General features: G+C 35.5%; 2 protein-coding genes, 1 long non-coding RNA gene and 1 pseudogene across 7 annotated transcripts; 3 read left to right on the top strand and 1 right to left on the bottom strand.

Annotated features, from left to right (window-relative positions):
- Positions 1-37,018: 37,018 nt before the first annotated feature.
- Positions 37,019-52,943, top strand: LOC113055925 (serine/threonine-protein phosphatase 2A 55 kDa regulatory subunit B delta isoform). Of its 2 annotated transcripts, XM_026222317.1 has the most exons (10): positions 37,019-37,194; positions 37,432-37,506; positions 45,424-45,521; positions 45,604-45,769; positions 47,153-47,265; positions 47,821-47,998; positions 48,363-48,527; positions 49,451-49,620; positions 49,838-49,929; positions 50,701-52,943. In XM_026222317.1, the coding sequence occupies exons 1-10, from the start codon at positions 37,185-37,187 to the stop codon at positions 50,978-50,980; spliced, it is 1,347 nt and encodes a 448-aa protein (XP_026078102.1). In that variant the 5' UTR covers positions 37,019-37,184; the 3' UTR covers positions 50,981-52,943. The 2 variants fall into 2 exon arrangements, with proteins under 2 accessions (XP_026078102.1, XP_026078103.1); XM_026222318.1 differs by lacking the exons at positions 37,019-37,194; positions 37,432-37,506 and adding an exon at positions 42,031-42,149 and having other exon boundaries at positions 50,701-50,980.
- Positions 52,024-58,481, bottom strand: LOC113055926 (BCL2/adenovirus E1B 19 kDa protein-interacting protein 3-like). Of its 2 annotated transcripts, none has more exons than XM_026222320.1 (6): positions 58,098-58,481; positions 56,590-56,758; positions 56,396-56,474; positions 55,594-55,700; positions 55,342-55,491; positions 52,024-54,104 (listed from the first exon to the last, which is right to left on the bottom strand). In XM_026222320.1, the coding sequence occupies exons 1-6, from the start codon at positions 58,138-58,140 to the stop codon at positions 54,062-54,064; spliced, it is 591 nt and encodes a 196-aa protein (XP_026078105.1). In that variant the 5' UTR covers positions 58,141-58,481; the 3' UTR covers positions 52,024-54,061. The 2 variants fall into 2 exon arrangements, with proteins under 2 accessions (XP_026078105.1, XP_026078104.1); XM_026222319.1 differs by lacking the exon at positions 58,098-58,481 and adding an exon at positions 57,010-57,152.
- A 1,968-nt stretch (positions 58,482-60,449) lies between these two features.
- On the top strand, positions 60,450-69,388 carry LOC113056525 (uncharacterized). Of its 3 annotated transcripts, none has more exons than XR_003277699.1 (4): positions 60,450-60,503; positions 60,631-60,828; positions 64,793-65,031; positions 69,366-69,388. It is a non-coding gene; the product is annotated as an uncharacterized LOC113056525 (long non-coding RNA). The 3 variants fall into 3 exon arrangements; XR_003277700.1 differs by having other exon boundaries at positions 60,464-60,503; positions 60,729-60,828; XR_003277698.1 differs by lacking the exon at positions 60,450-60,503 and having other exon boundaries at positions 60,570-60,828.
- A 7-nt stretch (positions 69,389-69,395) lies between these two features.
- LOC113056524 (janus kinase and microtubule-interacting protein 3 pseudogene) lies at positions 69,396-70,054 on the top strand (annotated as a pseudogene).
- Positions 70,055-72,089: the final 2,035 nt, after the last annotated feature.

Genomic DNA, 72,089 nt, shown 5'->3' with positions numbered 1-72,089 from the left:
CCAAGAGCCGTGGGAATGGAGCAGGCCGGTGGAGTAATTGAAGATGAGCTACGCCTGCGCCACTCACCGGTCTGAGTCCCATGGAGGAGCTCCGGAAGGATAAAGGGAGCAGTAAGGACAGTGAAGGACGAGAGAGGACCGCACCAGCCTCGCTCCGTTCCCACGACTCTCGGCACAGCCCCACTCATCACATTGCCTTAACAAGCACCGATAGGAAGTTTAACATAAAAAGCCTACAAATTTGCATAAACATACTGTTCTGCTTACCACGATTAATTCTGCAATTTCAAAAATGAGAAAAAGCTTGTTTGGAAGGACTAATTAACCTTTAGGTTTGTTTTCATAGGCTGGTGGATAAATTGCCTTTTCTAAGAAAAACAAATGGCCCTTTTGAATTTTTCTTTCTTTGACATTTATGCCATATGAGTCCCCTGCTGGGACATCATTGGCTTTCCTAATTGTTATTAATCATGCACTTAATATCTAAATATATGTGCTGCTGCCATGTGTGTTGGCTTCTATAGGACAGATTCAATCACAGCTTTTAATGATCTACAGACAAAGTACATGTTTTAATTGCTGTAACAAAGAACTTGTTTTTTTTTTTGTAAATATGCAGAGTGAATGACTGTTTGTTTATTCCATTTATACCATTTTCTAAACATCTGTGCTTCCCTTAATGGAAGCATCTGTCTTTTTCCTGGGCAGTTTTGTAATGGCTACACCTGGGGTGTGTTTAGTTACCCTGAAGTGTATTTGCTGTCTCCAGGCAACACATTTCAGAGATACCAAAGGGATGTGCAACTTAAATATTCTATGCATATATATATATATATATATAATATATATATATATATATATATATATATATATATATATATAAACACATATAATATATAATACACAATATATATATATATATATATATATTATATATATATATATATATATATATATATATACACACACATATATATATATATATATTATATATATATATATATACACACACACATATATATATATATATATATATATATATATATATATATATATATATATATATATATATGTGTGTGTGTGTGTGTGTGTGTTGTAAAGTATAACATTTATTATTGTTATTATATTTATTATTATTATTATATATTATTATTATTATTACAGATGTAAAGAGTACAAAATATTCTACTCAAGTAAAAGTACCATTACATTAATGAAATTTTACTTAAGTAAAAATAAAGTAGCTAATTTAACATTTTAAAAAGTACAAATTACTTTGGGAGACAAAAATGGGACGGTAGGCCTATTAATCTCAAACTAGTTGTTTTTTTTAATTAAAGGAATTATTTATTTAGAATACTAAGACAGTGAGATGTTACCAGGCAAATCAGTATCAACAAATTCATCTTTTCAATGGAAGTTGACATTTAGATGTATTTACACACTCTTTTCAATGCAGGACATGAATGCATTTATCCTGAAGTTTATTTCTTCTCTTCTCTTTTGCTCCTTGCTTGCAGATTCAGCAAGGAGATGATCTTCGTTGCTGATGAAATGGCACCTTTTGTGTAAGCCACCATTTTGGCGGGTTGAAAGAGCCATTGTTTCATGCAGTTTGTGCAGTATGAACATGATCAAATCAGTCTTCAGAAAAAGGAGTTTCCCCAAAGCGTTATTAACACAACAGGAAGAGACCTTTTCACTGGTGTGGTTCATGGTTTCGGGTTGTTTCCACCAGCATGGCAATTTTTTTTATCACCATAATTGATGGATGTCTAAAATCTAAAAATATGGACAAGCCTAAAACAGGCTTGATGCCGGGTCTATTGATGTGAAAATTAGCCCGAAACCCAGCCCTATGGGCCCAAATAAGTCAGGCTGAAAAGCATGGCTCTTATGATGTGAAACTCATGAAACTGATGTGATTTTTTTTACAACATAGGAATTAAATTAACTAATCTTAAGCAACTGATCTTAAGTGATTTTACATAATGAGAAACCATGAAAACTTTAATTCCAAGCCCTAATAAGTCAGCTAGTTGTTTAGAGATTACCAACTAGTCAATTAAGAATATCCATTTTGCACAGGCTTATCTTCATAATTTGTAATGCAACAAAGCAACATTTTATGTTTGAAAGTGAAATTCCCTAATGCCGTCCAAAAATGCATACAGTTCTTGAGCTTCCACTGAGTGTATTGTATGGGAAATGCAATCCACTGTGATTGACTCAAGGAAGCAGTTTTTGTGTGCTGGCCGTACTGATTCATTTCAGATGTCTGCTGGCAGTCAGTGAGGCACAAGAGAGAGTGAGAGTGAAGGACAAAGCGAACAAGGAAAGACAAGAGAAGAGAAACACAGAGACAGATAAATAAATTACATAACCCGGAGTCTATACATCCACACGAATAATGCTGAATGATTGACAATGTCAGGTGAATTCCTCCAACATTCTCCAGGCTTAACCACGTAACCATCCTTTATATCCAACAGTCTTTTGTTATCTGTTTAAAATCAAATTAGTGATTGCACATTGCACATTCCACATTTAATTTAAGAATTAAATCAATGTTAAATTAGACCCCACTATAAAGACAATCTTAATATTTGCGCATACAGTACTTGGTTTGATCAATATGTTTGGATGTTGCTATGACGTTCATGGTGGCTGCCAGAGTGTTGCAGATGTCAGTGTCTTCACAATCATTTTTAGTTAGTTGCCAAGGAGTTCTGCATGGTTGCTAGGTGGGTACTTACCGCCACAGTCTACTTCTGGTGCTTAGATGGGCTTAAGTCCCTCTTTCAGTTTAAGTCGATAGTATTTTCCCCACTCATTTTATTGGATGCCAAACTCTAAGAACTGTTTCACACATCGTGCATCTGCTGTGTGCGAGTGGCACATATCTATTTTGGTCCCTATATAAACGTTTTACAGCATTCACACTGCATCCCAGAAGCGCTATTGTGAGTAGAACATCACTGAACCTCTTTTTGCTGCATGCCACACATCAGAAAATATGTTAGATATGAAGTATTTATCAGTCCACATGCAGAGACAGACTAACACTTTCACTATTCATTTATCAAACATGAATTCAGATGTAAGCAGTTTATAAATACAGTTTGGGGTTTGGCGTGTGATTAATTATCATACTGATGTGAATTACATTTCAGAATGATCATGTTTGTTGAAGCCAGTGCTATAGCAACTGATTACATGTAATCTGGATTATGTAATCAGATTAATTATATATATATATATATATATATATATATATATACACACACATATATATAATATATATATGTATATCATATATATATATAATATATATATATATATATATATATATATATATATATATATATATATATATATATATACATATATATGTGTGTGTGTGTGTGTGTGTGTGTGTGTGTGTACTTGTAATTAGATTACATTACATTTTTAAATACTCCCAATCACGCTAAAGTTACTTTTTTATTGATTACATATTAACACATGATCCCTAATTTACGGTTTGAATCTGAATTGAATATACAGGTGCATCTCAATAAATTTTGTTTATTTCAGTAATTCAACTCAAATTGTGAAACATGTGTTTTAAATAAATTCAATGCACACAGACTGAAGTAGTTTAAGTTTTGGGTTCTTTTAACTGATTGATGTTTTTGCTTACATTTGACAAAAACCCACCAATTCAACAAATTAGAATACTTCATAAGACCAATAAAAAAAGAAAGAAAAAAAAATAGTGAATTGCTGGCCTTCTGGAAAGTTTGTTCATTTACTGTACATGTACTCAATACTTGTTAGGGGCTCCTTTTGCTTTAGTTACTGTCTCAATTCTGCTTGGCATTGAGGTGATCAGTTTGTGGCACTGCTGAGGTGGTATGGAAGCCCATGTTTCTTTGACAGTGGCCTTCATCTCATCTGCATTTTTTTTCTTTTTTTTTTTTTTTTTTTTGGTCTCTTGTTTCTCATTTTCTTCTTTACAATACTTCATAGATTCTCTCTGGGGTTCAGGTCTGGTGAGTTTCTGGCCAGTCAAGCACACCAACACCATGGTCATTTAACCAACTTTTGATGCTTTTGGCAGTGTGGGCAGGTGCCAAATCCTGCTGGAAATGAAATCAGCATCTTCAAAATGCTGGTCAGCAGAAGGAAGCATGAAGTGCTCCAAAGTTTCTTGGTAAGCGGGTGCAGTAACTTTGGTTTTCAAAAAACACAATGGACCAACACCAGCAGATGACATTGCACCCCAAATCATCACGGACTGGACTTTGGACCACTGGGCAACAGTCCAGTTCTTCTTCTCCTTAGCCCCAAGTAAGACGCCTCTGATGTTGTCTGTGGTTCAGGAGAGGCTTAACAATGGGAATACGACAACTGTAGCCAAATACCTTGACACGTCTGTTTGTGGTGGCTCTTGATACCTTGACCCCATCCTCAAAAGGCTGCGGTTCTCTTGGTTGGATGTGCATCTTTTTCTTCCATACTTTTTCCTTTGCACTGAATTTATTTAAAACACGAGTTTCACAATTTGAGTTTTTGTTTGAGTACTGAAATAAATGAACTTTTCCACAACATTCTAATTTATTGAGACATATTCTCTGTACCTTTTTGTGTTTTAAGATACATGATTATAATATTTAAATGAATGTGATAAACGAGTTAGGTCAAAAGAAATCTAAAAGTAATCAAAAAGTAGTCTGATTATAATACCTAAAATATGTGATGTAATGGATTAAGCTACTAACTACAGTTTTTATCATGCAATTTGCAAACAGGAACATACTACAATTTGTAATCTGCACTTTGCAGCCTTAATGTGTCAATCCAAAAATCACTTGATTTACACAGCTTTACAAACAAGTGTCAACTGAAACACCACATTCAGCAGTCCCACTGATTTAAATTAGTCTTAATTGCACCTCATCTTCCTGATTTAAAGCAGTTGAGTTTGTCAGGAGACAGAAACTGAATAAATTCAACTCTATTATTTTAAAGCTCTGTCTGAGATTACAGACTAAAGCCTTTTATATCAAAACCCAATGATATCTGCCTGAATAACCATTCATTCATGATTAACACTAGCCCACTGGCACAGATTTAAAACACCGCCTCTATTATATTACAGATTCATGCTGAAAATCAACCCGAAGGTGACAGGCTCTCTTTTGGAGGCTCCTCAGAAACGGGGGGATTTAAGAATTAGGGGTTTGCGTATGTTAGAATCGCACTGCTGCGTTTCAAATACATTTCTTTGATATGCATGTATATGGATTATCATTCTCCTTACATCTGAAGTGATTCAGAATGTGCACAGTAATGAGAAATGGTTTCTTCCATTGCTTTAATGTGCTGCAAAGCCAAAATACACAACCGACTTAGAGAAACACAGGCACAAAGTTGCAGTAATTAGTTGCATGGAGTATCAGTAAGATACATGCGATAAATTGTGTCATGCTGCATCTTAAAATATATAAGACCATACGGTATGGTCAATTATATCCATCTGTGCCTACAATACATAAGTCCCTTTGACACTAACAGATTATATAGAGTGATATTCAGAGTTTCACCTCACCTAATTGGCCCTTTTCTGGACCCAGGCACAAAGATGCATCTGCCTGGGAGTAAATTTGGATCCCCAAAGTGTCATCAATCACTCGGCCAGCAGCTTGGGCTGCAGGCTTTCATGGTGCCAGTGTGAGGGGATTTTCAGTGCCACATTGTTTGGTAGGGAGGGACCACACTATGTGGCTTTGTACAGCTTGACAGTCTGCAAACAACTGTGCTGTTTCAGAATTTCTGAAGATACTTCTGCCAGAATTAAGTATTGCATGGGTCCAAAACAGAAAAAGATATCCATAGCAGTACTTTAAAAAGTCTTTTAAAGGAGAAGTGATTGCTGCAGCACCAAACAGGACTTCAAAAATATCAACTATTTCATGAGCATTTCAAAGAAGAATCACTTTCGATGTGTTTTCTGCATTAAAATAAAAGGGTTGTGTTTGGTTTTCAGATGCACAGATATGACCTGGAGGATGATTGTACCAAACTTTCTCTTTATGTTCTCCTCTTTGTCAGCCTTTTAACAACCTGTCAGATGCTTGAATGTTATGTCTGGGAAGTGTTGTTCCTCATAAGTGCCTAAGAGGCCAAACACATTATAGTTATATCTACAGCAGTGAATGTGTATTCTGACACTGATTTGACTGGATTTATAAACTAGTTTTGTAAATTCTGAATTGTTCAGTTTTATTTATTTTTTATTTGATAAGCTAAAGATTTGATTCAGCAACATTTTTTTTTTAATGATTCATAAAACTTTGATTAGTCTTAAAAATGAAAAAGAAACAACAATCTATTTAAGACTTTTTATTGGACTAAAGCTAAATATTAATATTACTTTAAAATATGATCCAGTAGAAATTATTAATTACTTAAAAGTAAGATTAAAAAAAAAATTTCATGCATAATATAATATAATATAATATAATATAATATAATATAATATAATATAATATAATATAATATAATATAATATAATATAATATAATATAAAACATAACATAATTGTTTTATTATTTATAATTTGCGTATTTTTTGCATGCATGTTTTTTTTTTTTTTTTTTTTTTTTACTAAGCTATAAGTCATGGTTTATTCAAATTTTGCCATTTTAAAGTGAATATTGACAGAAATTGATAGTGGCAAGTCATATTTAAAGACTGATGCTGTTTGATTAGCGGGATATTTAATCTAAGCCTTGAGAAAATCAATTACTTTTTACAATCCTGTATACAAATTAATTAAATGGTGTAAATGGTTATTTTAATGAAATAATGTTGCCGTATTTATCATATGACTATAATATAACTGATGATAAATATTCTGTAAATTGAAATTAAATCAGCAAATCAGTTTGTATAGCCTGATAAATCTAGAAAACTCATCCAAATATAAATCCATCAACTGTTCTGAGGTTAGACTTTGTTGTTTCACCTGCAGAAGAACAGAGCATTCCTAAATCAATAAAACAGTCAGAATACCTTGAATTGATCTTGACATAATGGTAAATCTGTAGTGTAGCATGTCTAATTCCAGCTATTGCTTTATCGGCTGCTCTCGAGGCAGAGGTTTGTGCTCCGTTTGCTCTCGGTGTAGTGGATATACCGCTGTCAAATATAAATGTTATCTTACGGCTGAGCAATGATGTGGAATAAAGAAGGCCCTCACCGTCCACAGTGATGCACAAATACCCCCGTGTAACTCAACATCTGCTTTTAAGATACTGCATTTCATGAAAGTTTAACTAAAACGTATGTTTTACAGACTGGGCAAGAGGGAAAAAAAATAATGAATATTGACAACAAAAGTGACTTGAAACCCTCACTACTGTCATCTGATTTTAATCATAAATTACAGTATTAATATTGATTAAAATGCAACTTTTTAATTAATATAAAATGTATATAAACATGCAGTCTGTGTTTTTGTAAATCATATGCATGCATGCATTAATGTCTATTTGATATCTACGTTGTGTGCAGATATGTTGTGAAAAACAAGTGTTATATATTGGAGCTGGTGGAACTGTTTGGCATTAATGTGCAGCTCTAGCTCACCTGGTATTGACAGGTGATATTGATAAGGATATTGTCAGAACAGCCACTGCAGGATCCTGAGCTTTTTAGTGACATTGTGCGGCAGTATGAAAGGTCACAGCATGGGTGGACAGAAAATAATGAAAATAAACAACACTGCTCTTCATTAACCAAGGCAGCATACAGCTTACTATTTATATAAACATGTACATGTTTATTTGTATTGACTTCAGAAATAAATGTAATAATGGGTGGGCATTGCACATAAATATATATTATATCTTTAATATTTTATATGGTAATTTTAATAGTATTATTATTATTATGATTATTATATCAAAATATTGGAATTGTCAAATGGACGCTAATTTAATTTAAAGCCTAAACAATAGGAGCATAAAAAGTTATTATAACTTTAGAAAGTATACTTCAAAAATATGTAGGCCTAAATACTTTTTCGTTTTATTTTGGATGTTTAACGCCTAACTGAATGGATGTTTAATGAATATATATATATATATATATATATATATATATCAATATATATATATATATATATATATATATATATATATATCAATATATGAACTAATATAACAATTAAAAGTTGCATGTGAAGCAAGAAAATCCGAAAAATTTCAAAGAGCCTTTGCTCTTAGTGCAAATAGCTCACTTGTTGGCAAATGCAGTTTACACTAGTTCCTCCCACCAATGTCTGGTAAACTCAAAATTAAAAAACAAGACGTGACTGTCTAGTTCTCCAGTAGACAGTAGACTCTGGGGTATTCTCTGAATTCTTAGTCTGGGCCTGCATAGCACAGTAGGCTACATTACTGAAAGTATTTTTTTTTCTTCACAGCACTAGCTATTAAGGTTGTTTTGTGACAAAAAGCATAGTGTTTTTGTAGAAAATCTGTACCTGTACCTGTCCATTAGTGACGTACAGCTTGTATGTGTGCTTGGACGACACAAATAGATTACTGAAAAATAACAGAGATGGAAAGCGAAAAGGTGGGGATCCGATAGAGTGAGAGAGAATAGAGATCCATGAAAAAAACAACAATATCAAGATTCAGAAGAATGAGTCATGGTCTGTTGTTGAGGGAGTGCTCCTCGGCTAATGTTCATCTTCTGTTGATATAGCCAGACCTGCCGATTTCACCAGGACGTTCTTTGTACTTTTCATTACCGTACACGAAAGCATCGCACCCATATTAACAGACAGAGTACCTACAGAGACGTTGATTCGATTGAGATGAATATACAAGACAACCTGTTTAAATGCCGGTTTTATTTCTACTTTGCTATCAGTGCTATCAGTTACTTAATTTATTTTTTAGTCACTGGCCAGTGTTTGAGAAAAGCACAGTTTATGCTTTTGAATGTCTCTTATGCTCACTAAGTCTGCTTTTATTTGATCAAAAATACAGTAAATCAGTAATATTGTAAAATATGATTAGAATTAAAAATAACTATTTTCCATTTGAATAAATTTTGAAATGTAATTTATTTTTGTGATGCAAAGCTATTTTCAGCATCATTACTGCAGTCTCCAGTGTCACATGATCCTCCAGAAATCATTCTTATATGCTGATTTGCTGGTCAGGAAACATTTCTTATTAGTATTGTGCAGTATAAACTGCAAGTAACAATTTAAATTTTGAATTAAAGAGACAAAAAAGAGTATTTTTATGATCTTTTTTCTTTCTTTTTCTTTTTTTTTAGCTTCAGACTATGATTTATACTATGATTTCTTTCAATCATAAGTTTCTGTGTGAGTTTGTTGTGTTCAGAATTACTTGAAATACTGGTAGTGTGTATTGCACAGTCATTTACTATGCGATGCCCATTTTTATTTTATTTTATCATGGATAACTTGGAAACTCCGAACACAGAGCGGCCTGAAAGCAAACTTCAAGTGAACAAAAATATATTTTATTAGGCCTAAAGGGAAATTTGTCTTGGACAAAACACTGTCAAAATCATTTTTTCTCTCTTTGTTTTTATCTACAGTATATCATACAGAGCACTACGTCTCATAAAAAGCTTTAAAAGAATCATCAAAAAAGAGCCAACAGATACCTAAACTAAAACATTGACATTTATCTGCTCCATGTTATTTAGCATGCTCTCCTTCACACTTTCTCACATGAATATTTCAGAATGCAAAGTGGACAACTCTCAACTCTTCTCACTGTTTGAATGCATTTCCATCTCTACCTTGACTCTACACTGTCTTTATGCTTTTCTAAAGAGTTCCAGGCCCAAGAGCCAGTGGGATATCAGCCAGCTCATTCCCTCTCAGCCTGCTTTTGCGAAGAAAGGAACAGCTGTGCTTTCCCTGCATGTCATAGCAGTGCTCCAGCTTTCTGGGTCAGGTGGATGAAAATAAGAAGGCAGCGGGTAGTTGCTATGATGTCTGGCTTGCAATTTCCCTTGATATCCGAAATCTTCATTTTCTACTATTTAGCATCCGGCCCAGCTGAATTCAACACATAATTGGCAGGTGTTGTGTAAAACTCATATTTGCATCACTTTCTAATAGTTCTGCATAAGTGCTGGGGACTCAACTGCTTTCACAATACAGCAACCATTCCAGTAACAAGATACAAAAATGTATGTAACATAAAGTGATCTCATCAGCAGTTTCTACACGAAGTGTGGTTATATCACATACGTTTTCACAATTTTGAAGACACTGAACCATTACTAATGCACTGACAGCTTATAAAACCAAGCTTTTTATGCAACAACAATAATTGCAATATGCAATACACTACCATTCAGAAGTTTGAGTTCAGTTCAAAAAAAAAAAAAAAAAAAAAATTATATATATATATATATATATATATATATATATATATATATATATATATATATATATATATATATATATATATATATATATATGATCCATGATAAAATAAATAAAAAATGGGCATCGCATAGTAAATGACTGTGCAATACACACTACCAGTATTTCAAGTAATTCTGAACACAACAAACTCACACAGAAACTTATGATTGAAAGAAATCATAGTATAAATCATAGTCTGAAGCTAAAAAAAAAGAAAAAGAAAGAAAAAAGATCATAAAAATACTCTTTTTTGTCTCTTTAATTCAAAATTTAAATTGTTACTTGCAGTTTCTTTGTAATTAAGTGTGAATATTAAAAGTGAAAATTGTCCTACAGCTACACCATTGTTTATTTTTGTTTTTGTTTTTTTTCTATTACATATTCTATTATTGGGATTAGGGCTAAACAATGAATCATATTTTAACTGTGATTTCTGTGATCATGATTTCTGTGATTTGTTAAGCGTAATTGTCTCCGATATGCTGGTTATTTATCTTGAAGGTGTTTAAATGTAATTTGGCATTTGCATTATTGCATTGGTAACAAGCCTCCACAAGCCTTCCTGGTTGAGTTGGTTGCCAGGTGTCAAGAGTTTAAACCCCCAGTCAGAGCTTTTTCAGAAATAAACACATTTTCTTCCCAGTGTTTTACTTTATCTTTCTGTATGACAAATGAAGAACTGAAGGTCTGAAAAATACTGGCAAATATGTAAGGGTACGTTTACACAACAAAGACTAAAAAAATGCAAACGTTTTCCTTTGTGTTTTGAAAAGTATCACACACAGTTTCAAAACACTGTCAAAATGATTCCCATTCACACGGATCCACGAAAATGACTGAAAACACTGCATTATGCATGTCAGGCCAGTAGTTGCCAATGTCACTTTGCGTGCCACATAGTTATGCATTCACGTAATACACACATGCACATGATGTCACAATTTTATAATAAAATTGCATGGCAATAGTAAGGATATTTATTGTATGTATTTATTTATTGCGTAAAATAATTGTGATTAGTGTTTAACCATTGACATGCAGCCCTAATTGGCATCTGAAGAAACGACCCTTATAAAACAAAAATATATTGCAGTATATTGGAAAATATCATGTAATATATTAGCCATATATTATTATATATATTTATTTTTTCCAATATATTGCAATATATTGAAAGTGGCAATCATTTGTATATTTTGCAATATATTATATAATATATGTATCATCGATATATTATTAAATGTATTCAAATATATAAAATATTAGAAAATAAAAAGGGAAAATAATATATTACAATATATCACAATATATTTTAAGAAATATATTGGTAAATATATTTTCCTTTCGTAAGGGGACCTTCAGGCCTTGAGATCTTCTCAGATTCCAAGAAGGGATAAAGCCCTGGGAGTTTGATCTAATTACTGTTGCTGGATGCTAATGCACATCGTCTAATGGTTCAGGACTTGTCTCATATAAGCTTACTCGGTTGACCAGACATTCAAATCCAAGATGCCATGGATCAAGGCGAGCTAAAATGTGCTAATGACCATAATTGAAGCCCTCTCTGAACTAAAGCAGGGTGGAGTGTATTTACTTGACTTCAGGCGGCATTTTAATTAGTAAAGTTGTTCCACATCTTGAGCCGCAGGTGGAGGGCCACAGGGATTGACTCTTTGGGATATCACTATGTTGATTAACAGCATTGCCGTTGGAGAGGATTGAGAGCACTGTAACACTAATGAATTAATGAAAAATGTATGTTTCTTATCTAACAGAGCAACCCGTGGCACCTCCAGTTGTCACTTTTGATACAAAGAACCGTCTTCTTCTTCAGTAACTTCTGTAGTTTCCCAAGGGCATCTGCTCTTGTTCGTGAATACAGTACAGGACGGCATCCATCTCAGGAAGATGGTGTGCTATCAGCTGGCCACAGACGATGCGCAGATGCATGCTGCACAAAGGGAACAGTTTCCATAGAGGAGGAGGAAATATTGAGACACCTGGATAATGGAGGAAAGAGAAAAGAATGAACAAATTTACAGAGTCTCCTCTTTTCCAGCTGAGGCCACGGTAACCAATAAAGCGTCATCTGCTATCAGAGGAAACTGGGATTTTTATGTGGTTTATCAGCAAGACTCACACAGGCCTCTGCAACACTAATAATAACTAGAGCTGTCAGCGTAACATGTTTATTTAGTGTGATTCATTAGAAGGAAAATAATGTGATAAAATAATTAGTCATGCCCATGAGACACTGATACAAGAACATCTCTTAAATTAACTTTACAGTATTTTTCTTCCCCATTGGCAAATTGTTTTATTATTATTATTATTATTATTATTATTATTATTATAAGCATAAATCTAACAGCATTTAATGTGTTTTATACTTAAAATAAGTTTATATCTAGCAATTCTAAATTTAGCAATTCTGAGTTTATGTAATTTATAATATTAATATTTGGTATTTTATTTTATTTTATTTTATTATGGGCTTTAGAATCAATATTTAGTTTATTTTTGGTTTTCAGCAAACACACACACACACACATATATATTTCACTTCATAATGTCTATTAATTCTTTTTTTTTTTTTTTTTTTTTTTTTTTCATTTGGATCATTATTCCTCTTTCCTCTTTGTGCTTTAAAAAAAGTAATCCTGGCCTAGAATATCGGTGTGACATGCTTATTCCAGTCACCCTCTGTCTAACTGAAGTGAATCAAATCAGAGAAAAGAGGGAGAGAGATGAAGATGTGTGACAGACTGAAAACGTCAAAGACAAAGATGAGAAAGATTGTGAAGATGTGAATGTGTTTCAGCACACAAACATCAGTACCCTGGGTTCTCTGTCTTGGCTGGAGCGAGTAAAGCGAAGAGGGGCAGAGGACTTTTCTGGAACTTTCTCTGAGGATTAGGAGCTCATGAAGGGAAGTTCTCTCTGTTCTCGCCTGTATTTAGGACATCTCTCCAGTTTTCCATTTGCTATAGACTGGATCAGACTGATCTCATTTCAGTTCTTAGCAGAGTTAGCTGTGATATATGTTTGCTGAGAAATATGTGAGTGTCTAATCAGTGTCCAGAACAACCAATGACATCAGTGTAAAGGCTTGAACTCTTTCAGATCCCTTCTGCATGGCAAGCATTTTTAACATGAAATGTCAATTTTATTTTCGTAAATCACTACCATATTGACCAATCCCCACATGCACAATTTACTTATCAAAAAACTGCTTGTGGTTACATTTTAAATACTGTTTATGAATGTAAAATAATACTAATAATAATAATACTAATAATAATAATAATAATAATAATAATAATAATAGACATATATGAACTTGTTACATATTGACCAGGCTAAATAAATGTTTTTATTTATTTATTTATTTATTTATTTTATTTATTTTTTAAGTTATGAGTTTATTGGCAACTGTTCAAAGTGAAAAATGGTAAAAATGTGTCAGTACCGAAGATAAACTTTGTCTCTGGCTAATGCATGTTTTCAGTTTGAATTGATTTAACCCATGTGCTGTGCAATGACACTGACAATTAACCAGTTCCAAAAATGCCCACAAATGCCCACAAACCCCACAAATGTAATAATGTATAACAATGTACTAAAAATATTTGGGAAGTTGCTATAACCTGTGTAAGCAAAGTCTTTACATTTTAGTCCAATAATGCAACAATATTAAATTAAAAATCAGTTTCATAGTAATAATAATAACAATAATAATAATAATAATAAGAAGAAGAAGAAAATACTCTCATCCTCTCCCAGACTACATGAGGGTTAAAAAAGACAACTTAATATTGAAAATATAGCTAAAAATTGTATATCTGCATTTTTGGGTTAATGTTTTGGGCTAAAAAACAGAGAGAAAATGAAATATTCAAAAATGGATATGGCTTATTTCCCATCGTTTCATTCTCATTCGCACTACTTGCATGCAGATTTTGTGTAATTTCCGAAAGTGGAAGTGTATGATTTCGCACATTTATATGGAAATGATATTCCTCCCACCCTGTAAATCACACACTGACACAAATGATGCTTGCTTAAGGGAATCCTGCGGGAATGCCAAGAACACTGAAGCACACTGTGACTCGAGCTCAGATGATCAGCGGCTGCTTTATTTCAACCTATTCTTTCTGTGCTTAATGTAAAAAAAATATGCATTTTAATTCATTTTTAAATTAACCTTTTTCTTTATCCTTTCTTATTCCATTGTCATTCACACTGTAAAAAAATTTTTCTCTTACATAAACTAAAATGTGCTTTATGTAGTAACTAAATTGTATTTTTTTATATAAATTTAAATCAAAAATATGATTTAATATGAATAATCAACCCGACTACATTACATCATTACATAAGCTTCTTGAGTTCATTTGAAATATCTTATGATCATAATGAAGGATTTAAAATATGACCTTTATGTGGCCATATCTTATTTTCTCTAGCATGCATATGTGAAAATCCTCAATTTACCATTGTGTATAAAATGTAAACTTGCTTAAGAAACATTACATTTGGATGAACTGCATGTATGCATAATTTTGTCCGTAGGAGTGTGTTTATGGAGTTGTTTGTTGTTTAATCATTAATATTTGAAAACACATAGAAGCTGTGTGTTAATCTAATAGTGTCTTGACAAGAAACGCGATGAGTGCATTTGCATACCATACTGACCGTACGACAGATCAAACAAGACGCGGCGGTACTTTGTGATTAAGATTATAATCATTTGTTTTGCTTTGCCTTTCTTGTCATCACAGCTCCAGGTGACAGCTTAAGTGGAAGATGCACTGACGACTGAGGACAGGAATCCAAAGAGCTATATTATTATGCCATAAATAACAGTTTTATGGTCCTGTAATCAAATTCCACTCCAGTCTTGGCATTTCTAAATGAGGCTTTATGACATCTTACAGTGTGACATGAAGTCATTTAGAGGTATTATCATTTAATTTAGATGGAGATTTATCTAAACTGGATGTAAAAGTATGATTTAAGTGTTGTGCACTACATAATATAAGGCTATTTTTTTAATGATATGGTGTTTGCAGAGAAATAAAACTCGCTGTGAGGACATTGTTTTGTAGCTGGGCAGATACAATTCATTCATTCTCTGTCAACCTCTAGATAAAATAAGCGCGTAATCATATACTTCTTCTAAAGAAACATGAGAGAAGGGAAATGGTGGAGATTATTCACTGCCGGTGTGAGTGACTGTACTGAGCTAAGCTTCAGATCAAATAGATGCTCTCCATTAAGCCCATGGTGGTGGCTGTAAAATATTTCCATATGAAAAGGAAAGGAAGGTCATTTCTCCTTTCTGTTGGGACAGTCACACACCTCTTCTGAAAAAGAAAGAACCAGCTATAGATGACCGGCCAATGACGTAAACTCTTATGCATAACTCTTATAATAGGCTAACACACGTAGATTATGCCATCAAGGTCAAGAGCTATTTAAGAACATTCCTTTATGAATCTATGAACAGGAGAGTTGAGAGGCTTTAGCTCTCCAGATATTAAACTCTGATTCTCTCGTGGTTTGGACAAGCTGGTTACACCATCAGAGCTGGGGAAGATACAAGCAAACCCATTTAAAGTAGTTGAATTAACATCAAGCTGCTCTTTTGAAAAAGTAGTGATGTACTCAAGCTGCTAAAGAAATGTAGCTAATTAGGTTTGATTGATTTAAAGGAGAAATAGTTCCATGAAATCAAAATTGATTTATTTGACTTTCCAAAACGAAAGATCATATTTTAAAGAATGTTTTATTTGTTTTTGACCATGCAATGAAAGTTAAAGTGTCCAAAACAACACTGGACTTTTCTTATTGTTTGTATATATTTACATTATTCTTGTATTATTTTTGTGTTCCACTGAAGAAAGAAAGCAAAACAGGGTCAGAATGGCATGAGGGTGAGTAAATGATTAAATAATTTTATTTTTTTGATTAAACTATTCTTTTAAGGGGGCAATATCATATTAAATAAAAGTGAGTAAGGCTATATTTATTTTTAAAATTATTAAATTTGAACAAAAACACTAACAAAACTATTAAAAATAATAATGTGATGCCAATTAAAAATGGAAGCTACCGGAGAAGCTACACTGCTTTGTAAACATCTAAGCCCCTGAACAATCTAGTAATGTTGCTTTTCTAGTTCATCGCTCCCCAACACTATACATGATCAAAATGTTCTTTGCTAGTTGCTTGATCTTGTACTTGTGCACCTCCAAAAGTCCTCATATTTCAGATGTTATCTTGGAAACCGGGTGTTAATAAGGACATGTCTGCATAGCATATAACACATCTGCTTTCTTTACGAGTGCAGAGTATACATTAACATTTCACAGCTTTTTAACCTGAGCCCTTCCTCTCCATGTAAGTGAACTCTACGGGATTAAAGACAGAGAATAAAGACAAATGTTTGCCACAAATATGGCTCAGGATGATCATGAGGAGTAATCTCTCTGCTCTCAGCACTGCATGTGGACCAGAGTGAGCGATCGCTCTCACTTAAGTCAAGATTTCATTACTGGGTCATCCATCTCTTTCTCCGTCCCATCAAGAGAGAGATTTCATCTCCTAATGTGACTCTCTCGCTGAGGAAAGCACAGAGAGAAGACAGATATCAGTCAAACTCATCATCATGGGCTTCCACTGTTATGATGAGAGTTTCTGTCTTTACTATGGGGTCGGCCTTCTCTTTGAGACTTGGATTAAAGCACTTCAATTTTTTTTAAGTATGCATTTTAAACTTTTTGAAAAATAATAATTTGACACAATGGACTTTCAGGGAGGAGGCAGAAATCTCTAATTTTTCAAGTAAGTAATAGTTCATTAAAAACTCTTAATTAAAAAAAAAACTGGGCAACTCTAAAACTTGTTTTTCAGGTCCGCAGGTTTAAGCGACCACAAGAATGTGATATTTAGCCCCTAAATTTTTTTTTATTAAAGTATTAATTAAGTATTTTAGCCCCGGAGTGTGATTTTTACTATTGGAACCCCCTAAAAACACGACTGGGCTAGTTTTAAATAGCAATTGGGTGGGTATTGTTGTGAAAATCTGGCAACCCTGCCCTCAGGTCATCCAAGATGTAGATAAGTTTGACAGAAATTTAGCATTGCATGACTCATTTGCATTTTATATGTCCTGATGGTGAGTAAACTTTCAGCAAATTTTCATTTTCAGGTGAACTATTCCTTTAAAAATATATTTATGGTTTGAAGATGAACAAAAGTCTTATGGTTTTGCAACAAAATAGGATGGAAGAATTTATTTAATTTAAAGTTTGTTGTTCTTCATTTATATGTTTTAATAGTTTAAGTACGAACAATAATATCAGTTTATTTTATTGTAATTGTTTTATGTATCAGGGTGGATTATACAGTTATAACTAATTTTATATTTATATTATATAACAAATATTTATTCTATTATTTTTTTAAAAGAATAATGTATCAATGGAAATGTTCTTCTTTTCTCAGGCAGTGCAGTCAAACATATTTTAGTTAAGCTGCTTTCATTTCCCCTGACAGACAGTGAGACATTTTGAGCTTTCAGGAACGACTGGTGGTTATCCTGATGTTTCCCAGCTCTGCTGAATGGTCGGTCAGCTCTCATACCCAGCATGCGTCCTTTCAAAAGCTCCAACAAGGGTTTGTGGGGACAATGCAAAGATTTCTGCAGAAAAACATCTCTGAGCAAAGACAGCCGATATCATGGCTTCACGGAGGTGTTTGGCTGGTCTGGATGTGGCTGGGAGCCAGAAATGTCAAGATGTTCTCGTCTCTCCTCCGTTCCTAACTTGTTGTTGAAGCTGTGTGTAAGCATTATTCTTTTCTTCTGACAGACTTCTTTGTGGGAAACAACAGGACTGCATTCCAATTAGTTTTCAAAAGCAGCCACACATTTAAAAGATAATTTGTGGCTCTGTATTATGGTGTGAGAAACCTTTAAAGCATGATGATTTTCTAGTAAAAACGATGTTCAATACCCAGGTTCGTTTTCAAAAGCTTTCCCAGTTTCAATGACCATCAGCTTTGCTCTTATCTTTACAGAAACAGCCGCTTGGGATGAAAAAGGTCTGTTTCGTTTACTTATATTGTTAATGCTGTCTATCCTAAGGACTGTAAAGTTTACAGATTCTAATTGTACAGTTTTAGTACAAGACAAGAGTGTTAGATTTTCTCTTCATAAGATATGTCTAGTTATTAATAAAGTAATGATTTTTTTACATTTACAATGATGAATGAACTAAATTCGGTGGAGCATTGGAAGGCCAATATGTATCCAGAGTCTTTCACAGCCACATGATATTTTACATCTGCAAAATCTTCAACAAATGTAGATAATTGAAGTTCTATAGACATATGAGATGGCAGTGTTTCATTATAATGATAATAATAAAGCAGTGGTCTAGTTGCCGGATAAAGTGTCCACCTGACAGAAATGGATAATAATGGATAATAATGCTAAAATAATCTTCTAATCGGTTTCATGTAGAAATATAATCAACCCTTTCTTCCTCTAATGAAAGGACATCAGCAAGATCGGCAGCGGGCTCTCAAAGAGCTTCAGTAAATGTAGCTCAGAATGAAATGGACTGATTTTAAGTGTGTCTTTTTTGCGTTTTTCATCCTCTTTTAGAGGTCCTTACATGCTCCCAGCACACTGAACTGAACTGTTCAGGTCTAAATTTACAATAGGAACTGCTCATTAAAAATAAATGTGCACATCACAACACAACGCACTAGAAAAATACAAGTTCAAAGATTCAGTAGAAAATGCTTTTCTGCAACATCAAATGCTAAACTTTCTTAAAGGAATAGTTTGCTTACAAACAAAACTCTTGGAAATAAAGCAATATAAAAGTTGTGAATACTATACGCGTACAATATATACAAGTCTTCTGAGGTCGTATGAAAGCTTTGTGTGAGGAGAAGTTATTATTCCCAAACATGCTGTGCACCTTCAGAAGCATTGTAGTATACCACTCAGTCATTTTGACTGCATTTATGGTTCTGTTATTTTATTGTTATTATTATTATTTATTTTATTTTTGTTTGGAAACAAGGATTCTGTTGTGTGGAAAACAGATTAAAAAAAAAATTACAGCAGGTTTATTAAATAATGAGAGATTTTATATTTTTGGGAGAAGTATTCATTTAAAACTTTCAATCTTCTGCAAACTGTATTGGAAAATGCACACTGATTTCTGATTATTATCATCGCACACCGTGATCAAAACAGAGTTTATCACATAATTAATTAGGCCGTTCAATGCCTGTGATGGAATTTAGTAGATTTTTGAGAGCTGATGCGATGTGGGTTAAAATGTGGAGTAAAAAATAAATGTTGTATCCCTTGACACCACGTGCAGGACATGATAATTGGGCAGGTTTGAAAGCCCATTTATGTCTGGAGACGTGAAAAGAATGAAGCTGATGTCAGGAAGATGTCAGGCATGTTTGTGGAGGTATTAAGGTAAACAACACTAATGGGCAGGAGTCCTGAAAGCTGGCTGAGAATCAAGTCTTGCCTCTGAGTTTGGAGAGATCAGTTTTCTGTGCATCCGGAGTAGTTCAAACAAATCCTTTAAGGTATATTTTCTGATTCATGTGTGGTGATGTGAGTGCTTCTTGCGGATACTTCAGTCCCACATCACAATTGTGAAAAGAACAGGTAAACATGTCAGTGTTGCCAGATCTCGCTAGAAATACAAACACCTTTCTGACAAAATAAGCCTAAATGAGAGACACCAGGATCTGGGAAAGCGGCTCAAACAGTAGGTAGGGATATCGGAAAACTGTTATTAGTGGTCTGTCATATTTTATTGAGCTATGGGGGCCAAAAACAAAAACACTACTGTAATCTTGTTCGTTTTTTTTCTCTTTTTTTAAATTTTTTTATCCATGCATAGAAGTAGATTTTATACAAAATGTGTTATATATTGTCTTTTTAAGGCAAACAAGATTTTTTTTTTTTTTTTTAATTATTTATATTTAATCATGGCACTATCAATGCAACAAACGAATTATTATTATTATTATTTAATTATTATTATTATTATTATTATTATTATTATTTTATCTAAATAGCAGTTATCCTTCAATCTAAATATTCATGATGCATTGGTATTACATCTTTATTGGATTTGGTCACAGTAAACTGGTTGATGAAAAAAATATGTTATTAAATTCAATCCAAAACTGTATTAATAAATTATCATTTATATTATTTATTCCTGTAGAAAGGTCTAAAAAGCTTTGGAATGGTAACATTCACAATGACATACGCATATTGGAACCGAGAGCTTTATGCTGGTTCTCTTTATGACAAATCTATTGCAATTAGCAGCATGTCATCACTGGCCAGTTATATGTTGCAATTAGTAGTTCTTTACCCCCGATGCTTTATTTATAATGGATTCTTGTGAGCATTCTGGATTAATTCCCCTGGCTGTCAACATACCCCAAAGATTTGTTTAATTAAATGTTTACTATAAATAACTGAGTCAATGGAAACCAATTAATTCAGTGCTCAACAACACTGTGTGTCCATTGAGGAGTTTAAAATAGGAAGTGGTTTACATGCAGATTATGCAATGGTTTCACATGTGTTTATCAATCTTATTTTCTTTCTTTTTTTAAGGGAATGATTTTTTTAAGACCATCATATATTACAAAGACAAATTTAGGTCATTTGATGTTATAATGTCAGGCAATTATTTATATTTTTCAAACATACATCAAGTCTTGTTTGTGAGAGATATTACCTCTAGTAAGGGCTATTGATTTCGTTCTTGCTCGTATCTGAATGTAGGACAGCGACGCATGTGAGCTAGCCCCCTCAGGACAGTCATTAGTAAAATGACTGACTGATGTTGGACTGATAGAGGCAAACTACTGGGATGCCTGTTCTTGTCACACCTCATGTTATAACCAGGAGCGTTTTTAAAAGAATGTGCATCATAACTCTCCCTTCAGACTATTACAAATCCACCTGCCTTCTTTTGGTTTAAGAAATATTTTAATGTGCCAAAATTAGCTGTTTCATACTCATAATGTATCTCAAATAAGAGCACACATTAAAGTAATATCATTGCTTTAATGCTTTACTACTATTCTTTTAGTTGTCAGAAATGTGTTTGTGAACTTATATGAATATGAGTTAAAGTGGTCTTAAACAGGTTTATTTGCTTAAAACTATTTAAGCTATTTTTTCAGCAAGAATGAACAAAGTATCTACATTTTAATAATTTTTAAGATGTTTTTATATTCATATATTTGCCTTACAATTGCTCTCGAACACAGTCACAGTATAAGCATATGTTATTCACATTAAACTAGAGTTTAACTAGAGTTAAAATTATATCATAAACATGCCCATGGCAGAAGAAAAATACTGGATGTCCAAAAAATGTTTGTTATATTTTAAAATCGATGTTTTGTTGAACATTTCTTCAGAACAAGCTGATAGCCAGAGAGAGAACTATGAGCATGGATTTAAAATTGAAAATTGAATCATGACACCAAATAGTTTTTCCTGCCTCCACTGCATTTTTATCACAATATCTCAAAACATGCTGCCTATAATTTACCATGTTGTTTCCATCTCTCACCAGTTATGCCATCAGTCAAAGTCAGCCTTTTTGGAAGACTGCTACACTGCTACAAACCGCTGCAGTGTTAGAAAGCATAACAATCTCTTACTGAAGTCTTTTCAAATTGCATTATAATTATTGTGCACAAAGTTTTCCATGGAGTTTAGCATTGTTTTCATCAGTCAGACTCCCATCTCGTCTCCAAGGAAATCTCTTTCCAGGATGTGAAGGAATCACACTGCAAGACTGAACAAATGAACTTGGAAGTATTTCCACAAATATATTATGAATGTTATTTTTTGTAGAGGTAAAGCTCTCCCTCTTCCACTTAAAAGCTTGAAAATGTGTTAACTGCAAGGGGTCTGTAAGTATTTTATACTTAAATAAGGACTTAAAACGACAACAAGAAGAAAACAATTGAAACAGTAAGCAAGCAAAGATGGAATAAACCTCATATTTTCAGGTTACTTCAACTGAGATCATATGCGTTAAGCAAAAAACATTTGCTTATGATGAGGTTCAAATCCTAAGTCTAGCAAATTTGAAATACTTGTGTTTCTTTCCTGCTCATTTGCAAACAACTCTGGAATATGCAAAAACTGAAGGCCACAGAATTGCTCATAAATGCTAGCTTGGCGTTTCCCATAATTCTCACTCATTGTGTTCTGTCACTGGGTTTTAATAGACTCACAGTATGTGAGCACCATTTGCTAGTCTCTTTCCAGTGCTTCACTCCCAGGAGTGAATCTCCATTGATTTAATAGGCACTGGGAATCATTAGCGCTCTACTGCTTCACCATTCACTGAGCATGAGGAACACTCGCCTACCTGTAAATAAAGGTGAGGCAGGTGAATGCAGAAACCTGCAGAAAGTTTAATAAATGCGCAGTTTCTGTTAGCAGAACCTTTGCACTTAAAGGGTCGACAACACAGCAATTAAAAAGCCCTAGCTGTGAAATGTCTGAGATGGTGCTAACATGGTGCATCTGCTCTGTGGCAATATTGAAGCTTGCTCCATCATGACAGGAGACGCATGCTAAACTGAATACAAAAAATGACTGCACTCAAGCACAGCAGTATGCCACAGGCTGGATCTCATGGGAGAATGACTTGCTAATCTTTTCCAAACCGAGATGTTGCTCTGGGATATGTTGGGTGATGTACAGGTACAAAGTATGACGTTTTGAAAGCTAAACGTTTAATGGGGGATAATTATCTGTGTTAATATTATTCTACATAATATAATATTATTCTTTTACAGCTCATGATGAATGGTTCTGTTTTAAAGTGAAGGTACGAGGAACAAGTCTTAAGTAAGTGACTGAATAAATATTAGAGCTCAATTAATGTTATGAGCTTATTCTGAGATTTGTGTCCTCCATCAGCATTGAATGCATTGTACTGAACTGAGAGAAATGTACAAATTTATGCAGGGAGCAAGAAGTGAATACGTTTGGAGACAAAATATCAGGAGAAAAGCCTTCACAGATGTGTTTATTCTGGCTCAAACTTGACTACACCAGCTTATATATTTATGAGTGTACGAAATATTTTGTGCTTCTTTAAAGGGCACAGAAAACGTTATAATAACTTTGTATGTAACTTTATAGTAAGAATTTGGTGCTTGAAATTTTGAACTAGCTTTTCGTGTGAAATGACTCAAATTAGGTGAATATAGCAGTGAAGCGAATATATAAAACCTCCCCAAAAGTGGTGTTTTAGACTTTTATTTTACACTTGTAATCATGTTTACCACACTTGTAATTCAACTTTAAAAAAAAAATAAAGAACTTTACTTTACTTTACTTAAAATACTTACATTTAAACACCACATCTCCCCTTGTGTGTAGATCTGCCGCCGCCATTTTTTTCAAATAAACAACGGTTATTTATGGCGACGCAAAGAATTGTGGGTTATCTGTAGCAGCGAAGGATACACCCAAAGTCCTTTCAGGCAAGTCATGCCACTCGGTCGCCATCTTGGCAACGCCTCCGGGCAGCTATTTCAGAATAACAAGACCAGCTCCTATCTAAATGAATGGGCAGAGAGTCAGAACTGCAGTTTCACTGGTCACCGGGACATAAATACAGTATATATAGAAACAGCAGTGAAATATGATAAAAATGCTGAAAATTTTTGATGACTTTGCCCCAAAATAAGGTTTAAAATGCCTTTTTCCCCACAGGTTATACCTTTATTCTGCAAGCGCAAGTGTTCCTCAACTGTGCGCATACGTCAGTGGAACCAGACGATAGGCTTAAATGTCTCCCGGCTTGACTGTTGATTGGCTTTCCAGCGGGAGGGGCGGGACATGTGCACACAACCGCCATCTTTGCCGTTACGGGTTTCCTTATATAGTTGTATTGAGGACTGAGGAAGTGGCATGTCTCTTATAAACTCTGATACACCTCATGTATCCTTCGAATTCCTGTGAAAAAAGCTCACATTCGAAGGTCTCATTCGGAGTGTGCTACTTGCTTTTCTGAAATGAACCTCGATGACGTATGCAGCCTTCGAATGCGACCTTCGGAGAGCGCAGCCTTTTAAATGAGACAGCAATAGTAACACATGAAATGGGTTGCAATAGTCATTTTATGTTGTTATTTTATCTAAATTCCAGCAGGATCAGTCTTTACTAGGCACTGTTTACACCATGAAACTGGTTTAGCTGGCTAGTCAGGTCAATTTCAGTTTAGTTTGCACCAAATCTGGCTTTTAGTGACACATCTCTGACACAATAAAGTCACACCCTAAGTAACTCTTGTTCCGCCACGCGTGAGCGCCAAAAGTTACGCACTGCAGCTTTTTACTCGATATTAATTGCATTCAAAATAAAAGTTTTGTTTAAACAACATATACATATGTACTGTGTGTATTTATCATGTATATATAAATACACACACATACAGTATATATTTTGAAAATATTTACATGTATATTTATTTATATTTTTATATTCTTATATTTTATATTATATATGTATATTTGATATATAAATATTTTTTTAATATATACATGCATATGTTTGTATTTATATATATACATGATAAATATACAAAGCATGCACACATATATTATGTAAACGAAAACCTTTATTTTGGATGTAATCGTGATTAATTGTTTCACAGCACTAAAATAAATATTAAATAATCTGGCTCTTAATGATGATTATTATAAATATTTTATGTGATTTATAGAATTATTATGCCCTTAACTATTCACACCAGCCATATTAGTTTAATAATAATTATTAAGCTTTTATTTTAAATTCATATAAATATATAAAGATAATACAGTATGTAATATAAATAAGCTTTAGAAGCAACGCCCTTAAACATATGAAGTTAGATTTTTGAGTCTCTTTATACCTATAAATATAACCAACTGTATAAACTCACTTCAAAACTTCTACTTGCACTGATATGGCAAGATGTTTTCTTTAAGTTCTTTCATGTATAAATCTTTTCATCTTGCTTTGTAAATGTGTTCAAATTCTTCATATCGTTTCATCTTTGGCAGTGAATTGCACTCTCTGGTGAGAAGTTAATCACAGTTTCAAGACAGGTGACTTTACTGATGTCACACTTTAATGCACGCGCTTCATAAACTCAGGATCAAAGCCTCAGTGAACAGAGAAAATTGAAGATCGGTGTCACTGTACTAACAAATCTGGACTGGATTGGTCTGGTTTTGTCATAAACAAGGTCTTAGTGTTTTTATAAAATGTTACCTTTCTGTATGTGCTTTCTCTCTCCCCCACTGAATCACAGAGAACTTTTAATAAATTAACTACCAAGATGATTAATTATGAGGAGATTATTAGTGTTTGTGAATGGTGGGTCTGCCATTTCAAGAGACTGAAACATCATTGTAACAAGTTGATACATTAAGACATGTTGCTAGCACAGCATTAACACCAGTTGGTAATTCAAGAGTAGACCATTTCAAAAGGCAACCTCATGGCGAGTATTTAATGCCTTTAGCTTTTCTATCACTTTGTGAGTTTGATTTCCTCTTTCAGGCAGTTGGTGGCAGCAAAGGAAGCCCCCATGATCCTGTCAGCTTTCATTTAGGAGCCGGTGACAACAGCCTTACTGTGTTAAATCACTGTGTCGCGTGGTATTACTGGGTGAACGCTAGCTGAGCTTGTGGAGTCCTGACTGAGTAAGCCTGCTGATAAAATCACTTTCTGTGTTCGCACTGGTGTCTGCAGGCTCCAGATAGGGGCTCAGACGCCCGGTGCAATCCAAATACAACAGGAATGAGCAATTAATTGCAGGGGTTAAAGTGTGTCAGCAGCAGCACAGCGTTAATGTAAGCTGATGTAAGCCTCGTTATTACTACAGTTTTTAGCTTGCACAAGCTGTGTGGTTTCACTTTTTTTCCTGCAAGCATATTTCTGCCTTTTTTCTTATCTTTCGGCATTAACATGTTTAATCAACAAGCCCCGGAGAACAAATGATAACCCCAAATGAATGGAAGTCAGCAAAGCTCTGCAAACCAAATAGATCTCTCTGGTTCATTTCTTTTGAAAATGAAAAGCGATATCAAAGAGTAATAAACTGCTGTGTCAGAATATTTGCCTGCTGTAATTTTAAAAACTCAAAGGGAAAAGCCTCGCAATATTCAACAAGTCTTGTTTAAATGAGTCTATTAATAAAGACTTTGTTAAAAGGGCAGGTTATATGGTATTTTTTAGCTCTTTAATTCAAATGTGCTTGTGTTGTAACTTGTTTCTGTAGACTTTCTGAAAAAAGCTCTATTCATTAGAACTTAAGATAATGATAGAGATAGAAGTCTCACCACAGTACACACCACACCACAGCTATAACAATAAAGGCACAAAGAAACAAAATAATTGGAATCACATTCAGAACTAAGCTGATAAAAAAATAAAAAAAAATAAATCTGATATAACAAGCGAGAGATTTTAAAGCGGCAGACGAGTGTGCATTTATAATAAACAGACAATATCATCCACTGGTGTGGACGCTAATATAGTTATCTTTATAGTTATCCTTGTTGGTGTGAACGGGTCTAAACAGGAAGGAAATAATGGTTTTGATGCTTGGAATGTAACTGGGTTAGTTTTGGTCATGATTGGGCTAGTTTTGAATACCGATTGGGCTGGTTTTGTTACGCAGATGAATGATGCATTTATATGGTGCCTTATTGTTGTACACCCAAAGTGCTTTACAATCATGTGGGGGTCTCTCCTCAACCACCACCAGTGTGCAGCATCAGCTTGGATTATGATTGTGAACGCAGTTGGGCTGCTTTTGTTACACAGACCTGGCAACCCTGCTGCTGTTGTTACTTCTGTATTACTCTGACCACTGTAAATCACATCTATAGACTTAATTAGATGACGTTTGCTGTTCTTCTTACCGTTTGACATCAGATTAATTACTATGATAGAGTCTTTACCTGCTGTACCAGTTTAATGTAGTTTATGATAAGCCAGGGGACACTGCCGAAATGCAGCTGTCCTTAAATGTGTCCGACAGCCTCAGGAATACAAAAGTCATAACATGTTCTCTGGCCTCAGGCATTGTATGGAACCTATACTTATGAAAACGACGTTTTTGACAATGAAGGAAATTGCAGTCATACGAGGCGTTTGGACAGGGTTCAACTCAATTTTAAAAAGTGAAGGTGTCCTAAATCATGTTAAGATAAAGTTGTCAGACTCCAGAATGCCCAAGGTCACCCAAGCACCCAGACAGTGAGGAAACTCGGTCATCTGAAAATCAGAAATGTTAGAAATGTTGTCCTTAATACTGCCCTTAAATTGGATGTATTGTTATGTTTTTTGAAAGCTTTTACCATATAAATATATGTACGGAGGATGAGTTTCCTAAAGGAATAGTTCACCCAAAAATGAAAATTCATTATTATTCCAAAAGTACCATTAAAGTAGCAGTATAAAAGAAGTTGAAATAGACAGTAATGACAGAATTCTCCTTTCTGAGTGAACTCTTCCCTTATAATTAAATTAACATGGCAGTCTTGCACTATTGAAACAAAGTTCAAAGCACTTTGGATCTGCAGGGAACCCCAAGGGATGAGCCTAATCACAAAATATGTCACATCTCTTCTTCTTAGTCTTTGTATAAAACACAGTTTGCAGTATTTGCACAAGGATAATAATACCCTTCAGTAGGGCAGATGGGAGATCATTCCGACCTATCAGCCTTGATTTTTCCACATATTTCTGACACGCTTGACTGGAAATACAAACAATTAAGCTGATAAAATGTGCTCCACCTAAACTGTCTGCAAAGCTCAAACAAGTTCCTAATTAACTGTTTTGGGAGGTCAGCAAACAGTTATTGTTCAATTTACATACGGAAAGAGCTCCAGTCAGGTTTGTGTTGAGTTGGCTGGTTTATAGCCCTGGAAAGGGCACTGGGGGAATGAACGCAGAGCATCGGTATTTGTTATGTCCTAAATAATTCAACAAGACTATTCCAGGGCTTTTTGTCAGCAGTAATTCCTTGTGCAGTCTACTGTGACAAAACATTTTTGTATACATGTCACATGCATCATTATAGAGAACAGAACAATGTTACGATCTTACAAATGTTATATTTAATGTAATGTAATGAAAAATGAGATTTTTGTGTAATGTAATTAGTTGACAAATAACAAAATGTCATAAATAAAGCATGAGTTTATGATTATTATTAAGATATCTAATATAAATGATATTTTCATTGAAAATGTTTTTAATAATAAATATTTTATAAATGTATATATTTTAGATAAATTAAACATTCATGCAAAGGTGTATGTACACTTTTGACCTCAACTGTACAGGTGCATCTCAGTAAATTAGAATTGTGTGGGTTTTTGTTAAATATGAGCCAAAATCATCACAATTAAAAGAGCCAAAGACTTAATTCAGTCTGTGTGCATTGAATTTATTTAATACACGAGTTTCACAATTTGAGTTGAATAAATGAACTTTTCCATGACATACTAATTTATTGAGATGCACCTGTATATATTCTGATCAATATATGATTATGCAATAAAACTGTGCAAGCCAAAACACATATACACACCTTCTAAATTAAAACACACCTTAAGGTGTGTTTGGCACTGGCACACAAGCCCTTACTAGCCGCAAAGTATGTCAGGCATGAAATTCAGTTGTTTTACCGTGATGTTTGGTGCACTGTAAAAATTAAGTAAATAAACCCTCAAGCACTAGCCAGAAGAATAAGCATTTTTGAAACTAGTAACACTTTCTGAATCAATGTCTTCACTGTAAACCACTGTTATGACATCTACAGTAAGTGTCTCAATAATGTGCTGCCTTATACTGCATGCATGCTTTAATTTGAAGGTGATGTCATGTGCCTGTTATTGTTGCTCTTGCTGTGACGAATCATCGCTTGCTTTCTCTCCCCCGTAGAAAGCCATCTCATCAACACAATGTAATCACAAACATCAATCTCGTCTTGCTCCTCCTGAACACTAGTGAGATGTCTCGACCAAAACATAATACAAAAGCATTGTTCCAAAACATACAGTAGAGAGCTGCCAGCCTAGACAGAGCTGCCGATGGCTAGGATGCAGTCCTTGAAAAGGTATGTAGGCAATAACAGTGTGCACAACAGCATTGGTGCATTTATTCATTGACAGGATAAAGATGTATTCTGACTTTTTCTGGTTTAATGCAGAGATCATAACTCGGGATTTTAGCCAGAGCATCTGCTTTCCAATTGTTTATTCTGCTGAGATTCTAAAGTTTAAAAGGCCTGTTCTCATTACTCCCATGACTCAGTTTGAGCTGCGTATAAATAGTTCCGTGAAAAAAGTGTTATTAATTTTTCATGAACATGGAAAAGTAGGGCTGAATATCAATACAGCTAATGAAATCAGAGTAAAGGGGTAGAAGATAAAAGAAAAGATGGTCACCGGAGAGAGAAGAAAATGGAGGAGCAGCAGCACATGATACTTGTCTTCTGCTGGACAAAAGTATGATGTGATGATTAACTGAGTTCTAAAAATTTAAATTCGATGACCTTCAGGCTGTCGAAGATGTAGATGAATTTGTTTCTTCATCAGAACAGATTTGGAGAGATTTAGCATTACATCACTTGCTCACCAATGGATCCTCTGCAGTGAATGGGTGCCGTCAGAATGAGAGTCCAAACAGCTCATGAAAACATCACAATAATCCACACCACTCCAGTCCATCAGTTAATGTCTTGTAAAGCGAAAGCTGTGTGTTTGTGATAAACAAATCAATCATTACGTATTTTTTTTAAAACATTGCTTCTGTCCAAAATAAAAGTTCTCTATCCATAATATTTATTTATCTAGTGGAAAAATTTGTCTCGTCTGAATCAGGAGAGAAATATTTACAGATCAAGCACTATTTACAAACGAAAAGAGGTGATGGACTTTTTCACTGGAGGAAGCGTTATTATGGATTATGGAAGTGTTTTAATGCTGTATCTGTTGTGTGAATTTATTATGGATTATAGTCCAGCTGATTTGACTCTCATTCTGACGGCACCCATGCACTACATAGGATCCACTGCATGGCAAGCAAGTGATATAATGATACATTTCTCAAAATCTATTCCAGTGAAAAAAATTATGAGCTCTAAATCTACATGCTGGATGGCCTCAGGGTTTGATTTTTGGTTCACACAGAAAATTAACATTCTGTCAACATTTACTCACCAATCCAAACCTGCATGATTTAGTTTTATGTTTTCCCAATAAGTTAGTCTGGAGTAGCTGTCTTAAAACAAGTGAGCTCATGGATCACCAATAAATCAAAATTTTTATTTCTCTACAGAATTAAATCTTTTGACTGAGCATCTGATCTTACATGAATTACAGAAACAATATTCCAAGGATACTGATCCGAGGACAACAGTAATAGACTTCATGAGTGCTTGAAAGAAACATGTCTCAGCTAATGTGTATTCAGAATTGTGAGAAATCGCTTTCATGCAATATAAGTGGTGTAATTTACATTACGTCTGAAATGAACTATAAAGGCTGTATAATTGAGGTGAGTGAGATGAAGGCGTTTTTCTTCCTCTTTCTAAGTGGCCGGCATATTCAGAGTGATTTCTAAACTAATTTAATTTTGTTCATTATACTTAAAATCTTGTGCAATTCAGCACATCACTGGCAAAGGCTTTTATTTTCAATGTGTCTGTTTCATTAAAGTATACATAAAAAACTCTCCCTTATATAACACAATTGCATTTCCCTTTTTCTGTTGCTCTCCTGATATAGGTCCTATACTACCCAACACTTATATTCTTCGGTGTACAAATATTACTAAAATGTGTTTAAAATCTAGTGAAATTTATTAATATTAGGCCCAATATTAATATTAAAATGAACTTCGTAGCTATATGCAAGAAGATGTGAAAAGTCTGGGGTTGGTATGATTTTTCTTTTTTTTTTAAGAAGTTTCTATGCTCACCAAGCCTAAATATATTTGATTTAAAAAATACAGTTAAAACAATAATACTGTGACCTATCATTACAATTTGGAATACCTGTTTTCTAGTCGAATATATTTTAAAATGTACAAACCCGATTCCAAAACAGTTGGGACACTGTACAAATTGTGAATAAAAACAGAATGCAATTATGTGGGAGTTTCCAATTTCAATATTTTATTCAGAATACAACAGATGACATATCAAATGTTCAAACTGAGAAAATGTATCATTTTAAGGGAAAAACAAGTTGATTTTAAATTTCATGGCATCAACACATCTCAAAAAGTTGGGACAAGGCCATGTTTACCACTGTGTGGCATCCCCTCTTGTTTTTATAACAGTCTGTAAACGTCTGGGGACTGAGGAGACAAGTTGCTCAAGTTTAGGAATAGGAATGCTGTCCCATTCTTGTCTAATTCAGGTTGCTCAACTGTCTTAGGTCTTAGATAAACTCCTTTCTGATATTGCTCCACTATTTGTCACCACATCATTGGGGGATCCTCTGCCCATCTTGACTTCTGAGAGACACGGCCACTCTGAGAGGCTCATTTTATACCCAATCATGTTGCCAATTGGCCTAATAAGTTGCAAATTGGTCTTCCAGCTGTTCCTTATATGTACATTTAACTTTCCCAGCCTCTTATTGCTACCTGTCCCAACTTTTTTGGAATGTGTAGCTCTCATGAAATCCAAAATGAGCCAATATTTGGCATGACATTTCAAAATATCTCACTTTCAACATTTGATATGTTATCTATATTCTATTGTGAATAAAATATAAGCTTATATATTATATATTATATATTATTACTTACACGGGAAGTCGTGGCCTAATGGTTAGAGGGTTGGACTCCCAATCGAAAGGTTGTGAGTTTGAGTCCCGGGCCGGCAGGAATTGTGGGTGGGGGTAGTGCATGAACAGCTCTCTCTCCACCTTCAATACCACGACTTAGGTGCCCTTGAGCAAGGCATCGAACCCCCAACTGCTCCCCGGGTGCCGCAGCATAAATGGCTGCCCACTGCTCCGGGTGTGTGTGTGTGTGTGTGTGTGTGTGTGTGTGTGTGTGTGTGTGTGTGTGTGTGTGTGTGTGTGTGTGTGTGTGTGTGTGTGTGTGTGTGTGTGTGTGTGTGTTCACTGCTCTGTGTGTGTGCATTTCGGATGGGTAAAATGCAGAGCACAAATTCTGAGTATGGGTCACCATACTTGGCTGAATGTCACTTCACTTTCACTTTCACTATTAATAAAAATATAATAATTATTATTTTATATGTATTTGATATTTATTATTTTGTAGATTAAAAAAATTCAGCTAAACTCACGTTTCAAATTTTAAGTCCCATTTTTTTTATCCAAGTTTAGACATAAAACAATGGTTCCCAACCTTTTTCAGCTTGCGGCCCACACAACCACATGTTTGCGCGGCCCACTTCAAAAACATTAACTGACCCCCCAACTTGTTTCAAATTGTTGGGTTAATAACTTAGTACTCAGAAGCTAGATTGTTAACTGTATTTATTGAATGAACTAGGGCTGTGCGATATGGACAAAAAAAAAAAAAATCTTGCGGTTTATTTGATCAGTTTTGCGATTGTGACACACATCGATATGCTTTTACAGTCATAAATGCATTCAGGATTAATTTGAAAAATATTTCCAAAAGAAAACCAATTAGAGCTTTATCAAAAATTTGTAACGTCTCTAGAACAGACATGGAGTTAGGCATATGCCCAGTCTGTTCTGTTCTTGCGCTAGGCGCAATGCAGTAATTGGATCGGATAGCATACTACGAGAGGTCAGGGCAGCGTAAAATCGTGCTACAAAGCGATTTAGAAATCGTGCACGCTCAAATCGTGATTTTATGATGATTTCTTTTAATCGCACAGCTCTAGAATGGACTGGAAATTAACAGAAAATAATTACCACCACGACCCACTAGGGGGCTGCGGACTACAGGTTGAAAACCACTGCTATGAAGTGCCAGGTACAATCTTCAGAAATAATTGTCAGTTTTGTGTCATTTTTTTGTCAATCTGTGGAACTTGCCTATTTCTGCCTATCCCACACAGATGATATATATATATATATATATATATATATATATATATATATATATATATATATATATATTTAAAGCCACAACAAAATGCACCACCTGCCTCTTATCTGCAGACAAGCAGCACTGCATATGTTAGACACTGTAGTAAATCAGGCTCCTGAAAGCTAAATCAGACCCTTAAATTACTGTTGAAGCTATACGGCCGCCGGGGCAGACGCATTATACACATTACCGTTTACACAGTGCTGGACGTGATGAAGAGTGTGTAGCTGCATTTAAAGCCTGCTGGCTTCAGTTAGAGTATATTAAAAAGAAAAAGAGGCTTTTATATTAAAAGACTGCCATCTGCTGGTCATTAAAGCTTTCTTTATTATAATAAATAATCTTGGCCTACTAAATTATAGTGCAATCAATCCCTCAGTAGGGCGCTAATGCCCAATCACCTTATTTATTGAATTTTGTGACTAGTTTGGGTGGCAGCCAACCTCATGGGAGCTTTTCAGACCTGAACACGTCAACACGGACAGATTGGCAGCATATTTAATGTGACCAATAAAAGTCCTAAAATAATACAAGCACAAATGTTTGGTTGCATTCAGAAAAAGTAAACCATTCAGATACATAAAGAAAAAATCTATTTATACATTAATATTCATGAGGATCCTTCAGCTTTGTTGAAAGTTCACGTAAATATAAACAAAACCTAATTTTCTGATTGACACACAGGAATGGCAGAGCTGATTACTGCTGGCCAGTACCTTATTAATAAATCATCGGTGAATAAATTACATATTATGCATGAATTAGGTGGTAAAGAAGCACTTATGTGTACTTTAAATCACTCCTCACTTATTTATTTCTCATTAGCAGTTCGGTATGATGTGTTTTGGTGCTGTTATGGTTCGGGGTAATGAACCCCCTTTGCAGGATGTCTCTGTTGATATTTTGTCCTGCGCTGCTCTCTGTGAAACATTGATTTACAGACATCTGCCATATCCATGTGGGTCTTGCAAATAGATAAATTATTCATTCAGTATTATTCTGTATGCTTTATTTATGTTCTTCAATGAAGAGCCCAGTATGAATTTCTCAAATAAACTATAAAGTAATGGATAGATATGGTATGAATGTTCAATTGGCTTTACAGTTATTTGTTGTGATATGTGTTAATGTTATAATCACAGGTTAGCACAAGAGTAAATGCACAAGTCATATGAGTTCTCGACTGCTCAAATTAATATTGTGCCATTGTAAAGAACCCTAAATCTGATGTTTTCACACATACTCTTTTTTCTCTCTCTCGTTCTCAAAGATAGTGGCTCCTCTATGTGGCAAACCTATGCAATAACAATAAAGCACTGTAATGGATTATACTGTCATAACACACAGAGAAAATGTTTAAAGATGTTAAAACGGCGACCTTAATTTCAGACTACATTTAATGAGGATTCATTTAAAAATTTAAATAAATCATTTTTTTTGTCCTGTGCAACAGTACAATATATAGCAGTAATGTCATTAAAAAAATCTAAATTATTAAGATGAGAGAAATTTATGAAGAATGAGAACAATATTACAATATAAAACACAACATAGGTAATGTACTTATTACACACACACACACACACAGCATTTAGCATACATACTTAAATATAATATAAATATTTGGAAACACAAAAACATACGTGTTTTTTTTTTATTTAACCTTTATTTAACCAGATGATCTCATTGAGATTTAAAACCTCTTTTTCAAGAGAGACCTGGCCAAAATGGCAGCATTTTAAACAGCACATAATTACAAATATGATCACCAAACATATACACAACAACAAGATACATTTAAACAATATCCTCAGATACATAAACAAACAACATCAACATCCGACTACTTAAAAGTACAATTTAACCATAGGTTTAAAACAATTTGATTATTTTAGAAACAGTGACAACAATTGATGGCATCTATTTCCAAGACTTTCATGCGTTGCTTAAATTCACCAATAGAAATCAGAGTTTGCAATTGCAATTTAGACTGTAATGTGTACGAACTGTAGGTACAGATAACAAGTACATATTACCAGAGCGTAAATTATAAGAACTAACATTACGTGACATAAAGGAGCAAAGATAAGATGGAAGCATATCCAGCATAGACTTATAAATAAAAATAAGCCAATGTATATGCCTCCTCACTGACAATGAGGGCCAGTTTGTCATTTTGTACAAAGTACAATGATGTACTGATGCCTTACATCCAGTCACAAATCTTAATGCATTATGGTAGACAGTATCCAACAAAGACAAACATTTATCAGGTGCATTTCTATAAAGCAAATCACCATAATCAAGTACAAGTTTGTGTGTGTGTGTGTGTGTGTGGGTGGGTGGGTGTGTGTGTGTGTGTGTGTGTGTGTGTTTTCCAAACTATATTATTTCTTTTGTTGAACATAAAATAACATATTTTAAAGAAGGTTGTTAGCCAAACAGTTGGTGGTCCCCACTTATTTCCATAGTATGTTTTTCTTTTCATTCTTAGGAAAACAAAGGACCATCCCTTCATTTACAATATTATTATTTTAATAAAAAAAAAAAAAAAATGTTTATGTAGTCTACTTTATAGCTATATATATATATATATATATATATATATATATATATATATATATATATATATATATATATATATATATACACACACACACACACACACACATAAAGTAGGCTACATTCACATTGTAGTAAAAATAATACATTTTTAAATTAAATATATAAAATAATTAATAATATTAAAAATTATATATATATATATATATATATATATATATATATATATATATATATATATATATATATATATTCAATTAAATGTAATTATATGTATAATTACGAGAGAGAGAGAGAGAGAGAGGCCTAGTTTATAAATATTGTCTAATGATATGCATTTCCGTTTTCTCTCCTAATCTTCATGAACAAATGTTACTTTCAGCACATTTCCAAATTCAGTTTAATGTTGTGGAGGAAATGCCGGCAGCAGAAATAGATTTTAAATTCTCAATACAATGTCTAACTACTTTGTCCTGTCAAATTTAGCATGCTATGTATGCTAAGTAAGCAATTACATAATATTTAACATCGTTTTTGCATCATTTTACCAAACTGCTGCTAGAAATGACAAATACTAAAACATTCTCACAAGAAACCCTCAAAGATACTTAAGATAAACACAGCTAGCTGGATAACATTTCACCTGTCAATCATTCATTCATCCAAACCATAAACAAACAAAGACGTTTGGTTTTTTTCGTAACTTCCACAGCGTCTGCGCAAACCTCAGCGCAGCGAGGACGCAGCGGGCGCACGACGCGCTCGGTTAAATGACGTCACCGTGTCATGTCGACGGGCGGCGTGCGCCATCTTGAAGCGAAACCAAATCACGGGCAGATCCCGCGCGCCTCCGCTCGCTCTCAATCCGCGCTCGTTCACACCGACCGCCCGGCTGAGCTCGAGGATAAACCGCATTGAAGGCTCCAGGCACAGGCACAGGCGATGATGGCAGGTAAACGCGCCGCGCGGGGGATTTGTGTTAGTAGGCGGGGGCGCGAGCGGCAGCAGTGAGGCCTAAACATCAAACCAGCCCCCTTAACTCAAACTAATCAAACCCACATCAACTGCTTTATCTCAGTATGCGTGCTCGTGCTGGCAGGGCTCAGAGTTCTGCGTGATTAAATACTTTTTTGAGGCTGATCTGAGCATGCATTTCAATGCATTTGTGTTATTGTTGTTGTTGCTGCAGGGGTTGGTGGAGGCAATGATTTCCAGTGGTGCTTCTCCCAGGTCAAAGGAGCCATAGATGAAGATGTTGCAGAAGGTAAATATCGCCTTGCATTAGTTTTAAACTCCCCTGGGTGAGTATGCATGAGTGATGAACACATCGGAGGAGTTCTGTATAGTGAAGCATGCATCAAAAGGTATGATAGGAAAAGAGTGTTGAAGATCCATGAAAATGTCCATGCTCATCCTAAATATTGTAATTAGTCTTAAAATAAATTATATGGAGGCTAGTCAATATACATCCTCTTATTCTTGAGACTTTGAAATGCAGTGCTGTAAATATTATTGGCTCATTTAACAGAATGCTTTTGATGTTCTTTATTTCTAGGTTGCTTGGGTAAGAACACCCGCTAAATGATTTGATTATTTTGTTATCCATTTTATAGACATTTTTATAATATCCAGATTTTTGCAAAGGCAAAAATATTGTTGACTGAAGCAATCAAAAGCTCACAAGAAAGAATAACACACTCACCCTAAAAATCTTTGGAATATAAATGGGAATAAACCTGTAAAGTCTGGAGTAAGTTCTGCAGAATTGGACGTTTTTTTATGAAAAAACAACTTCAACAAATTTGTATTTTGGATGCTTTCTCTCCACTAAATGTTAAGAAAGAAGATTGGTATTCTTAGCCATTGCTAGGGTATTGCTATGTGGTTGCTACGGTACTCTGGGTGGTTGCTAGGGTACCCAGGGAGGTTGCTAGGGTGTTGGTATGCAGTTGCTGCAAAATAGTCTTACATCTCAAAATGTGACCAGTTCAGTCAATTGTTTGACTGTATGTAGGCTAGATTTTTTTTTTATAAAACAATGTCTGTTTCAGTAGGAAATATAGCAGCGTGGGAAAGAACACAGCATCATAATATTTTATGAGTTTTTAATCCCATGAAGGCAGTTGTTGGCAAACGGGCAGTCAATGTAGTAGTAATAAATCCAAAAACATGTATTAATAGGGCATGGCACATTGCGGATTGATCTTCTGCTGGGTGCGTCCGTGAACATTTTTGCCATTTTCTGGGGCTCCTGTAGGGAAGCACATCCTGTCTTTGAAACGGCGGAAAGCACGTCCAACTGGTCCGACCAGCTCACATTATCCATGTGCCGTGTCTTATGGTGCGCTCGGCTCCATCCAGAGATCAGTGATTGAGGCTTTACAGCGAGGTTTGGGAATACAGATGTGCTTGTGAGTCTTAGAGAGCTAATTGGGGTTTACTGGATGGTTGAAATCGTCCGTTCTTATATGCCTCTTATTTAGTTTTTGCATTATTTTGCTAAAAATACCATGGTTTTGTGTCTTATGTTACATGAGACAAAAAAAAATTATTCGGTTCAGAGGCATTCTTAAGGATGTTTAATGTTGAAATAAAAGTTTAGTAATTTAGTTGAGTGCTGTTTGGTGTTCAATGGTGGCAGTTGGTTGTTGATGTTTATGCGTCTTCCCGCTCTCCGCTTTAACCTTCTGTGAAAAATAAAACTGATTTCTAGGAAACGGACACATGTTGACTGGTGTAATATAATCTGAGCCGAGTGGCCCTAATGTGGAAGAGAAGGTTATTTCGAGACCAGACTGTGAGGTGGGATTTCTCAGAGTGATGATTTTTTCTTTCTGTCTGTCGAATTCTATGGAAATGGGAATTTTTAGAGTTGTGGTGATAAGGATGCATGGAAATTTGGATTCAAAACAATATTGTCTATACTGTGTGTATTTTTAGCGGACCTTCAGACTGTGTGCTTGCAGGATGCAAACATAGAATTACATGTGCTCTGACTTTCTCACACTCAGCACCTGGGCTTATAAACGAAAAAAAAAAATTTAAATCGGTTCACTCTGAGCAGAATCAGTATTTTAATGTTTCTGTTCCTGCGTTCCTCTGTATTATTAGTTTTCCAAAACTGCTTTGGGTAGAAGAAATCCTGGTTAATAATGTTATTTTAAAAAAAAACATATTTGCCTATAATAGACATGAAAATAATAATAATGTATAGCATTTTCGGTCACACTTTATTTTACACTAAATTATTTTCATTTCTATCGCAAAAAGGTGGCCAAAAATGTAAGATTAAGTGGATATTTGAATTGAATTAATTAAACGGAACATTGAAACTCTAAGAGGATATTAAGGCAGATTTGACGTTAAAACACGTTATTAACTTAACGTTATCAAAATCCAAACAGAATTATAAAAGTACCTAAAAGTGATGCACGGGCCTCATCTTGGGCTTTTTTCTTTTTCTTATCTCGGCGCCGGACTACTGTTGTCTTTTCCAGGGCAAAGTTGTCCATCAGTAATGATCATTTGCAGAAGACGCAAACATGAGGTGAGAGCGAGCATGCGCGCAGATGCAGGAATGATGCGTCACATGTGCTTCGTCTGTCTACTGTCTTCACCGTGAAACGCATTTTTTATAATTCTGTTTACATGGTTATTTACGTATACATTAATAACATATAAAACTAAAGGATTTTTTTTTTTTTTTTTGAGCAACTGTTGGACATTTTTCCTCTTTAAGGTCAAAATACTTCCACACCGCTGACATGGCTATTCTGTAAGTTAGCTAACTCTCATACGACTATAATTGGCTACTACTGTTATCGCATGACAGGCTGCGAGTTTGGGAAATGCTAATATTCAAGCATTTAGGCGATGGTTTAAGATATATTTGCCCATGGTTTGTGTTGGATAAGTATCGGACATAGGTATTGGATCGTGTTTTTTTTCTCCCCGCCGATATAGCGTTCTGGGCCAGTATCTGAACAATACCGATGTCGTGGATCTGATCGGGACATCCCTACTTTAAATTGGCTATATCTGCACAGTCAGGCACTCGTCACGCTGAATGCAACAGTTTGAACAACGTAGCAGTGTAACTTTTTATTTGTCTCTTTTAATTTAATTTAATATTGATAACGTGCACGTGAGGAATTGGCGTGATGGTTATACCAACACTGGTAGGTAATACAGATGGAAGAAGACATGATTCAAAAAGGTTTTGCAAAATAAATAAAACTGAATCTTTTGCAAAATATTTACAATTACTCTTTGCCGTCTCGTTTTCCTTTCTGAGAACTTTGGAACACTTCACAATGAACCATAACTCGGCACATTTTCTTCTTTCATTCTGTTAATCTGTCAATGATTTAAGTAAAATAGCCTATATTTTGTGTATATGCCTATATGTTCCTTTTTGTGTAAGCCTATAGTTTTCTGTTCTCTCACAGAAGCGCTGTAGGTGCGTGTGATCTGTTGAATCCATCTTACACTATCCTCGGTTAAACTCTAACGCCAGTGCATTACCATTGCGACTTACCTATGATGGGTTCACATCTGAGCGGGCATTTTACACGCATCATAAGCGTCACATTTCAAAGACATACTACAGCAAACTTTAAATATTAAATGGAACGATAAAATAACATCATTAACCGGTTTATTGCCATTTCATATTTTCGATTCTGTTTGGTACTATACAATTTATTTTAGTTTCTGGTTCTGTCCATGTCAAAATTTCATTCGTTTTCAGTTTTCGTTATTTGAACCCTGCTCAGCATAATGAACAGAAAGTCTCTGGCTCCTGGACATTTAAGTAATTCCTAAGTGAAAAGACTTCCGGTTTAAAATTTTAGCTGGTTTTGTGAGTTTCAGAGCAGGAACCTGAGCATAAGCTGTTCTTATTGCCTCATTGAAGTGCCCCTTTTATGTGTTATGAAAGGTTCATATTTTGATTTTGGGAGTCCCCGACTACAGGTTGACATGCATGCAAGGTCAAAAAATGTAATATGCATTTTTTTTTTTTTTTACTTTACTTGCTCAACGACTCCCAAACAAAAACTGCTATTTTTACAGCTCCAAAAGCAGCACAGCTGTTTCCAATATTGATATTAAATCAGATTATTAGAATGATTTCTGAAGGATCATGTGACACTAAAGACTGGAGTAATGACTGATGATAAATCAGCTTTGCATCACAGAAATCAATTATATTTTAAAGTACATTAAAATTGAAAACCATTATTTCAAATGGGAATAATATTTTACAATATTACGTTTTTTTTTTTTTTTTTTTTTGGTTATATTAAGTAAAAAAAAGATTTTATAATAGAAATATTTTCCTTTACACATTTGTGTAAAATGCCAGGGTATAAAATATAAATTATCAAACCATAGTGCAAATATTGTGAATATGATTTAATTAAATTTGTTATAATTCGTAATTAGTTACGTTACACATACAAATAAACATTTGTGCAGAAATGTCACAGATATTATGTGAAGTGGAATTTATTGACAAATCTTGGTGAATATATTGTTGTAGTTGCTTGTGTGCCTTTTCTCTACCCCTGAAAGATGTTCAAACAGGAAGTGAGTCAGTTGTCTGTGGGAAGGACTGCACTGCAAACTTGAAGTTTTATGTTGATGTTTATGAGGCCATAATTCTTTCGCGATCTCACGTGAATGTTCTGTGTCAAGTGTGCGTGTGTGGAGGGATTCCCTCCTGATCTTATCCGTCCAACATGGCCGCGCTGCACCCCTCGCTCACCCTCCCTGCAGGCGAGCCAGTGCCGTCCGTACCGCAGCTACTCCAAGGCTCTTAAATCTTCCTCTGCTGTCTTATGTTCGCTGCTGACAGCCACAGCCTGGAACTGTGCTATAATGGCCTCTCTCTACCTTTCAAGATGGGTATGTGTTTCTTTATCTCCGTCTGTCTCTCACGCCGGGTGCTCTGCTTGTTCTTGAGCATTGCGAGGTCTGGCTTGGTCTGCTTTTCTAGCACTGTCGGACTCATCTGTGATGTAACGTGTTGTTTGAGTTACTGTACAATGCTCTCTTTTGATCTGGTTTTGGGAGGCGCTTGTGTAATGTTGCTGTAGGTTAAGGCTGATGTCTGATGTGGATGTTAATCGTTAATGTTTGCTCGGATGGATTATTTATGAAGTGGTCACTGTCCATCATGTACCTGCCTCCGCTTCCCCCGCTGCTGCTGCGGCTGTTTCGGTTTGTGTTGTGATACAGAAGAGTGGTGTTTCCTCTCTAGCTGTACTTACATCATCTTCATATTCACAGCACAGGATGAAAGATCAGGATAGATAATGACCGCGGCTCTCTGTGCTTAAATTAATCTCACAAAAACATGTCTAGGTAACATCACACCTAATAATAATAATAATAATTTTAAATTTCTATATTTTGCAAAAAATTAAATTGACTATTTTTAGGACCATTAAGTTGCATTATGCATTTTTACATTGACAATTAAACTCTTATTCAACTTTTATAACCCACTCCCATTTTTTTTTTTTTTTTATTATTTTTTAGGGATTTAAATTTAGATTTAAAATTGTTTTCAGATTAAAATGTTTTTTTTATTAATATTTTTATTTTTTATTATTATTATTGTTATTGTTATTTATCAATATTTGTTATTATTATTATTATTATTATTATTATTATTATTATTATTATTATTATTATTATTATTATTCAAAGAAATCATGTGAAATGTTCATATTTTTGCACACTAAATCATTACTTGTTAATAATAATACATTATATTAATAATAACAACAAATGTATTATTAGTAGTAGTATTTAATATGCTAATATAGTGTAAATAATTCATACTAATTTCAGATGTTTAATTAAATATTGTGTAAAATACATTTTGCTTAAATTTATTGTGTGCATCTTAGTTGCTTTCATTGAATTGTTTATAATTACTATTAAATAAAAAAAATACTTTTATTAGAATTATGTAGTAAGTAATTTTTTTTAAAAATATCGAATTGATTAAATACGGTCTAAAATAAGTTTTGATGTGATTTTTTTTTTTTTTTTTTTTGTGCACCTCTCATTAAATGGCATCAGCTTGAATGTTGTTTTAACGGGAATTGAAGGGAATTTAATGTGTTTGGATATATTACAATGCAAAGAATTGGAATGGTTATCAAAATAGCCTTCATTTTCTTCATGCATCATCATCCTTGGTATCTTTAATGTTGATGTTCGAGTGAAATAAGACCGGGCATGTTGTTGCAGTGTTTGTGAGGTTCACCCGCTGATGTTTGTGACTCATCAGATTACTCGCTGTCCCTGGTGTGATGAGAGATTGATTAATCAGACACAGACGGTCCAGAACACACACATGGACAGAGGTCGAGGCCGCTGCTTGTTTGTTGCTCATTAGCTGATTCCTTTCGACCCAGGATTTCTGTTGGTTTTATATCCTAACTTATACCTTTTTCTTTTTTGATCTTCAGGATTCTGGCAGTCTATTTGCATAAATGAATATAATCATTTGCTCACCTTTATGTTGTGTTATGGGCCCTTCCGATTTGTTTTTACAAAAGGAGCAATTAAGAAAAATTTGATGCCTAGAACAGTTAAGCCTCTTAAATGTGAACAACAGCCACTTTAACTATTTGTCGTTTTAGACTAAAATAGTATGTACACATTTTGTTTGTGAATGTATAAATGGTTTATTTGTGACCCTGAACCACAAAACCAGTCTTAAGTGTAATTTTTTGAGGTGTATATGTAACCTGAAAGCTGAATAAATACGCTTTCCATTTATGTATGGTTTGTTAGGATCGGACAAAATTTGGCTGAGCTACAACTATTTTAAATCTGGCATCTGAGGGTGCAAATATTTGCATATTACTATTAAAAATTTACGTTTTGATATATTTACGGTAGGAAATTTACTAAATATCTTCATGAAACATGATCTTTGCCTAATATCCTAAAGATTTTTGTCATTAAAGAAAAATCTATAATTTTGACCCATGCAATGTTTTTTTGGCTATTACTAAAAAAATACCCCAGCAACATAAGACTGTTTTTGTGCTCCAGGGTCACATTTATTATATATTTAAGTAATTTGACCAATATCTAAAAGTCCGCTTGAAAATGGAATAAAGAGTACATTCTCCAGACTGAAGACTTGATGGGTTACATTTATTTTGTGGTCGCAGATCCCTAGCCGAGCACCTCAGACGCTCTTAAAATAATAATAATCCACATAAAAAAAGTCACCCGGGTGAGTAAATGATATTCTCACATTGGCTTTGATGTTACTCAACAATGAACTTTCTGTGAACCGGGCTGTTTCTGTATAAACTGAAAACAAAACGTCAATCTTTTTGCTGTTCGTCATATCATCATCAAAAAATTTTTCAATCATGCTTGTCTTTTAAACAACCTGAAGCCCAAACCAGGCCCTACCGATTAATCTCATTAGGTTAGCTCCGATCACTCATCAGTGGTTCTCAGTTGATGCGGAGTCTCCTCATCAAATCCACAGTGAAGAAATCAAATGGCAGTTTTGTTTCAGTTCTGTATATGTACAATAGGTGTTTGATTATCTCTCGTACTGTGAACCGTCGGCTGAATGTGTGTGTCTGCCTGCGCTGAGCTAATTGTTCTGTTTCGGGAACACTGAATCATGCCTCTGTTTGTCCCTGTGTCCTTCCCTCCGAGCGAGAGGGATCAGAAAGGTGAAGCAGCAGGGGTGGAGAGAGGAAATGATCCACACTGAGCATAGATCTGTTTTTAATTCAGTTTAAAAACAACTATCCTAGACTTGTATAATGCATATTTAATGAAATATATTGGCGTAAACATGCAGTGGTCAGTGTTGCATAGTCAATTTTGGTGTCAAAGCTTTCTACTTTCTTTAAGATGTGCATATTGAACATATGAAATAGGTTTGGAATATAGATTTGTTTTTAATCCAGATTGAGTTTAAAACATTTAAACATTATCATGCATGAAGATGAGTCTTGAGTAATGGATATTTGAATGAAGAGAAACATTATTTGTCTGTGGCATGTTAAGCAATGATTCAGTCTTGCACAATAAGACCAAAAACAAAGCTTGCTGCTTTCTTAAAGCTGTGCATGTTTAATGTATGAAGTAAATAATTGATTATCTTTCCTTCTTCTTTTTGGATATGCAGCGGACATTATCTCAACTGTTGAATTTAACTATTCGGGGGAGTTATTAGCCACAGGAGACAAAGGGGGAAGAGTCGTCATATTTCAGCGAGAACAGGAGGTGATGCAACCTAAAGATTTTTATTGCATTTATTGCATGATTCAGTTGGTGTTTTAACTTGTTCATTGTTTTGACTCCATAGAGTAAAAACCGGCTGCTCTCAAGAGGGGAATACAACGTGTACAGCACCTTTCAGAGTCACGAGCCTGAGTTTGATTACTTGAAAAGTTTAGAAATCGAGGAGAAGATCAATAAAATCAGATGGCTCCCGCAACAAAACGCTGCACACTTTCTCCTGTCTGCAAACGGTATGAAGACCAAATTAAGATTTTTCTTCAGTTTTTGTGTTTTGTTGTACACCACCATTCGCAATCTCCACCGTGTTTTTTTTGTTTTGTTTTTTAAAGCAGTGGTGCATTGAATTGATCAAAGTGACAGAGTATATTGTTATAAAAGAAAAAAATAACATGTTCATCAAAAATCCTGAAAAAAAAGTTTACTCAAAAATATTTACATTCGATATTAATAAGAAGAAATGTTTCTTGAGCAGCGAATCTGGATTTTTCATGATTTCTGAAGGATCACGTGACACTGAAGTAATGATGCTGATAATTTGTGGTTGACCGATATATTGGCCGATAAGTTTTTCCGTGCTCACACTCTCTCTCTTGTTTACTGTCGTTAACAGTTCTGTCTTATACGAATATAAGTCTGTCTAGTAATCCGATAGGATGGTTAAACAAAGGAATAAATGGATACAAAAAGTATTATAACGATTGCTTTGTTATTAGTAATAGAAAGGCAAACATTATAATACTTTCTTGTTTGCCGTCAGCATGAATCAAATATGCATTTATATAAACACATCTTTGAAAAGCTAATGAACATTTAATTTAACAAACCTTGCAAACTTATTAGAATCCAGCTGTGAGATCTTATGAAGTGTGCATTTTTATCCTGCATGATCATGTGTTCTCTGTCTGATGGTTGGTCCATGTCAAATGAATGCTTTAAACTTTAAACTCATGATTTCAAACTATGCTGCATTTTATGCTTTCGCCCACTGTCATATTCATTTCATTTTGACTGTGTTCTGTATGTAAAATTAGTGTTTTTTGAAAATTATGATTGCCAACGCACACAAACTTCCCAAAATACTGAATGCCCTGTTGATTACAGTGTTTTTTTTCTTTTCTAATTATATTTTTATTAAATATTTATTTATTTGTGAAAAATACTGTAATCTAAATTATAAGTATATTTATTTTACACATTTATTTTTTTTATCCATTGTCAAATGATTTCAGATTTCTTAAATATTAATTCAAATTAAAAAATGTATAATTATATCGTCTATCAGCCCCCTGTTTTCCAACATTTCGGCTGTCAAAAAAACAATATCGGTCGACCACTACTGAAACTCCAGCTTTGCATCGCTGGAATAAATTACATTTTAAAATATATTCAGATTGAAAACGAGAATTTTTAATTGTAATCATTTTACAATATTTCTGTTTTTAGAAATATTCATCAAATATTAATTTTGTATATCCAACAAATGCAAAACAAACCTTTGTGAATGGTAGTGTTTATAAAATAATTTGAGCTTCCCAGGTCACTAGGTTTTAGAAAGGAGCTTTGGATGTGCAATTTCTGTTACCGACATATTTTTGTTTTCTCTTATTAAAAAGACAAAACCATCAAACTATGGAAGATCAGCGAAAGGGACAAACGAGCAGAAGGATACAACCTTAAAGATGAAGACGGAAGACTGCGAGATCAGTTTCGGATCACAACACTACGGGTAAGTCTGCCGCTTCCCTTCCGATGACATTTGGAGTAGAGAGTGCAGCAAATGAAGGTTAGCTGTGCAGTGAAGCACTGGTTTTTAGTTAATCAATATTTAATGAGATTCAAAGTTGAATGTTTCCAGAACTTGTTGTCTGTTGAGTACATGCCATGTGACAAATGTACAGTATACACCAAGTTGTCAGTGGGGCAGAACTGTTAAGTCAAGGCCAGGACATATTTTGGAAAAACTGAGTACAAGAAATACATTTAATTGCAACCTTATATAGTTTTTATATTGGTTGTTATATCATGTATATTGGTTAATGTTAACTCATAGTATTGTTCAGTGATGGTGCCATGGATCCTTTACTAATCTTTAGCTATAGATGTTGGGTTATTTGACTTAAGGTTAATCAAAAGTGAAAAAATAAAATAAAATAATATATATATATATGTATATGTGTATATATATATGTGTGTATATATATATGTGTATATATATATGTGTATATATGTTTGTTTGTCCTGGTTTAACATTTCATTAAGTAACTCTCTGGTTGTTTCGCAGGTTCCTGTGCTGATGCCGATGGATTTGATGGTGGAAGCAAGCCCGCGCAGAATATTTGCGAACGCACATACATATCACATCAATTCCATTTCTGTAAATAGTGATTATGAAACATACCTTTCTGCAGACGACCTCAGAATAAACCTCTGGCATTTAGAAATCACAGATAGAAGTTTTAGTATCCTTTACACAGTCAGTGACGTTCATTGTTTTGCCCTCATTTTATTGAAATGTATCGTCTCATCTAGATCTCAATTTGTTTTGCTGTGAGTGTGTGTGCATACGCATATATTGTGTGTGTGTGGATATGTACATATTTTAGTAGTAGTAATAGTTTAATTTAAATAGCCATTTTGCACCTTTAGAATGAAACTGGCTTTTATTTATTTTCATACATGATATTTTATAAATCATCTCTTTTGACCAACTGTTTCTTCAGAAGCTGAATGGCCCAGGCCTGCATCTCTGACACATTTTCTAAAACTTTCAATTGTGTTTGAAGTTATTTCTGTTGGTTTCCTTTACCGTTTCCCCCCCCTCAGACATTGTAGATATAAAACCAGCCAATATGGAGGAGCTGACGGAGGTGATAACGGCGGCCGAGTGTCACCCACACCAGTGTAACGTCTTTGTGTACAGCAGTAGTAAAGGAACCATCCGCTTGTGTGACATGAGGGCCGCCGCGCTCTGCGATAGACATAGCAAATGTGAGTATTTTAAGTCAGTCCAGGTTTTTTTTTTTCTCTCCAGTTGTCTATTTTTTCCACTCTTTTTTTTATCTTATATTCTTGCGTCCCTTTATTTTCCATCAGACATGGGAATGTTACCTGACTCTGTATAATTATCTCCTAAAGCATGATCAGACTCTCTCACTAAAAGGCAGTGGAAAGTTCTCATTTTGTCTGTTTTTGCGTCCACTGTTTAATGTCAGTATGGCCTTGTGTTACGTAATCACTGGGTTATGTAATTAATCGAGCGCTCTGTTCTCAACTTGGACCTCCCTCCAGACCAACAAAGCAAAACAGCAAACACTCGCTATTTACTTCCCATCAAATCCACTAGTTACAAAACAGATGTCAAGTAAGTGCATCAAATTCAAGTGCACAATCCAAGCCTTTATTTTGAAGTTATTTTAGCGAGTATTACATTCCCAACTATTCTTAACGAAAAGGATGTGTGCTCTTGTTGATAGGGTTCAGTTCTGCTCCACACTAGAGATAGAAAGAGGTCAAGTCAAGTGCATTGTGGGAGATAAACATGTACTACTGTTCAAAAGCTTTCGGTCAGATTGTTTTTGTTTTTAATAGATTGTTTTATGCTTACAGAGACCGTTAAAGAACAATATTATTGTGAAATATAATATAAAAGAACTATCTCCTCTGATGTAAAACTTAAATTTCAGTCTTCAGTGTCACATGATCCTTCAGAAATCGTTCTAATATACTGATTTTGCGCAAGAAATATTTCTTATCAATATTGAAAACAGCTGTTTATTATATTTGTGGAAACTTAGTAGTAGAACAGTAGTGCTCATGTGCAGGATTTTACGTTTTCTGCTCAAACAGACTTTAATGTTTCTGCTGCGAGTCTGAAATATCATCAGAAATACTGTGTTTTTGTTCCTCTAAAGTTTTTGAGGAGCCAGAAGATCCCAGCAGCCGGTCGTTCTTCTCAGAAATCATTTCCTCCATATCTGACGTCAAGTTCAGCCACAGCGGTCGATACATGATGACCCGCGATTACCTCTCCGTTAAGGTTTGGGACCTGAATATGGAGAACCGGCCCGTAGAGACCTACCAGGTACGGTAGAGATCATCGTATTGCAACAGCTGACATTCCAGAGCTTGTACCGTCATGTTTTCAGAACGTGGTGCTTCATGTCTACAATTAATAAATTCTACAAATACTGTCTGCACCTTCCCAAAGTTTCACACCCTCTTAAATGTGTTATTTTGCAAGTGATATGTAGTTCTTTGTTGGTTTTTGTTGCTGATTCACATGTGCTTCTCTGTTTCAGGTACATGAGTACCTACGAAGCAAGTTGTGCTCGCTCTACGAGAATGACTGCATTTTCGACAAGTTTGAGTGCTGTTGGAACGGTTCAGACAGGTGCGAAACCGTATTTAATTAGGGCGGGCAATTCCCACGGTCACACATTTTAAAGCTGTTGATTCTTCCCAATAATGTGACTGCAGGAAGAAAATATTTTCAGTGATTTACATGTGTTGGGAAGATAAACGTTCTGGCAGAATAATATATGCAATTAGCTTAGGTATATTTTTAGCAATAGCCAAAATACATTGTATGGGTCACAATTCTTTTTTTATTTTATGCCAAAAATCATTAGAATATTAAGTAAAGATCATGTTCCATGAAGATATTTTGTAAATTTCCTACTGTAAATATATCAAAACTTTATTTTTGATTAGTATGCATTGCTAAGAACTTCATGTGGACAAATTTAAAGTCGATTTTCTCAATATTTTAATTAAAATCTTTTATAAGCTTTAAAAGCGATTAATTGTATTAATGTTAACTTTAATAATAATCTTTATTCTGTATGATAAAAGGATTTTACTTCTGATTTGGTGTTGAAGCGGTACTTGAAAATTAGTGATTTGCTTGAAAGAATCAGGTTTTTTAACCAAATCAAAATAGTTGAAACAAATGCTTGAGATACAAACAAAAAGATTTCCAGTCCATTTCCAACCTATTATTCAGATAATAAGTGTATTCAGCAACATTGGCTTGAACTTAATTGAAAACAGTAAAAATCTAAAGCCTGGTGAATTTTTGTAATGTGCAACAATCTGATAAATAATCGTTTTTTTTTTTTTTTTCTCTCTCTCTCATCGGTCCCTGCACTTGCGTCCTCCTCAGTGCCATTATGACGGGTTCCTACAACAACTTCTTTAGGATGTTTGACAGGAACACGCGCAGGGACATCACACTGGAGGCGTCGAGGGAGAACAGTAAACCCCGTGCCATGCTCAAACCACGCAAGGTCTGCACAGGCGGCAAACGGAAGAAAGACGAAATCAGCGTGGACAGCCTGGACTTCAACAAGAAGATCCTACACACCGCCTGGCACCCGAAAGAGAACGTGATAGCTGTGGCCGCCACCAACAACCTGTATATATTCCAGGACAAAATTAATTAAAAAAGAGAGAGAGAGAGAGTGATCTAAAAACCAAGAAGAAACAAAAATAAAGAAAAAGAAACATCCCCTCCTCCCCATTTCCCCCCTGCGCAGGTCGGAGGATGCTCAAGAATTCTCATACTTTGCAATGATAAGCCTAGTCGTTAAATCTGTAAGAGAAATATGGCCCTGTTGTTGACCCAACAAAGAAGTTAAGCACTTGTTTTTCACACCAGGAAGCTGAGAGACAGACCTTATATATTAGAAAAAAATTAATTAAAAAACTCTTTAGGAGGGCGTCAATAATTCACGACGACCCCAAACTAAAACATAAAATCTAAATCAAGGAAGAAGGCCGATATCAACTTACCTTCCAGTAACGGAACCAATACCAATCAGCATTAAGAGGCTTGATCTACTTTGCTAAAGTCGTACATGTATTCGTCTTTCGTCTGAGCCTTACGTTTTTATGATTTGACGACCAAAAGTACGGAAACGCACCAGAATGGGTAACGTCTCGCTGTCAATCGTATGTACTCACTGTTCGAAATCCAGGCCTTCATGAGCGTTTATTTAATGCCTGTTAACATTCCTTCCCCTTGCCTGACTCTCAGGCCTTCAAGTTCTACCTTTTAAGCACTTAAAACAGGTCTCCATTTTGGTCAGTGCACAGTTTTGTTTGTTTCTTCCCCATTTCTCTCGGATTTTATTTTATACAACGTTTTTTTTTTTTTTTTTTTTTTTTTTTTCTCATGCATAATAATATCTACTCACTGACTGTATCTATATATTACACCATCTGGTGTCAAACCACTTAATAAAAGTAACATAACATTACAAAGAGAAAGCGTTTTTACATTATGAGCAGGTATGTATGATTTTTTTTTTTTTACGTTCTATATTTGCATGTAATCTGCATATGTAGATCTGGAGCGCCAGTGGTTAGAATGTGAAATCATCCTGCTGAACCCAAATCTGCAGCATTATTGGGGAATTCGACCCAAAAAATTTAAAATAGACATTTGACGAAAAGAAAGTGGCCTGATTTTTTTTATTTTTTATTATTTGAACACAGCAATTGCTTGTATGTTGGACGAGTCTTAAAAAAAGACAGCAAACCAAATGTAATTCCCTCATAATGTTCTGGTTGGGAAGCAAATCTCCTTATTGTACTACTTGAATTTGCAGTTGCACTGTTTGATTGAGGACGTTGGCCATGATAAGCATCAGTATTGCCGTCTGTCTCGCGTAGAGTTTTCATTTTGAGATTACATTTTTCGTTTTGACTTCGTAAAAGGGATTCTTCCGCCTTAAGTCTGTCTGTATGTCTGTCCTATAGTAATTCTCACCCAGTAACCTCCAGGACTAGATCTCGACATCCCATCGCCGTCATGCATTGTTTTTTTATTTTATTTTAGCACTCCATTTGTCCATTCATGTGCTCCTACGATTTGTGCGGCTTAGTATTTGGACACTAATATACGATATATTGTACGGTCGGTGACGGCCATCACAGAACACTCCAATCGAAACCAATGTGTTCAGTGCCTCTTGAGACAAGACTGGCTTTCCTCCAGTCAATCAAAGTTAACAGATCACATCCTGATGTTGAGATACTCCTTGTGCTCAATTCCTTGCACAGAAAAGAATGGTATGCCGTGTGGAATTTGATCTAAAATGATTTATCTCACATCAGAATGCGGTTTAAAGAAACTGGTGACAACATACAGTTTGTGTGCTGCTGAATTTTGACATGCGGCTGCAAAACTGATGTCAAGATGTCAAACGTAACTTAACGGTTGACAAGTACAAAGTTGTTCTAGCTGATTGTGACGCTCTTTAAATCTGGGAACTGAGAGGTCGGATACGTACTCGCAGACCTTGTTCCTTGTTAAATGATGAGGATGCTAACATTGTGAAAGTGTACACTTGTTTGATTATTTTTGACCAAAGTTAAATAAAATTTTAATTGTGTTTATCTGAATCGACACACTGCCCGACACTTATTCCAATGATTTCAGGTGGCCTTAGCAAACTTTGAAATATTGCATTTTGCATATTGTCTGTGCAGTAGAGTTCTATAAATGTATGTGGCTATGTAATGATAAACGTGTAAAACTTTGTGGCTCAGTGGCACATAAAGTCACAATTGTGTGCAAGTATATTTAACTACTGTTTAAAATTATAGTGCAAATGTAAATCTTATGCAATATTAAGACAGATTCCACATTACATTTGGCAGACATTTATTTGTTGATTCCCTCTGTTGTTACAAAACCACTATGAAATTGACACATACACTTAACATACGATTTTTTTTAAACTACAAAACATGCACATGTTTACACAATTTCCCTTTTACTCCTGCCTGATTCATTAACAGTTTTATTTAAGGCGATCTTTGGGCTGTACCCTTCAGATAAATATTTGTGATTTCAATTGACATTCAGAAAAGTGTTGATATAGTACTCAACATTTTGGCCAGTATTTACCAAAAACCATTCTAGTTGTGTAATACTGTGAACAGCTTGATTCCCAACGCAAAGGTCAGTTTTTGGAGTCTGACTCCTCATAAATACAGAAGCAACTTCAAGATACAGAGAAATGGTGACAAGGCAAAACAAGTTTATACCATCTAATGTTGAGATATACCATAAGAAATAAGTAAATTCCCTGTTTTATTACAAGGGAGATAGTTATATCTCTTTCAGATTCACAGTCTGCAGTGTCAGGTACCACATCTCTGGAGATCCAGGATCTCATGATCAACTCCTATTTCTCTCCCATCTTTTGTTTTATGATCCTCTCATAATATTCTCAGTAGTCTTGGTTCAAGTAAATGCTAAATTCTGAGGATGCAGTACATGTAATTCTGTCAAGTCTAGCATGGCCTTCCCTGTGCTGATGACCCTGGAAAGGACTGGCATTATTGGGGAGGAACTATGGGAAAGGCCAGTGGAATACACAAGGGGGAAGCGAGGAAGTGTGTCACGTGACCTCGTCCTATCTGCGTCTACACAAGCACTGATTCACGATAAAGCAGCTAAGATGGCGGATGTGCATATATGAGATTTGTCTCGTTTCTTGGCTTTTCCTGCTCCCTCAAAAGGTGCCAGAAGTAGTAAAGCGCCGTCCGATGTACACCCTAAAAAGATGAAATGATTCATTATCAGATGTAGCATTGGTGGTCATTTTACTGTGTTACACATTAACATGCATTTGAAGCACTTTCAGCTCTTCCAACTTTCTCCTCTAGGTTGTTTTTTCCATTTTCCGGCTGCTTTGAAAGCAGTCTTAAATCAGTGGACTTGTTTTCGCATCAGCAGAAAACTGCCAAGTCATGCTAACCCCTGTGGAGCACTAGCATGCATTCCAGCACGCAGACCGCATCCACTGCTGACTCCAAAAATAACCCTGCATTTGTTACTGTTAAAGATGCCATATCTAGTATTTTAAGATGATACATTTGCACAGCAGTTTTTGATTTATGAATTTCTTGAAAATGTGTTTTGTTAGAGGTTGTTAGGGAGTGCCTGTGATGTTTTGGGTCATTGTTTATTGGCCCAAGTCAATAGAAACCACCCACAGCTCTTAAAAATATTCTGTTCCCTGGAGATGGCTTGGTTTCCTCTTTTAATGCAAGTTTATGCTATTTCTTTACCAATTATTATTTATTGTATTTTTTGGTCTGTCTGGCAAAATTAATATGACCTGATCATGTAGCAGGTTTATTTTAGGTGTTTTATTTTTTATGTTTTATTAGTTTTTTATTATTATTTTTAATTAATACTATACTATGTATTAATATTTTTATACTTCCAGTTGTATTTTTTTTTTTTTTTTTTTTTTTTTTTTTGATTGTTTTCGTGATTATGTGCTGGTCATTTTCATTATTTTTGGGGGGTTTAGATTTTTATATAACTTTATTTTTATTTTCGTTTTAGTTATTTCCATTCTTCAACTTCAATTTATTTCAGTTAGCTTCCAAAGCAATCAGGTTTATTATTGTTAACAAAAACTGAAACCATAATAAATATTTAATTGAAATGAAAAATAAAAAAAAGTTTAACAAAAACTGAATGAATTAAATCTGAAAACTAAAACTACATTTAAAAAAAAAAAAAAGATACAACAAAATTAGTACAACATTAAAATTAAAACAGAAAATTAAACAAAAAAAAAAACTGTTTATGGAAACCATAACAGTATATCAATACAACTAAAATAACACTAAGAGCAACTCGGGTGTGTATATATAATGTTGCATTTCAATTATTATAATTTTTCATGGTTTTAACTTTGCAGCTAAGAAAATGTATTCGTAAACAAGTTATAGGCTGATGTCTAAGATGAAAGTTTAGAGGTTGTTTTCATTGACTCACCCGAGACCCACAGCAAGGATGTGCGAAAGGACAAGAGAGGGCAGGAAAACTTTGAGGAATTCTGCTGAGAAGATTCCCCCCTTCTTCATCACACTGGTGTTCCTCATGCTGAGGGTGCTGGAACGCTTCGGGTGCCTCAGCACAAACTCCCTACAAACACATCATCTGAACTCATTATTATGTTAAGATGCTTTTCATGCCAAGTTGGTTTTTTAAAAGCATTAAACTGTTTTCTAAGGGTTTTTTAGGTACTTGGGCGCCAGGTTTTCCGGTCGACTCGACCAGTCCCAGATCCAGTCTGCATTTTTCTTCATCAGGATCTCCACCTCTCTTCTCCTCTCCAAATAGTCTTCTTCTGACTTAAACCAAACCACAACAAAATTAGGATAGCTAACAGATGACTCCTGTTTTTTTATTTCATTGGCCAACTTGTAAAGTCAGATGACCTAAGTATAAATATCCATGACTTTTAATTGACTGACTTTATTGGAATAATTTTTATATAAGTTTTACTCCCACCTTCTTTTGGGTATCTTTAACTACAATGTGTTAAAAACATTGAGTACAGTGCACTTATTCTATTCATGTTGTGTTGCAAATCACGTTCGCTGCTATTGAGGTGGAATAAGATTCAAATTAAGGGTGGGTCAAAAGTAAAATTATAGGATTATTATATGCTTATTTTAATGTTAGCACAATGTAAAAACATGTATGGACATAGTAATTTAAATGTTAGTACTAAGATGTTAAAGACACAATCAACTAATACAATAAATTAAAATTGGGTCCAATCTCTGTGGCTGATTAAATATATTAGATCCTTAAAAAGTGCATATTTCCAATCAAATTTTCCATGACTTTGTTTTTGTTTTATTAATTAGCTTGATTTTTAGGTCAGGAACCCACTATTTTAAATTTCTAATTTTTCTTGAGCATGGCATGGAAGCCTTGAAACTTACTTGATAAAGAATTTATCTAGTTGCATGAAGTCTGTATGAAAGCAGTAGGACAGCTAGCAAGTCATGGCAAGGTTAAGTGTGCTGCTAATGTCTACCTGTGAGTTGTCCTTTTCTCCAGAGCTGTGGACCTCGGAGCCCCTGCGCAAGTGTGAAGGAGTCTGAGATCTTGGAGGACTGGTGAGAAATTGATGTAAGATGTTTTATAACATGCTCATCCCATAAAAATGAACATCTTGTGTGCATCTCAGTGCAGTTCATGCACTATAGAATAAAGAGTGGTCCTGCTGACCTCTCACATGGCAGGCTTCCTCTGGAGCTGCTCCTGCCCGACTCGTGCTGAGCATCCAGCAGCATCTTCTCCAGGTCTCCGCTTGGGGCGGTGCTGGCAGACTGTTCCTCAGAAGCTCCTTTAGGAGTGCTGCCTCCTCCATTATTAAAATGCAGCTCCACCCAGGAACCTGCAGCAAAAGCCAGATAACATATTAAGGTCTTTAGTGTTGCATGAAGGTGTGTGTGTTTGTTGTTGTTGTTGTTGTTGTTGTTTGTTTGTTTGTTTTTTTCCTTAAATTTTACATTTTTTTTCTTTTTTTCCAAAAGCCGAGTTTAATAATTCTGACATCGCTATGGCAGGAGCATTGTTATTTGGTTTATTTATACATTTAAGTATGCAAACACTTCTCAGTGTATTGCAAGTATCACATGCCTTAACCTGTTGTGAATATGTTATCGAATGACACTGAAAACTGGGCTGGGCATGAATCAGTGATCATGACACAGCGACCAGAACATCCAGACAAACAGAGAACATGCCAGGACTCGAGACTCAATCCAGAAGTCAGAAGAAAATAAACATAGCCTAGCTCAGACTATAAATAGCGCATGATTTTTTTTTTTTTTTTTTGCTTTGCTTCACTTACTATCCAATTAAATCAGGCTGTGTGTAGACCCCACCTTTCTCGAGTAGTGATGCGGACTTCTTTCTGCGAATCGGTTCTTTCAGACAGTTCATTTCAAAGGACCGGTTAAAATGGCTTAGTGATTCTTTGCTTCATTCCCTGTCTGCTTACTTGCCAATGTATTATTTTTTTTTTCCTCTTCATTTTTATTTACGCTATATTAATAAGGTTATTTGCATTTAGCCTGTAAATCAGTACTAAAACTATTTCGTGTTGATTAAACCGCCACAATAAATTCGTTAACATATAATTTTATTATGTTCATATATCTGCTGGTTGGTTGGCAAAATACTACCCAATCAAATCCTTGTTTGTTCTCGGGTTATGCATTAATAAAGCGCTACTAATCTATATATTCATTGTATTCAGAATCAGTTGTTAATTTGGCTCCTTAAGATTCGGAGTCGGACATGTTCAAAAGATTCTGTTCTCCGTTCACTGAGTCGGCAAGTTGCCGAATCGATAACGGTTCAGTTCAATTCCTAAACGAATCAATCAAGAGATCCGGCTCTAAAGAATGAGTCGTTCACACATCGCAAAACGTGTCGCTTCTATTTCTGTTATTTGCAGATGACATGCGTCATTATCGTGCTTTTTTTGCCCACACCGGTTTCACCTTACTACATGTTATGCCGTTAGATATTAGACTTGTACATTTGTACAATTGAACTTTGTGAAACCGGAATTTGATGGATGGCATGTAGCCTACGATTGGCATCTAATTTCGTAGTTTTATCCTAAAAAATAAAATAACCATTTACATTGTGGTATTATGAATGTGGTTTTGAGTAGAAACATGCATAAAATAACATTATCTCGAGCTGTTTTAATAGCTACATACCCTGAAGGTTTTCCTCGGACACGCTTTGTTTTTCAATCGACATGTCAGCTTCTTTTACCAACAAAACAACCCACAGAGAATGATTCAGTCCGTCTAAATCCTTAAATAAGAGTCGATACGACACATGAACGCAATGTTATCCAAAGGCATGGGTCTCTCCACGCGCGAAGTCTAGTGTTTGTCGATGAAAACAGTCCGGTTGTATATATTCTGCACGTCCTGTAAGTAAACAGCATATGGATTCATGTGACACAAGTGGATCGGGATCTTTATTCCACGAATGCACACAGCTGGTGGTGACGCAACATGCGGCTGTCCTAAGGATGGAAATATAGGGCATACAGAATGACAACAATACTGGCACAAGAGACGCCAGATTGTCTAAATCTTCCTCAGAGTTGTTGCCAGATTGTCTGATTTCCTCTCTACCCTCGGTAAATCCAAGGTTCACCATAGGTTTTCGATTTTTTTATTGTTTATATATATATATATATATATATATATATATATATATATATATATATATATATATATATAATTGAAACAATAAATAAATGTATTAGGTACATCTATTCAATTGCTTGATAATACAAATTGCTAATCAGCCAATCACATGGCGGCAACTCGATGCATCTAGATCTGAAGACGTCTTGCTGAAGTTAAAACCGAGCATCATAATGGGGTAGAATGGGGATTTAAGTGATTATATATATACACAGAGGGTAGGGAAGTATTCAGACCCCCTTACACTTTTCACTCTTTGTTATATTGCAACCATTTGCTAAAATAATTTAAGTCAATTTTTCTTTCCTCATTAATGTAGGCTACACACAGCCCCCCATATTGACAGAAAAAAAAAGAATTGTTGACATTTTTGCAGATTTATTAAAAAAGAAAAAACGAAATATCACATGATCCTAATATTCAGACCCTTTGCTGTGACACTTGTATATTTAACTCGGGTACTGTCCATTTCTTCTGATCATCCTTGAGATGGTTCTACACCTTCATTTGAGTCCAGCTGTGTTTGATTATATTGATTGGACTTGACTAGGAAAGCCACACACCTGTCTATATAAGACTGTACAGCTCACAATGCATGTCAGAGCAAATGAGAATCATGAGGTCAAAGAAACTGCCTGAAGAGCTCAGAGACAGAATTGTGGCAAAGCACAGATCTGGCCAAGGTTACAAAAAAAATCCAGTCGGGGCTTTATGGCAGAGTGGCCTGACGGAAGCCTCTCTTCAGTGCAAGACACATAAAAGCCCCCATGGAGTTTGCTAAAGAGACACCTGAAGGATTCTCTGGTCTGATGAGACCAAGATATAACTTTTTGGCCTTAATTTTAAGCGGTATGTGTGGAGAAAACCAGGCACTGCTCATCACCTGTCCAATACAGTCCCAAAAGTGAAGCATGGTGGTGGCAGCAATTCTGTTTTTCTGTCAATATGGGGTGCTGTATGCACATTGAGGGAAAAAAAAAAGAACTTTAAATGATTTTAACATATGGCTGCAATATAACGGAGTGAAAAATGTAAGGGGGTCTGAATACTTTCCGTGCGGTATGTATTGAGTTTTATTTCAGTTTTGAAAACTAAATTTATACCCAGCTAAATGTATTATAATATTTACAAATACTATATTTATTTGCTTATTTATGTATTTTAATTTGAAGGGCTCTTAAAAGTGTGAAATGTGCAGGAATGTTCAATATACTAACGGATATCTCTTTGCAGGTATTCTATACCTTCTTGGATTATTTCTAGCGCTGCTTGCTGCTGTATTGGGATTGCTACTTCGTTATAAAAATTGCAGGTGGGAGCAATGTTTGGAAATCTTGTTTGAAAACCGCATTTCTGCAATTGTTTAAAGCACTGCACCTTTAAAATCAGTCATGCAAGGTTTTTTTTTTTTTTCTTCCTCTCTTGTCTTAGCTGTCCTTCGCCATCTGTTGGGCTGGAGGATAACCCATGCACTACAGTAGGATGAGAATGTTGTTCTGCAGTATTTAAATCATGGTCAATGATGCAGTTTCTAGAAGGAACAGCATGCTATGTGAATCCTGAACCGCTTCCAAATAAACAAGAGCTATGTAATGAGTAGGGTACATGTATGCAGTTGGTTATTTAATGCATAGACCGGATGATGACGTGATGCTGTGGGACTAAGATGCAATTGCAGAGCATTGGCCAGCGGGCGGCCACAACAGCTGTCTTTCTCCTGTCTCTTTTAAAAGGCAACCCAGGATAGAAGCCAGGCTTCACGCATCCCGCAGAACTGCCAGATCCTAGTGTGTATGCATGTGCACCCGCCTGCGCATATGTGTGCGCGTGCCACCCTCCCCTCCTCCTTTCTCCCAGCATCATCCCTCGCTCTCCATCAGGGATGGTGAGGGAGTGTTTATGGTAAGTGTGGAGAATCAAATCTCTCTTGCTTCAATATCTCTTAGCCTACATGCAATAGCTCCCTGCCGCTCCTCCTTTTTTAATGTTTTTCCCTGGTGATCCGGTGTCTGAATTACTGTGGATCCAGTTGTCTGCTCAGACCGCAAGCGGCTTGGTTCTAAAGGGATTCAAGCATCTTCTGCATGGAATTCAGGGCATGACAACATGCATCGCTTGTCGTTTCAGTGCATGTGTTGCGAATCACACAGAATGATGGAGGACCAACAGCTCCCTGGATAAACCCTGCAGACCAAAACAACATCACAACTCAAATCATGCACTTAAGGTTAGTCTCGATCTTTATTCATTGAATTCACTTCTTGCAGGGTGGCATCAAGCATGCAATTACCATATAACGATCCTGTTATCGGCCTGCTGGGATGTTTGTCAGAACTGTCAATGCGAGCCGGTGCAGAAGGGGAGATGTTGATCAAATGATGCTTGTAGCAGCTACAGCCTCGCTTGCGCAGGTTGGAATAACATCCACAGGCTGGCGTCTGCCCACTGGGACATTTGTTGAAATGTTCTCGGAGGGCCATCTGTGATGCAAAGAGGCTCGTTCTGCATGACATCTTTTTTCTTCAAAAGCTTGGCAGAGAAACACCGCACAGGTTGCGTAGGTTGTATTTATGATGCAAGTGAAGGATGATGAAATGTGCTTCTTTTTTTGAGAATGCCGTTGTCTGTCACTCATTGACTTGAGATATTCAGAGTGTTTGGAAGTTTTGACATGGCAACAAAAATATGAATATACATAGGCACAGATGTATGTTTAAAACATTGTGATGTGGATTATTGAAAGGAGGCATAGATCACTTTCAAAACAAGTTTGTCTACAAACAGGTTGCATGAAATTGATGCACATATACTAATATAAGAAATGTGGATGTTATTGTAGCCTCTGCAGTAGGTTGTTTTATATAATTGGAGAGGATTCAAATTATAGTAGCGTGTGTGTGTGTGTGTGTGTGTGTGTGTGTATATATATATATATATATATATATATATATATATATATATATATATATATATATATATTTTATTTTATTATTATTTTTTATATATATATTTCTAATTAATGGTGATGAATAGCATATGCTTAATCCACGCTTGTAATTTTGTGCTTGATCAGGAGACTGTATGCATGCTAAATATCCCAGAATGTTTCAGATTCAGTGTTATTTTTATTTCATTTATATACTATTATAATTTTTGAAAATATCTGAATTGGATTTAATTTTTTATATTTTGTTTTCACTTCAGTTTCTTGATTTTGTTGTGTTTATTTAAATGCAGTTTTTTAATACATGTAAACAAAAATGAAGAGCGTTGCATTGGCAACTATCTGAAATAAAATTAGTATATATTTTTATATTTTATTTCAAGTTAACTAACCCTGTTAAGAGCAGCTAGACATTTTTTATATTTCATTTTAGAGGATATTGCATAAAGTCTGCTGAGTCACTGTAATTCAGTCAGATTAGACGCTTCAAGTAATCTCACATCCAGAACCTTAAAGAAACTGTTCACTCAAAAAATGAAAGATTTGTCATTATGTGCTCACCTCTCATAGCGCGATATGGGATCTATAAACCTTTCGTGACTTTTACAAGGTTTAAACTCAGTGTCGAATTAGCATTGGACAACAGCTGATCTGTATCCAGGAAACAACTTGTAATATTTGTATGTTTGATACGCTGATAAGTGTTTAGTAAGAGATCCGGCAGAGGCAGACAGTAATTCTGCTGTACCTCAGAGCTGTCAGTATGGCTCCTGTATGTATGAAAAATGCCGTTATCTTACCCAATGATCCGCATAATGTGTTCAGTTCAACTGGGCAAAGCTGAAGGGTGTCTTTCATCACTTCTAAAGTGAGATTATGTTAAAGAATGAGGTGAGAGATGCCTACTTCAGTACAGGATTGCTGTCAGTGTCTATCATACTTTGACAAGTACTACAAAATATCGATGGAAATAAAGTGTGCATATTTTGAACAATTTACACAATTATTGTTTATAAATATATAATTAATTGTTCAGTTCAAAAGGCTAATAGTACATTTTGAAACTGGTTATTAGATTTAATTTAGATTTAAAAATTGCAATATAATATTCAATCTGGCCATTATGTCATCTAGTTCTACTGCTTAATTAAGCACAATTTGATACTTGCTCAGGATACTTATCTTTTAACTGTATTACTTTTAGCAAGGTAACAGTACAATTTTTAGTATTTTAGCATTAAGTAGGTTATGGTGCTTCTTTGAAAAGCAATTGATAATTTATCATTTAAAACATAAAAAATGGTCAAATATCAATTAAGTGATGCAGACATTCTATCCACTGCACTGCTATAATCGCCTATAGCAGTGATGCTCAAATCGCGAAATCCAGTTTCCGGCACAGTTTAGCTCTAACCCTAATCAAACATGCATGAGTTTGCTAATCAGTGTCTTCACGATTGTTAGAAAATCACAGGCAGGTGTGTTTAATTCGAGTCGGAGCTAAACTCTGCAGGAAACTGGATCTCGCGAGCCAGATTTGAGGATCACTGGCCTATAGGACCACAGTGGAGCCACAAAGAACAAAAGTACAAGAACAACACCGAAGCTCCTCAAGAAAGCCAAGAGCATCCTGATTCCTGGGATATTGGTGGATTTGATGGAGACACTTGCAAAGTGCATCTCTAATTACACAAGCTCAATAAAAATGTGATAATCTGAGTGCTTTCAAAGCAAATGAATTAATTTAATGCTCACATTCTGTATATGTAATTGTTCTTTTGTAAAGCTCTTTTTGAAAAGTTATTTAAACTTACAGTAGATGCTTTTCTTTCAATCTAATGAGGGATAGAGATGTTTTCTGTCCTATTTTGTCCTTTTTCTGATTATCTGTCATCTACAAGTCAGTTGGGTTGCTGCTAGATTCCTCTTATCTCTAGTGGAGCAGAGGGAAAACTTTCAATTTCTCTTTCCTGAATCAAGACTGCTAAAAGAGCAACCATTTATTTTTTATATAAATCTCTTTTTATTGCTCAGAGTATGCTGTATCATAGCCCAATAGACTACATCAACTTTTGTCTCGGATGTTTCTCCTTGAAGGAAGTTAAAGGCAACACTGCCTCAGTTGATGACTATACAGTAAGATCAGACAGGAGCTCAGATCATTCGGTGTAGTTTGATTAGAAATGTTTGAATGCACATCGAGATCTTTGACATATTTGAGCTCTGTTTGAGACGTTGAGATCTCTTCTGATACTGTAAGAGAAGATTAGAGATTACCAGGCCTTTTGCAATTAGACTATTGCAATTAGTGGATTATCTGATGTTTATAGAAGAGATAAAACTCACTATTATAATGAAGGTCTTAACTAATGATTATTTAAATGAAGAAATGAACTAATCCGTGTCGGTCAAGAGAGATTAGCATTTGTGTGACATCACAGTGATTATTCCCAGTTCTCTTCTAGTTAAGGAGAACCTTACGTTTGTGTCAATTTGACATGACGAGCAAGGCAATGAAGTTAAGAATATATTATAAACCGTTTCTTCCTGCACCTCAGATAAAGGGGAACATCATCTATAAAGTGTTAAATTAGCAGTTTTGTTGGAAATAACTATAACACTGTTGATACTAACACTGCTATCTAGAGAGCAATGGCTACCTTTGACATTTGAATAAAATATGATTTTGAATAATATGCATGGATATAGTAAATTGATTTTGATTTTTGACCTCAAATCCTGATGCAATCAAATGTTTTGTGGTGTTTAGTTTATTTCTGTTTAGTGCAGTGCTTAAAGATGACAAAATCAGTTTTTAGCAGAATGGAAAATTAAGTGTATTTATTCTAGAACAGTTTTTTTCCAAACCTGTCCTGGAGGCCCCCTGCCCTGCAAATTTTGTATGTCTCCCTAATCAGACGCACCCAGTTTAGTTCTCTCACAAGCTAATGAGTGGAATAAGGTGTGTTAGATAGATACATACATACATGGAAGACATACAAAAGATGCAGGGCAAGGGGACCTCCAGGACAGGTTTGAGAAGCGCTGTTCTAGAAAATAAAAAAATACTGTATGTCCTGTCCAAACTTTGTTTTAATTGAAAATTTGTCATCAGCAACAGAAAAGAAAATTGCATGGGCTTTTTCATTTGTATTTCAAGCTAATTTGCTTTTAGTGAGAGTCAAACTATTATTGTTCTGTGTCTCGGTGAGCTTCCTAATTACTCTCCTTTCCTTGTGAAATGCAGGTGGGTGGAAAGATGTAGCTGAGGATCAAACGGAAACCAATCTTGACCTCTCACGAACTCAGGTCATCCCTGAAAGGGGTGTGGCCTGTGGAGTACCGCCCAACATGTCCAAGAAACCCCCCAGTGGGCGGCCCAAAGGGGAACGGCCTGATGCCATGGCAGCACTGCAGGCAGCCAATGAGGAGCTGAGGGCCAAGCTCACTGAAATCCAAATAGAACTTCAGCAAGAGAAAACCAAGGTTAGAATCTAGACCTGCTAATTGCTTGTGTGCCAGAATACTTGAGTTCATTTCAGAAGTATTATTTTGTTTCTGTATAATAGTGTGATTCAGACTACATTCAGTCTGGAAATGGCTTCTCAGCTTCAATATTGCTTTTAATGTTGACCTCATTTCCTTCTGTATATTTGAAAGATTTATTTTCTCTGTAGAGTTCAGTCTCTTCGTAGTCACATCATCTGCTTATGCCACTATGATTAGCTCATTATTTTTTTATTAAAAAAAAAAAAAATTTGATCAGTCAGTAATGACAGAATGTAATTTTTTTTTGGACTGAATTATACCCAAAAATGTAAGTGTTATTATCAAACAGTTCATCCTGATTCCACGTAAGGAGCACTCAAGAAATCCAATTCCTTTGAATTCAGTTGTTACAAACAAGTCTGATGCTCTCTCTGATAGTGTTGATATCATAAACCCCTTATGTTTTATGGATTGGGCTCATTTAGTTTAAGTGGATGTGTTGCTCCATCATGTGTGTTCTGTTAGCTGTTTTATGGCTTCAGTAGCAATGAGAAACAGTTCAATGAGAGTGAAACAAACTATAGGCATTCTGTCAAAGCAGGTTCAGTGTGAATGACAGCAGGTCAGGGGGAAATGATTTAGCTTAGTCCGTTACTTCTGTGTCTTTTTTTATCTCGAGGGGTGAGGTTGGTCTTTAAGAGGCATGAGAGTATCCAAACCATCCATTTCATGGCCTGATGATTGACAGGGTGTGAACCTCTGTTCTCATGAACATCTCATTTGATATGATCGAGGATGAACACAACTCACTAAAGTCTCAGTTGTTCTGTTTTGTCATTGAAATGAAGACATTCTCGGAGATGGAAAAATAACTTACTAGGTTAAACCTGGGATCTAAACCTCCTCATAAATCATTTAATATATATAGATGTGATACATTTGGTCACACCTCTCACTCCTATCCTGCTCATCGGTGTGTTTTCGTGTCCGCTCGTTGTATGTGTGTGTACATACTGCAGTGGCTCTCAAGATCAATACACACATCTCAGGGCGAAAACAAATGACAGCGAGGTTCTGCAAGAAAGGACACTAGAACGTACTGATGGCCACCAGCAAGCATTCATCCTCAGAAAGGATTCTGTACTGTACATTTAAACCTCACACAGGACATTAATGTACCAACCCTTCTGCTTGACCCCTTTCACAATCGTTTAAAACATCTTAAGGGACACAATAATTACTCTAATCATTGTAATGTCGGCCACAGTTATAATAATGCTACCATAAAAAAAAAAATGTCGGACTGATTTTAGTAAGCTCTATCAGACAATGTATAGTGGATAGAATAGGTTCAATTATTTAACTGTGTGTGTGTGTGTGTGTGTGTGTGAGCAGAGATCCTGCTGTGTTGTCCTTGATTATATTCAGGACTTTTATCGGATTCTCCTTGCTGATGCAGTACGATCTTTGATTTATAAGCAAAGTGTAAATGATCTGGAATAATGGGTTTCCCTGTGCACATCCTTCAGCAGTGAGAGAGTTTTATTTTAATATTCTGACCCTGCAGAACTGGGAAAACACTCTAACAGGCCAATTACTGCAGGTGCCAAAAGTCAAAAACACTGCTGTACCTTGTTTTCTGTAAAATTGCTTTTATGTTTGCAGGAACATGAAATGCAATGTTCAGGAACTATTCAGGCCACCGGTATTGTGAGACGGGGAGAAAAAGAGACGGAATTGATTCATTATAATTTGTGATGGACAAAGAGTGTTTTGTGTTTCAGTGTTGAGATCTGCAGGGAACTAAATTCAGCAGGCTAGTTTTTGTTAAATAGACAAAAGCGAATCTTGAATTCTACCCTGCCTGTGAATGACTGATGTCTCTGAGAATCATGTTAGACTGACAGAAAGCCTGGTGAAAACAGCACACGGTTATGACTTTATTTTAAAACCAGTAGTTCACCCATAAATAAAAATCAGTATTTACTTACCCCCATGTCATACCAAACACTTTCTTGTTTCAACGGAACACAAAATGAGACTTGTTTTAAGTCTGTTTCCATGCTTTGATATTGCAATTAATGAGGACTGAAGTCTTAGAGATTCAGTAGTGATGTCCAATTTGTGAACAAATCATTCTTTTGAGTTAATCTTTTCAGTGAACCAGTGAAACCTGATTCACAAACCTCGTATTATGATTCATGAATCAGATCCACTTAAGTCCATTTACTGACTTAGTGAATCTTCAACAAGATTTTCAGTGAATAGCTGTTTAAATTATTCCTCAAAGCTTGGAATATAGCGCACGGTTAGTAGTGTAGACTAAATTTATGTTGCACATATTTTGTGTCTCTTTATGAATCTTTTAAACACCATTAATTGTTATTGGATAGAAAAAATGGAAACCTGAGTTTGAAATTACATACAGATGAGTAAAACTTAACTATAACTTTATATTTTATTTCGGCCATATTTCAGTGATTTTTTTTTTTTTTTTTAAGTAGTTTAATCAACAATAATAACCCTGTTTATCCCTTTAAGATGTTATAAGATGCCATTCAATTTAAGTGCACTTATATAAACCCCACACTTTACCACTGTCAACCAAAAAATCTTTTTTAGCCTTAGGATGTGATTCAGAGATGAACTGTGACCATACAGGCTAGATCTCAGGTTGTCATCATGCATGCCCATGAAAATGAAGATCTGGTCTTGGTGAGCGCAGTGACAGCACACCACTGTGTGGGAACTGTCAGATCCTCATAGATGTGCATCAGACTGCTAGCAGCATGCATCAATGCAGCTATTGTGATGGGCTTAGACTGACAGTAAGAGGGGACATAGGAGCTGTCTCTACTGTTGTTAGGCCTGAATGAACAATACTCTTCATGTATGATGGAAAGAGACGGTGCTGGTGTCTCCATCTGTAAATACTCACAAGTTTGTGCTACTGCTTGGTGGAGTGGAGCAGAAAGGAGAGGTTTGGTGGGGGTTTTGCGGCATGGATTGCCAATATGATATATACTTTACATTACACTATAATTTAATAGCGTTTTATTCTTGTGAAGTCAGTGTCACACTGTCCTGCACACACCTTCACACACTGTTGTAGTTCATATTGTAGGATGCTGAAGTTGTTAAAAACTGAATAGGTGTAGTTAAGTAAATGTGGTTGGTCTTATGTTAATTAACTTGTGTTTTTGATGTCACTGATGAACGAGGCGTTTTTTAAAGCTTTATAAAAGGTTTTCTATGGACTGGGAAGGGATTTTTGTATTATAGAGTATCTTTATGCATATGTGTGTTGAGAAAATGGCATTTTTGGACACGTCATTATTGGCATTATGCCACAAATGCTGCCAATTGTGCGCTGAACTGATACTGAACCCTGAACATTAATTTAAAGTCATGGATGGCTGGTTCTTCACCAGAGGCTCATGGGATTTCACAGCCTGCAGCACTGCTGACTCTCGCTGGAGTCTAAACCTCATCTCCACATGTCCTCTTACGCTGCATTAAAATGCAAACTCCCCGAAGGCCTAAAATTACTTCTCTTTGCTATTTTATTCCTTTGAAAACGGGCGAAAGTAAGTGTCCAGCGACCGTCTGACCCAGTTCTGGTCCAGAGTGGCGTGGTGTCAGCCATATAATCTCACCTCAGGGTTACTGCCTCCATCTGGCTGTCAGCGATCAGAGTTCGATTTATAAAAGGCAGTGGAGCAGAGACTTTTACTTTCAAGACATTCCTCAGACTCCAACCTAGTTCTATTAGTGGTGTTTGCTAAGGCAGGCATCTCGATTATTGTTGTTTATTGGGTTAGTAAAGTATTCAGCATAAGTATTCAGCTTGTACTCAGTTACAATTTTATGTTTTGGAGAGCAATCATTTTCTATATCCGTTTCATAAGTTTAGAGTCTAAACATGGGATATCCATAGCTTTAAATGTGAGTTTCCTCCAGTGTTGTCTTTTGTTTTGTGACTGAATGTCAGGTTCTGTTAGTGCTGTCTATTGCTGTGCCTGTGTAATGTGTAACCGTGTAATGGTCATGTCCTGACACATTAACTCTCCTATTTTTAGGACACGCTCAATATATTCTGCAATGCGCTGGACTGCTGTAGTGCCACGGTGCTTTGCATAAACAATGATTCAGTGTTCATTATACATTATACCACACTTAATTGTTTCCAAATATTTTTATAACCATTGTTTTTTTTTTTATAGTACACTTAAAATATCCCTTCAATTTTACAAATACCATTAAAATTTAAAATATACGTAGGTTTGATCCCGTCAGTTTTTAAATGGTCAAGTTAACATCTATTTCCTCAGGTCAGTAAGCTGGAAAGGGAGAATCTCAGGAGGTCCGTCACGAGCAGCACAAGTCCACGGTGGTGGTGACGGAGTTAAAAGCCAAACTTCATGAGGAGAAACTTCGGGAGCTCCACAGCGTTCGGGAAACACTCCTACGTCAACACGAGACTGAACTGGTGCGGGTCATTAGGATCAAAGACGGAGAGATCCAGAGACTCCAGGCGCTCGTCAGTGCCCTCCGCGATGGATCCACCGATAAGGTACCATTGGAATGGAAATTAAATAGAGGTTATTTATTTACAGTTCCTCGACTGGCTGCAGTGTCCAATTCATACTAAATGATCACAGTACTCCAAAAATATATAATTATGAAGACAATTTTTGAACAATTCTCATGTTATCTCTGCCACCACAGGTGAAGTCTGCAATGATGGCGGAGGCTCGAGAGGAGTGCAGGAGGAGTTTCGATGTGGAGCGCATGCGACTGCTACAGGAGATCTCCGAGCTCAAGGCGGTGAAAAGGCATATGGAAGAGGCGTTAAACATGGCGGTGCAAGCCGACAAGAGCAAAGCCGCCGAGATCCGCAGCGTCTACCATCTCCACCAGGAGGAAATCAACCGCATCAAGAGAGAGTGTGAAAGAGAGATCCGCAGACTGGTGCGTAATAAAGTGCACATGCACTATTAATCAGTGAATTCATCTGTCGGTTCATAGGTCTAAATACATGCCCTTTTATATAAATATATTTCTTTGGGTGGCAGCTGATAATTAAAGCTTTACACAGGAAAACCTTGTGGCTGTTGCCATGATGAGAAAATTCCATTTAATTTGGTGAACAGAATTATTCAGTTGCATTTATTTGGTAATAATTTTTTCTGTACAACTTTCTGTACAACAACCATTCAGATCAGTTGTTTGAAGTCCCACCCCTTGCTTGTTAAGCCCCGCCCAAGCTTTATAAACCATCCCATTGGAATAAACTACAGAGTTGTAATGCAATTCATGATTTTCAGTCAAATGTGTTTATAAAGTGTTTGGATATTATTTGTGACCCTGGACCACAAAACCAGTCTTAAGTGTCAATTTTTTGAAATTGGACTTTATGCATCATCTGAAAGCTGAATAAAAAAGCTGTCATAGGACAATGTTTGGCTGAGATACAACTATTTGAAAATCTGGAATCTGAGGGTGCAAAAAAAAAATCTGAATATTGAGAAAATCGCCTTTAAAGTTGTCCAAATGAAGTTCTTAGCTATGCATATAACTTATCAAAAATTCAGTTTTGATATATATACACACACACACACAGTAGGAAATTTGCTAAATATCTTCAACATGATCTTTAATTAATATCCTAATGATTTTTGGCATAAAAGAAAAATGGATCATTTTGATCCATGCTACAAATATACCCCAGCGACAAGTTTTTGTGCTCCAGGGTCACATTTGTGTGTGGGCTGGAATGAATTGTGACATTGTGACACATTTTATCTGCTTTTTTCTTCTTCTTTAAATAAATTGTTAAATTATGCAGTAAATTGATTTTAAAAACAGCAGACACTGCAAATCTGAATCAAGGAAACATTTATTTACCTTGGAGTGAATGTGGGTGTTTTTACTGATGTTAAAACGGAGTATAATTCCCTGCCATGCACTGTGTATTATTTTTTTTTTAAAGTGGAAAAAAATATTGTTTCTGTTCTCTTTGGTACATTGTCTGGATACAAGTGCTCCAGTACTGTCTCTTTGGATAATTTCTGTAAAAATTCATTCAAAATGATCTGAAAACACAAGATTGCCATAGAGCGGCAACCATTGCTAAGGTAGCATTGGCCAGTAATGTTTCCAAAGCGGTTCTTAAAGTAAAGATTTTCTCTCCAAATCCCACACTAAAGCTTCAAGGTTTTAAATCAGTTGGTTCACATTTTATTTTTAGCCACATTTTTTCTGTTTCTCAATGTATTACACCATTCCCTTCAGAGCCTCTCTTGTTCTGGGCTTTTTGCCATCCGTTTATTCCTGGAGTATTAAAATCTCTGTATCTCTGCAGTCAGTGGCCGCTGCAATCGATCGCTCTTGTGTGGCTGAGCGTTGACTCTATACTGCTTCAGGACTAAATGGGTGAAATGCAATGGAATACAGAGTTGAGGCCGGACTCTGGATGATATATATAGTAGAGGAGCAGAGTGATGGAAAAGATGCAGGACATTTCACTATTTTCTGAGAAGTATATATATTTAGGGCTGTGTATATGGTAGATTTCTTAAATTAAATTTGTAAAACTGTGTTTTTTTTTTTTGTATTTGCACATTATACTGATACCGTGATGTAAGATTTTGGTAGTTCTTCTCACCCCATAAACATGTCCTCTTGTTTCTGTCTGTCCCTAATCTCATCCCATACTATTAACTCATCGTAGGGTTATTGAATACATATTACTGATGTATTATCTGGTGGGTTGTAAATCCAGAAGGTCTGTGTGTGATTAGAGTCCTGTTTTGCTGTTGTGTGTTGAGGATGTATTGATCTTTGGATTATTTATTGTATCGCAGGGCCGGCTGGGGTTGTTAATCACTTAATCACATTTAGTGAGCGGGGTGGTAGGGTATGCCAAGTCGAACACAGCTTGTGAGTGTGTGTGTGTGTGTGTGTGTGTGTGTGTGCGTGTGTGTGTGTGTGTGTGCATGTTTACTGAACCAAGTCCATGACTGTCCTTTATGGATGGGACAGACCATCAAACC

The sequence above is a fragment of the Carassius auratus genome, chromosome 37 (genome assembly GCF_003368295.1).
Source record: "Carassius auratus strain Wakin chromosome 37, ASM336829v1, whole genome shotgun sequence".
NCBI lineage: Eukaryota > Metazoa > Chordata > Actinopteri > Cypriniformes > Cyprinidae > Carassius > Carassius auratus.
This window is presented reverse-complemented; position numbering and strand designations above follow the sequence as displayed.

Excerpts from the sequence above, each read along its gene's own strand:
- LOC113055926 (XM_026222319.1), bottom strand. The coding sequence starts at position 57,070 with ATGATCACTGATTCATGCCCAGCCCAGTTTTCAGTGTCATTCGATAAC. Across the intron at positions 56,475-56,589 it reads GGAAGCCTGCCATGTGAGAG|TCCTCCAAGATCTCAGACTC; the intron begins GTCAGCAGGACC and ends ATTTCTCACCAG. Across the intron at positions 54,105-55,341 it reads ATCCTTGCTGTGGGTCTCGG|GGTGTACATCGGACGGCGCT; the intron begins GTGAGTCAATGA and ends TCATCTTTTTAG.
- LOC113055925 (XM_026222317.1), top strand. Across the intron at positions 47,999-48,362 it reads AATCACAGATAGAAGTTTTA|ACATTGTAGATATAAAACCA; the intron begins GTATCCTTTACA and ends CCCCCCCCTCAG. Across the intron at positions 48,528-49,450 it reads CTGCGATAGACATAGCAAAT|TTTTTGAGGAGCCAGAAGAT; the intron begins GTGAGTATTTTA and ends GTTCCTCTAAAG.